The 72,089-nt window shown below is 42.2% G+C and overlaps 1 protein-coding gene across 2 annotated transcripts; it reads left to right on the plus strand.

The window, feature by feature from the left end:
* Positions 1–13,307: 13,307 nt before the first annotated feature.
* NR4A3 (nuclear receptor subfamily 4 group A member 3) lies at positions 13,308–55,074 on the plus strand. 2 transcript variants are annotated; one of them, XM_009244690.4, is made up of 9 exons: positions 13,308–13,842; positions 17,093–17,266; positions 18,164–18,235; positions 19,488–20,440; positions 24,138–24,267; positions 24,731–24,903; positions 36,112–36,311; positions 38,899–39,077; positions 53,208–55,074. In XM_009244690.4, the coding sequence occupies exons 3-9, from the start codon at positions 18,205–18,207 to the stop codon at positions 53,453–53,455; spliced, it is 1,914 nt and encodes a 637-aa protein (XP_009242965.3). In that variant the 5' UTR covers positions 13,308–13,842; positions 17,093–17,266; positions 18,164–18,204; the 3' UTR covers positions 53,456–55,074. The 2 variants fall into 2 exon arrangements, with proteins under 2 accessions (XP_009242965.3, XP_002820080.3); XM_002820034.5 differs by lacking the exon at positions 18,164–18,235 and having other exon boundaries at positions 13,309–13,842.
* The last annotated feature ends 17,015 nt before the right edge of the window (positions 55,075–72,089 follow it).

The following is a 72,089-nucleotide window of genomic DNA, read 5'->3' on the forward strand; positions in this document are numbered from 1 at the left end:
ATATCAAATCCACCTGACGTGAATCTGCTTGGGACAAAGTGGGTATAACATCAGGATGTTTCTGGCTGCAAATGACAAATTCGCAGATCATGCCTACTTACACAATGAGGAACTGTATTATCTCACAGAACTGGAAGTTCAGAGGTAAGGCAGACCAAGTACAATACAATCAGCAATTCAGGAAGGTCATCAAGGGATCAGGTTTCTTCCATCTCTGTTCTGTCATCATCTAGATCAGCTGCACCCCCCAAAGCTAGTTTCCCTTATGGTCCCAAGATGGATAGAGCAGTTCTAGCCACCATACTCAAACATAAAATCACAGGGAGACGAGACCTCTTCTCTTTCTTTTCTCTCTGTTTAGAATCAATAAATCCTTTCCCAGAAGCACTCAAGCCCTCTGTAGACTTTTCCTTCATATCTCATTGGCCAGAATAGGTTACAGGCCATTCCTAACTCTTCACTGGCAAGGGAAATGGGATTAACCATGACTGCTTAGACTAATCACCTGTGGTGGGATGAATACTGGGGAGTCAATCACCATGACCATACCATGGACAATTATACTGATGAGTATTATTATGACATTGTTTTCACTCCATAACAAATCTATAATGTGATTATGCTGCTTCCATGATCTTAACTACAAGGCATGTGCTTTGCCTGAGATCCAGATAATAACTCTTTGCTCACATCCCATATTCTTCAACATGAACTTATTTATCAGATAGAAAACATTTTATTAAAACTTTCTCAGTCAGGCCAGGCATGGTGGCTCACACCTATAACCCCAGCATTTTGGGAGGCCAAGGTAGGAGAATCCCTTGAGCCCAGGAGTTTGAGACCAGCCTGGACAACATAGGGAAACCCCTGTCTCTACAATAAAAAAAAATTAGCCCGGTGTGGTGGCATATACCTGTAGTCCCAGCTACCTGAAGCCGGTAGGATTGCTTGAGCCAGGAGATCAAGGATGCAATGAGCCATGGTCTTGCCACTGCCCTCCAGCCTGAACAACAGATCGAGACCTTGTCTCAAAGAAAAACAAACAAACAAAAACTTTCTTAGTCAATCCACTGTAAAAAAAAAACAATAACTTTAATGTAACATCTTAGAAGCAAGAGTAGTAATTCATTTGTCTCCCACAGCAACTACAGTGGATACAGCCACCTAGAACCCAACCTTGAGAAAGACTTAAAGCTGAGTCTGGATCTAGTGAGAAATAGTGCCATGACTGATTAGTGAGTCTACCATGACTCAGGTTCAGGCACAACAACACATAGCACATATTTGCCAACCCTGTTTCAGAGAAAATCTCCTAATTTCCCTCCACTGATAATGGAGTTCTCTGCTGCAATGCCTCTTTATTCTTCTTTTAATGGAGACCCAATATAATCCCTCCCATCTCTTCACTCTCCCTATCTAATTTGCATACATATACATATAACATATATCAAACATGAACTCCAAAAAAAATTTTTATATATAACCAGAGAGTTCCACAGGAATTCTGGAACCAGGCCTCTTTAGTAACCATAGAAAGGCTTGGCAGAATGGTTTCATTTACAAAGTGTCTCACTTAAAGCAGGCAGGGGGGCCTTGAGAGCCCAGGCTGGATGCAGGCCTAGGCAGGATTGAGGGACAGAAGGGAAAAGAGAAAGGCAATCTATTCCCAGCTAAAGGTAGCCTGGCCCACAGTTGCACAAAGGAACCAAAATCTGATTCTGAACAAAAGTGACTAACCAATAACTGGAGAATGCTTAAATAAATTATGGCAAATTACAAACTATAGGTAGAGTTTATGTGTATAAAATGCACTTAGAAGGATAGGGAAGGACAACAGTGGTTATTCCCGGGTGAATTAATTTATAGCTTTTTTCTTTTTTCCTTCTATTCTTTATCTACATTTTTCTGAATGTCCTGTACTGCATATGCACCGCCTTTTTTATGAGGGGAAAAGAAAAATAATACAGGAAACATGTTTTTATCTTATCACTGGGTGTTTTGTTTGTTCCAATTAACCTCTTATTGCCTTTTAGTTAAGATTACTCTTGTCCAACTATTCTCCTATTACTGGGTAGCTAGGTTGCTTTAACTTTTTGAAATCACAAGCAATCAAATGCTGCCATAGCTGAAAGTTAACTTGAACTGAAGAAAAATACTGGAAAAGTCCCTAGAAAATGGACCAAAAGTATCTAATCATTTTACACTGAAATTACCACTACTCAAAAACTATTAACAGGATATTCATTTTGACCAACTCACTGTTTTGACGAAATCATTGTTTCAATTAATAGCTGATTACAACAAATCAGTTAACCAGCTTGCTTTCAGCTAAATTGTACTTGACCAAATTGCTTTTGGCCAAAATAACTTTTAAGTCAAATTGGTACTGGACAAAGAGGGTACTACCAGCATCAGGGGGAAAGTCTGAAGGCAGAGATAAGAAACAGGATCAAAAGGTAAGCCTCAATAATAAAGAACAGGCAAGATGGCCTGGACAAGTTTAGAAAGGAAAGATAGCCTAGGGCAATGGTTCAAAGTGGAAGGAAGTCTTTTATCAGGTAGCTATAAAACTAGCCCACATAGCTTAGCGAATGCTAGTAAGGAAAGGTATCAAGTAAATTAAGTTTCATCTGCCTGCTTGGACACTCTCACCTAGTAGAACAAAGCTAGGGTTTTCCCTAGGTTCCACAGATGAAACAACATCTGCTTGGGGTTAAAACTGAGAAAGAATGTTTCCAAAATCATTTATCCACAGTCTCACTTTCCAAGTAAATGAGGTTCTGGAGCTGGCCATTGCATCATGGGGAATCCAACACCACCTTGTTGGCATTTTATGGCTCCCATCTCAAATTACAGAAGGTAATATCCCATGCTGTCAGACAAAGCAGAGGTAGCAGATGAGAGTAATTTGCATGGAGGGAAGCAACCCAAATTGGACTGCCTCTAGAGTAAAGGACCCAGGTAGCACACCTTTAGCTTCTGGAATAACTGATCACCATGACTAGAGAGAGCCCAAAGACATCTCCAGTTTGAACAGTCTTCTAAGGAACCTGATTACAGTTAGGATTTCTTTTTAACCAGTTATTGCTCAATGAAAAATCCTGGAGAGCTTCTGAGTACCCCGTATTCATTCCAACGTTAACTGGCTGCCAGGCTGCGTGTGGTGTTGCTGAGGAAAGCAGGGAGGCAGCAGGGAGAAAGACATCTCTGCCACTGAAGAAGGTGTTCTACAGGAAGGAAAGCAGAGAATTGTATTCATATTCAGTCACAGCAGAGTAGGTGTGAAAAAAAAAAGATGAATCAGTCTTGTTTTGAGTCAGAAGCAAAACAGCGTAGAGGTAGACTATTCACAAATGGTGCTGAGACAACTGCGTAGCCATTTGGAAAAAAATAAAGTTGGACCTACCTCTCATACCATACACCAGGAAAAATGGATCAAAAATTTAAATGTAAAATAGAAACCATGAAAGTAGTAAAAGCCAACATGAGGGAATTCTTTCATAACCTTGGAGTAGTATAGATTTTTCTAACTATGACTAAATCTAGAAGTCATAAAAGACTGACAAATTCAAGTACATTTTTTAAAAAATCTACATAGCAAAAACATCATAAGCAAAGTTGAAAGACAAATGACAAACTACAGGGAAATATGCTGCAACTCATATAACAAAGGGCAAATCTCCATATTATAAACAGCAACTACAAAGTGATTTTTAAACCACCCCCACCTCCCAAAATAGGCAAAGGATATAAGAGACACTTCATCAAAAGGAAATATAAATGGCTCTTAAGCATATGAAAAAGATGTTCAAACTTACTCATGAGAGAAAGAAATTAAAGTTACACTAAGATAATATTTTCACCGACCAGACTGGAAAAAACCTAAGGTTAAATAACACATTGTTGGCAAGAATATGAGTAATCAGGCAGGCACTTGCCCATATTTCTAGTGGAGTGTAAACTGTACAACCTCTATGGAGAGTAATTTGGTAGTACCTATCAAACTACTATGATATATATACCCTTTGGCCCAGTAATTCAATTTCTAGGAATTTACCCTACAAATATATTTGCACAAGTATAAAATAGTCTATATAACAAAAGTATTTATTGTAGCATTACTTGTAATTTGTATCCCTCAATTTCTAGGAATTTATCCTACAAATATATTTGCACAAGTATAATCTATATAACAAAAGTATTTATTGTAGCATTACTTGAAACAGCAAAAAGATTAAAAACTTCCCAAATGTCCATCAATATGGGGCTGGTTAAATAATGATATATTCACACAATGACATGAAGAGATCTCCAAGATACATTATAAATGAAATATATCTCAGATATAGCTCAGACATTTTTCCACTGTTATGGAAAGAACTCCAAGATACACTATTAAGTGAAAAAGGCAGAACAATACGTGTAAGCTTCCATGTGTATAAAAAAGGAAAGGGAAACAGAATTTATATTTGTACTGTCTTGGAAATGCATTAAAAAACTCTGGAAGGATCTTGGCACTTTGGGAGGCTGAGGCAGGCAGACTGCTAGAAGTCAGGAGTTTCAGACCACCCTGGCCAACATGGTAAAACCCCGTCTCTACTAAAAATACAAAAATTAGCCAAATCTGGTGGCTTGCGCCTGTAGTCCCAGCTCCCAGCTACTCGGGAGGCTGAGGCGGGAGAATCTCTTGAACCCAGGAGGCAGAGGTTGCAGTAAACCAAGATCGCACCACTGCACTCCAGCCTGGGCAACAGAGAGGGACTCCGTCTCAAAAAAAAAAAAAAAACAACAACAACAATAACAACTCTGGAAGGAGGGTCATTTAGTAGGGGACAGGAGTGGAAACTAAACTTCTCATTTCTAAATGCTTTGTCATTTGAATCATGTAAATGTATTATATTTTCAAAAATTAAATCTTAAAACGTTTAAATATGTTAAGTAGATATAAGTTGAGTCCCTAAGTTAATACCCCACATGTGAGCCTCTCAGTCTATGGGTGATAGATATTAGACAAGTAACTATGCACTTGGAGGCCTTGAATAGTAACATCCAGAACTGGAAAGCAAAGTGAGGATTACAGTTGGAAATCAATTAGAGTCGAGGAACTCACTGATGAACAGGTTATATATGCCGCCCAGGCAGAGACAGTGAAGAAAAGAGAAAAGAACACAATCTTGTGAAAGTATCACAGCAAAAGTGGCATATCAAAATAAAGAGATAAGCCAGAGATTAATTCCTGGGGGTACCTGGGGTCAAAACGTAAGGCATAACAATTCCTTAGGACACCTGAACCGGTTCTCAGTTCAAATACAGATGTCCCAGAGTGCTATAACTCAGGGGTACCTCCCTCAATCTGGGCAACCAGAAGTATCTGTAGACTCGGTGCAATGGTGGAAGAGGGTAGTGCAGGAGCAGCAGCACAATGATGTACGCTCCTCTCTTATGCCTAACCCCTGAGTGAAACTATCCCAGAAAAGTTCTAAGGCCGTGAGGCTGGTTAAGATAAAGAAAATAGAATATTTTGGATAAAGCTTCCTGCAAACTGCTTTCATTCATTCATCAAATGTTTACGGAGCACCACTCTTCCTCTTAACACCTACTCTTAGCATGCCAAGAACTGCTAAGTACTCAATAAGTTCATCCCAAAGAAGAGTCATCCCAAAGAATACATAGATCCAAGATAATTGAAACAAAAAGACGTTTTTAAAGACATTGAGACAACAGAAGCTGTTCTCAAAAAAAATTTTTAACTATGGAAAAGTCAATTTGACAACTATGAAAGACTACGGTAATTGGATCTCAAATTTTGTCTGGTTTATGCTATTGTTTTAAAAAATGAAACCAGTAATTTAACATGCAAATTTCCAGAATTTAGAAAAAGTTACGTAGTTTATTTCAATTTTACTAAACTTAAGTACCAGAAATCTTTAAAATATGGCTTTCTATTCTCCTCACTACAACTGATAAAACAGGAAAACATAACTCGAAAAGGGAACTAATTCAGAACAGATGTCAGGGAAGAATTTTTCCCTGACTATAAACATGCAGAATAAATACTGGAAAATGTATTATGGTAAAAAAATCAGAATCAGTTACTAATTACATGATCTAAAGAGGAAACCAGATACCTAAATATGTAGAATAGGCATTTAAAAAATAGATCAACCATGTTTTTACTATCTAAACCTAACTAAAATGATACCTCAACCTGTAATCTGTTAAAATTCAGATACTTCCCAATGCCTACAAAGTCAGCTCTTATTTATCTATAAAGGTCTATCCATCCACAAACCTAACAAGTTTGCAAATACAGCCTACTGTATTCATCCTGGTTGTTTTGCCATTTTTTTTTTCAACTTAACACCTACTTGGTACTTTCCTTGTGACCTGCCTTCTCACTATTTCACTATTTATTTACACTCCGAAGGGAGATGTAGACTTGCAACCCCACCATCAAGCCTTTTCTAGGAAGAAGCAGAAAAAGGACAGTTCTGCCTCCACTGCTACACTTAAGAAATGGTTTGTGCTTTGCATGCAGTGAGGATCAGAAAGGAACTGAAGAGGAGCAAACAACAGAATCCATTCCAATGAAAGTTTGCTAATTTGTATGAAGTCAATTTGTGACTCATCCATATTCAAATGAAGGCACAAAAACAAATTCCAAAGCTAAATATAAAATGACTTTTGGACTATCCAGGTTTCTGCTCGTTTCTACTTCATGGACAGAAGGCTGTGATGCTGGCAGCATTAACTCTCTCAGGCCACCAAGATCCCACTCAGTGGCTATAGTTCACTACCATGCAGGCCAAAGCAGTTTAATATAACATTACTACTAAAAGCACATGTGTTGTATACAAGACAGTTCATAAGTCTCCTGGCCATAGCAATCACTTTAGGAGACCAGGGCACAGCTGACTCATGATTCACAATATTTAATGTGTCTAAAAAAGCATTCAACTTTAGAACTTGAAATTTCCTTAAAGATCATAAAGTGAGCCCAACACTATCATTTTACAAATAATATTTAGGCCCCCTGAAAAGATGAACTTACCCAAGGCTGGGCACCTTCATGGCAGCAAAGCCAGACCCAGGCCTCTGAGAAGCAATCTAGTGCTTTTTGTGATATATAGCATCTCACTGTTGGAGAATATGCTGAAGGAACTGAACTTGTATGTGAGGCAATCTTTTTGGTTTTTTTCAGAGTTGAAACTATGGGAAAGGATTATGCAGTTATATTTGGAAAGAGGTATTTACTTCATCCATCAACTCTAGTTAAAAGGCAGATCTTGTTTCATAGGCATAAATAATATCCTGAATTGGTTTATCACACATGAGTAATAACTTTTCTCCCCCAGATTATTGAGGTCTTCCAGAGTTTACCAATGATTGAGGAAAACATGACTAAGAAATAAACTATCTTTTTAACCAGACTGCAAGCCTGTTCTGACTCTTATTATTTCTAATGGATGAAAAGACATTATTTAATGAGATTTTAAAGTATTATTGGCACTTATACTATTAAGTAATCTTTCCATCTCAGGTTTCTACTTTTTCTAAAATTTTCTACAATTAGAAAGTCTTTCCTCATCTACTATGTTACTTTCTCCGTGTTAAAGTAAATTTTAATATTGTCATTGATATTAATATTCAATCATATTGAGCTTCTATCTAAAAATTCTAAAAAATCGTAATCCAAAATTGTTTTGCTAATTTTACTTCTGCATATAGTAGCATGCAAACCTATTTCAATATATTTTGGAAAAGATAAGAGATTCAAGAATTTTCATATTTAATTGGTTATACAAAAATGTCATGGTTCTCAATTTTCCAAACCTAAAAATTTTTTTCTAAAAGAAGTTGATATTAACATTTCCTAGCCTACAGCATCTAGTCCATAAGTGAGAGAAAGCAGCATAAGAGAAAGTACAAATAGAAGGGAAAGAGGTTAGAATTAGAGTCAAACCAAAAGTCTATCAGGAAAAAAAAAATCATAGCAAATCTTCCTACGCAGATACAATAGACACAAGACAAACTGCCATTTTCTTGTTATCACCACGCAGCTGTCTGGGCTTATGGCAGGCACCTTAATAAAGTATGTTCTATCCGGAGTATCAAGTTGAAGTAAAGAAAGCAACCAATAAATAAACTTATATATGCCCACTCGTGCCAAAAATGCCCTATTCCAGCCAGGCATGGTGGCACATGCCTGTAATCCCAGCACTTTGGGAGGCAGAGGCGGGCAGATCACTTAAGGTCAGGAGTTGGAGACCAGCCTGGCCAACATGGTGAAAACCCCATCTCTACTAAAAATGCAAAAATTAGCCAGGTGCGGTGGCAGGCACCTGTAATCCCAGCTACTCCAGAGGCTGAGGCAGGAGAATCACTTGAACCCAGGAGGCGGAGGTTACAGGGAGCAAAGATCGTCCCACTGTACTTCCACCTGCGTGACAGAGCAAGACTCCATCTCAAAAAAAAAAAAAAAAAAACCCTAATCCATATAATTTGTTACTTATAATATGGCTATTCTCTCTATTCATATCCAAATTAAAGGAGGCAATATTTTATGGACATTTACTGTCCATATCGAACATTCTTAGGTGCCACAGGGATTTCAAAGATGTGTGGGGTATGCCTTTGAAGCTTACAGTTTGACAAGGGAATAGATCATGGACACAAGAGCACAAAAAGAAGGCAGAAAAATAAGAACTTTGTGAAAGACTCTGTGAAAGACTTTGTAAAGTAAATCGGAGTTCACTTCTTGGGCTAGTTTTAGAGGAAGAGTAAATTTCAATTAGTGGAGAAGAAGAGGAAGGAGGGGATGCCATAAAAAGGAAAACCATGAACAAATGTGGGAGGTTGAAAGGACGTTTGAAGAACAGTGAGAACAACAGTTTGACTAGGACAAGAAAATTCTGTGGAAATAAAAGAGGCTCTAGGTTTGGTTTTGGAGAAAATATCCAGCTGCTGAAGACTTTTGAGGCCAAAAGTTATATAACAAAATCTAAATTTTTGGAAGACTAATCTGGCAATGATGGAATTGATAAGGAATGGCAAGCATGTAGGTCAGATAGAAACTTACTATAATGATTGCAGGTTACTGAGCCAGGTACATCTCGTGTATAAATCAATGTCAGCTGAAGTTACTAAATTTTATATATGTACCTTAAATATAGTATAGAACTTCTACATTGATTCCACAAAACTTGAACTTACAATTTTTTACTTTTCTTTCCTGTTTTCACCCTAGGTAACAACTTCTGGCTTAGAATTTTTATTTCACCATTCCTCACCCAATATTTGCATTAATAAGAAATCATCATCTTTATATATTAGTAAAAGCAACAAGATTATACGTCATTACTTCATCAGAAGAGCATTTAAAGCAATTTAAAACAATTGCTTTATATCACACATAAGTTTCCCCCAAATTTCATATTTTATTTTCTAATAGTTCTTTCTTGCAGGCAGATTAGGCCTACAAATCCAAAACAAAATGAAAGGTATCTATCCAGTGAATCTGTAATGGTTAATTTAACAGTTCTTTAACAGGCTGGCTGCTATAAGCATCATGAAAGCAGAAACTTAACTTCGTGTATGTAAACTAGTGACATATAAATGTCTCTCTTCTGTTATAGAAAAAGGACTGAGCCAAGAAAGTTTTCAACGTTTCACAGATTAAGGTACTCTTATTTGATTTCCCAAAAGAAGAGATAAAAAAAGTTAATAAAATCTTAAAAACGAAATTGAGATTACTGAAATAGTCACATTACATGTGCCTTACAGAATATTATGCCTGGTTTCTAATAAATCCGACTTTTGAAAAGGTATAGAGCAGTAGATACTAATTCTAAAAAAAAAAAAGACTTGAGGAAAAACTAATTCTGTTTGGGTCACCTAAACAACAGCATATGTTTAGGGACATAAGATTAAGCAGAGGATGGTGTCTCCGTCTGCGACAGAGCTGTGTCTCTGCTTCCATGAATTTCCGTTTGAGTTTTAAAAGGATGCCACTCAGTGACCTCTCCAGCAGTCAGTCGCCCTTCCTACCCAGAGAAGTACTGAGCCAGGAATAGTGGATTGGCTCAGGGAGGTCAGACAACAGCCCTCAGTCTAACAGAGCAGTCCAGGAACAGATACTGGCCACTTGATAGGAAGAAAAGGATGTAAAGGAAGGAACGGATGTAAAGGAGTAAGGATGTAAAAAACAGAAAAGGATGTAAAGGGAGGTGGAGGGGAGAAGGGAGGAGGACGCACAGAAGTAACCAAGATAGAGGTCCAGAAGACACACCCACTCAGAGAAAACTTTGCTTGGAGGTTCTCAGCCAGGGAGAAGAGTTTTTTTGTTTTGTTTTGTTTTAAATTTAGGTAAACAAGGATACTGGTTTGAAACGGTCACTGGAGCCCAACTCATATGAACAATTTAGCAGCTTTATAACAACCCTGAGTGGGCAAGGACCTTTCATACATATTAACATTTAGGAAATGTAGTTTATTGAATAAATTCATTGAAAGATGTCATGTTTCCTAAAAACTGTACCTAATTTTAGGGTTCCTACTTACAGTGATTCCAGTTCTGCATGAGAGTTTTAATTGAAGGAGGATTAGGGGGGTGAGGGAGGTGCAGAACACAAATGAAATTTTTACAGCATGGAAATAAAAGTATTTTTAAATCTTCTTGGGGGTGAAGAATTAGGCAAGAAGTAATACGTGGAAACTGTCAAGTGCTTCTCTACACATCCACCCACCAGATACCATCGCAGCCGGCTGGGGGAGTCTCCCTCTTCTTGCCTGACAGCTTCACTTTCTTTGAGATCTGGAGCTGGTGATCACACTGGCCCGTCATGGTATTTTCAGTTAACAAAGCAGTTACTCAACGGGGGAAAAAGCCACAAAGGAGCAGAGCAGCTGCTGCTGCACCCGTGATGCAAGTGCAGGATGAGCCCCAGGCCGCCACCGCCGCCTCAGCTCCTCCGTGACGTCCGGGAAGGGTATCCCCGGCACTCAGGAAGTGGTGACCGCGGGCAGCTCCGCCCCCACGCGACTCGGGGCTGGCCGAGCTGCCGGGTGGTAAGACCGCCAGGCCTTCCGCAGGGCGGGCGGGGATCACCGTCTCCCAACCTCCGCGCGCACACACATGCACGGGCCTCGCGCCCCGCTGTCGCCCGTGCCTCACCCTGCTCACTCCTCACAGCCCGCGCGGGACGAAGAGAGCCGCCAGCGCCCCCCCTCTCTCCCACGGCTCGCACCCACTCACCCCGACCCCCGGCGCCGAGCCCGGCCCCGCGTCGCCGGTCATCAGACCGGGTCGAACCGAGTCCAACATGGCGACTCCGCCCCCGCCCCCTCCGCACTCCCGGCGGGGTCAGGGCGCCCCCTCACGCGGCGGGCTCGCGCCCGAGACCCGGCTAAAAATAGCCAAGCCCGACTATATTTGGTTCGGCCGGATCCTGGCGCGGCCGCGCGCGCCCCGCCCCGCCCCTCCCCGCCCCGCCCCGCCCCGCGCGGCGTTGAATGGAGAAGGGGCGGGGGTGACCGAGGGGAACCTACTCCGCTATCTGCGGCGCGCGCCGGCGGCGGGTCCCGGCCAACCGCCGAATTTAGTAACATCGCCTGCGTCAATCACGCGCCTCGCGTGCGTCAGCGCCGCGCGGCTCCAGGTCCTGCTCCCCCCACTCAAGCCTTTGAATGGATACAATGTAGCAGCGCCCTCCTTCCTTCCGAGGCTGGATTGGAACCCGCCGCAGTGCAAAGACTCGGTTGCTCTCGGCTGGGTCAACTTTCGGGGCATCCTCCCACGACCCTCTCCGCACCACCCTGTCTGAATTGGAAGTGGAGGCGAAGAAAGATATACATGCCATATTTACCTGTATGTGGTTTGTTTTCAAGTTTCTGGTCCTAGCTCGAACCTTCTTCGATTCTGAAATGTGTGCTGTCTACAAAGGAATCCTGTATCTCCCCTCGGCGCAGCGCCGCCCGCCCCCGCCACACACACACAAATTGGGACAGGTCGAACATATAAAACGGTGTTTGTGATTCAAGCGGACCACATGGGGACCACTCTATCTGCATTGTTTCACTCAAATATTTTCTCCTGTCCAAAAATTCATTTCTGAAAGAGACTGCGTTCACTCAGCAGCAACCTGTGGGACTAGGGGTCTTTAACTCTGATAAATTTTGTTTTCATCAAGAAATTTACACTAAAATTTATCATTTCCAGGAAGAAACTGCTCTCCCTCATACAGTCACCCAGGCTTTCGGCACACCATTTCATGACAAATGTGTCCCAGGAGACCAAAGCAAATCCCCTAGCGAGGGACTGACTAATAAATCCTGTTGATTGATTTCGAAATGTTTAATTTGGGAGATGTGGGCGGAGGGCATCTACGACCATCAAAAAGTGAAAGTGCTAGTTGAGAGTTCCATTTCTGACCCGGTGCTGGGGAGGAGGAATGATTTGCAATAGTCAGACCCGCTCAGCTGTTCAACACGTGTTTGTTTTATACACATTGAGTAGTTTCTGCTGCAGCGCGCGTGTGCATGATGGATGTGCACTTCGCTGGGTTATAACGTGTCCAGTTAAGAAACCCACGCCGTACGTGTGAAGAAATCAAACCTTATCCCCGGAACCATCTGCATCCCTGTGTGAAACACGCACCCAGTAAATGATGCGGGGAGCGGAGATTAGCCTGGGCGCAGAGGACCGGAGAGACGTAAACAGCTTTAGAACCTTTGCATGAGGAAAGTGCAGCTGCACCTCAGGGCGTCTTCGGGCTGGTGCCAGACGCCTTCTGCACCGGCTGCCAGGTCACTGGAGCTGGTCAGAAGCTGGCTGGCGGAGCCTTCCCTTTCGGAAGAGCTGTCCTCTCCCTTACCCCCCTCGCCCTGGCTCCGTGCCTCGGGGCAGCCTCGGAGGCGCGCCAGCAGCACTCCTCCAACTCTACTCCACCCGAGCCTGACAGCTGGGCGGTCCCGCCTGACCCGTGGGCAGGCCGCTGCACCCTCCCGCAGACGCACGTCCTGGCGAGCAGTTCCGCTGCAAAAGGGCTGGCACCGTGGGTCCGAGAAGCCCCCAGGCCGGGGCCGGCGGTGCGGCGGAGTTTCCATTGTGCGGCCATGCGACTGGCCGAGGAACGCGCGCGCGCGCACACGAACACACACACCCTCCCTCGCACACGCGGAACCGGCTGGGCCAGGGGAGGGAGGAGGAGGGTGACGTAGCGTCCCATGGCGTCACATTGACGTCTCGCATTCCAGGCACTCTATGGAGAGGCCGCTAGGGCTCCTGTGGCATAAATGACGTGCCGAGAGAGCGAGCGAACGCGCAGCCGGGAGAGCGGAGTCTCCTGCCTCCCACCCCCCACCCCTCCAGCTCCTGCTCCTCCTCCGCTCCCCATACACAGACGCGCTCACACCCGCTCCCTCACTCGCACACACAGACACAAGCGCGCACACACGCTCCGCACACACACTTCGCTCTCCCGCGCGCTCACACCCCTCTTGCCCTGAGCCCTTGCCGGTGCAGCGCGGCGCCGCAGCCGGACGCCCCTCCCGGGCTCACTTTGCAACGCTGACGGTGCCGGCAGTGGCCGTGGAGGTGGGAACAGCGGCGGCATCCTCCCCCCTGGTCACAGCCCGAGCCAGGACGCCCGCGGAACCTCTCGGCTGTGCTCTCCCATGAGTCGGGATCGCAGCATCCCCCACCAGCCGCTCACCGCCTCCGGGAGCCGCTGGGCTTGTACACCGCAGCCCTTCCGGGACAGCAGCTGTGACTCCCCCCCAGTGCAGATTTCGGGACAGCTCTCTAGAAACTCGCTCTAAAGACGGAACCGCCACAGCACTCAAGTACGTATGAGATTCGCCCAGTTAATAAGGGGACTTGCTAAAAAAGTTGGCTTGCTGGGAAGCGTCGCTCCTGAAATTGACAACTTTGAGTGTGGGGTTCCCTCCCCTGACCTTGCCGCCCGGCTCCGGCTTTGCTAGCCCAGCGGCCCGTAGGTTCTGATCTGAAACTTTTCCCCTGTAGTGGGCCCGCGGGGATCTCTGGAGCTCGTGGGATTCCTCCCCCCACTCGAAGAGGCGAAAAGCCTCTAACAAAGAGGAGGACCGGGATTTGTGCTATAGCGGCTCCAGCGATGTAATTCAGGGTATTTCGGCTCCAGTTGTCATGGTAATGATGCTCTCGGCGGCGGCGGCGGCGGCAGCGGCAGCGGCAGGGAGTTGCAGCTCCGGTGATGAACGGCAGTAATTTTCCTGCCTTTTAAGTAGGATTGAAAATAGGAGCTCCGATGGGTCCAAGTAAATGTTCCTAATGGTGGCACCGAGCTGGTTCTCTGGAAGGAAGCTTAGGAGGGAAGGGCCTAGGCAGCGGCGGTCAGAGTTTGCAGAGGCACTCGGAGGACCTCAGGAAAGAGGGCGTAATTGTAGGAATGTGGCTTATTGTATTGAAATGAGCCTGGGGTTCCACTAGGCACGTCTGCCTGGCGTCGCTGACATGCCGGTTTACACTTTTCCCTTAGGAGGTAAATCGGGTGTAATTGGCGACTCCCGCACACTGACACGCGTGGGGACGGTGTCCCTCTCCTCTGGACGTTGGCTCGGTGTGGGAAAGGCATGCTTTTTCACTGACAGAACTCGCGCTTTTGGAGAAGTTGCTCCGAGTGTTTTACTCTTAGTAGAAATGAAAGTTCTCGGTGGTGAGACCAGAGCGGTCATGCGAGCGCAGCCTGCGGAGACTGACTTCCAAAGGCACCTCTCCAACCTGTTGGAAGCTTCGGGGCAGTGGCGAGGAAGAACGCATTTGTCCCTTGATTTCCGAAAACGTTCTTGGAGATTGCCTTTTATTTATTTATGCGTCCAGATTCTCCAGAGGGAAGAGCTGCGAGGAGTTAGTAATCAGAAATGTCGGGCTGTGATCCCAGGGCCTTGTCGTGCCGGGAGAGAAGAACAGGGAGCCGTCAGTCATTCCATCGCGAGTCCAATGCCGGATCTCCTTTTCCCACGACCGGGAAATATTTTATAGAATCAAGTTAGGGAAAGAAAAAGCTGCCCAACGTGGCTAATGGGCACAATGAATGAAGTTACTTTATTCGAGTTATTTTCGCTGAACAAGATGCTCGCAGAGTTAGTATCAAAGACTCCTTAGGCCACAGCAACCTCCACGTCCGCTCCGCCCCCCACCCCCGGCACCCATCCACCCCGTTCCCTGGGACCGTGCGCTCACAGAAATTCTTCCCCGCGGTTTGTCTCGTCTCCCTCGGTCTTTCTGAGAATCTCAGTCTTTCCCTTTCTGTCAGTCTCTCCTTCGCTCCTCTTGCCCCCACCCAACCTCCGCCCCCGCTCCCCAGGGTTGGAAACTCCGCAGAGGAGCCCCGGTCACAATGGTGCGTTTCACGGTTTCCTCCACACGCTTCACCACGGGGAGGGGAACACGGGGGTGTTCCTTTCGTCTGCCCACGAGAAAGAAAGGGGCTTTGACAGAGGTAGTTATTTCTTCCTAATTTACAACCCCAAGGCTCTGTGCTCCCGGCCCCGGCGGCCGCAAGCCGGAGCGGCGGAACGTGTTTCCAGGCACTGAGGCTTTGCCTAGGTAACCGGCCGTTTGTGGGGCGGAGAGAGCGGCGGGGCGCTGGGCTGGGCTGGAGGAAAGGCTGTGTGGGTCCCTCCCGCGAACGCTGGGCGCTCGAGGGGAACTCCTTCGTTGGGGAGAGGCGGTGTCCGCCCACCCGAGTTCAGAGGCCGCCTCTCAGAGAACGACTCCGCTTGAAAGGCCCTCAGGGAATGCGGGACGGGAATGCGGGCACCCACTGAAGGGGCGGGTGGGGGATTGCTGGAGACCCCCATTGAAGATGCGGGGAGACGGGAAGCACATGCTACAGCCGTGGGAAGATCCGCTTCTACCCGCGCTACATCGAGGGCAAGCTTTCCGTCGGAGCAGCTCCAGCTGGGGCTGGGGGTGGCAAGGGAATACCCCATTTCCTGGCCGTCGAGGGTTTCCTGGACCTGGGGACTCCGAGTCCCTTTCTGTCTCCCTGCAGGCAAGCCCCGGGCTCAGGGGCGCCAGGAGACGACCCTCGTGGCCCCGCGCACCTCGGAGGTTTTTGGCTTGGTTTGATTTGGGGTTTTTCGGTCCATGTTCCCACTCTTCGAGCTGCGCCCACCCCGGGCAAAGGGGGCGCTATAGGCCGGAGTTTGGGGCACCCAGTTCCTTCCCTGAGGCCTGCTGAGCTGCGCTTTCAGCTACAAAGTTTCGCTGAGGCTGTGCGCTGAGACGCTGGGCCCGGAGCCGCGCTCGGCGCCCTCAGGAATGTGCCCCCGCTAGGCCGCTGGGTGGCCAGGAGCCTCCAAGCCGCCCACCCTCGAAGACACCGCCCTCTGGGTGCAGGGGACCTGCCTCCGCTCGTCCCATCAGCCGCTAACGCCGTCCGCTTCGTCCCCTTGCTTCCAGCGCCAGCCTTCTCTTCGCTGTGCCCTTTTGTTTGCTTGACCCTTGGCCCTCGAAACTCGCGGCTAGTAGAAGCGAAGCTCCATTAGCATTTAGAATGAAAAGCGCAGACTTTCTTAATTCCTCGGGGCATTCATGCATTCGTTCCGGACCTTGTGCATTTCCTATGCAACGTGTAAAATTTGTATTTGAGGGGTGGGGGCGGGCAGAACTGGAAAATGGCTTTTTTCCGCTGGTGAACACTCACTGACCCCCCGTATTCGGGCGGAGCTCGTTCCTCAAGTGTTCTGCTTTCTGTGGTTTTCCTGACTTCGTAAGCTCGGAATCAATTCTCGGGGCAGAGAGATCAATTTCTGGGCGATAACAGGCTGCGCGTTTTTTTTAGCCTCGGTTCTGGTGCCACAAAACGGTGGTAGGCGCAGTGGGTTCCAACAACCTTTCCTCGGCTTCCCCGAGGCCGTGTGATGCTTCTTGCCCAGGGGGACTCCTGTACCATTAATCACCCTTAATTTTATGATAATTCTTTGTAATTAATGTAGCATTTCTAGAGGTTGCCAACCAATTCCCCCAGTCCCCAATGCGCCCAGCCCGGGCCGTAGTGACCCATCCTGGTCTCACTGTGACCTATGTCCTCTCTCACCGTGCCTGTAGAGCCCACTGCGGAAGAGCGCAGCCCGGCAAGCCCGGGCCCCGAGCCTGGACCCTTAGCGGTGCCGGGCAGCACTGCCCGCGCTTCGCCTCGCCGGACGTCCGCTCCTCCTACACTCTCAGCCTCCGCTGGAGAGACCCCCAGCCCCACCATTCAGCGCGCAAGATACCCTCCAGGTAGGTTCGAAGGCACGACCCTTTTCTCCTCCCTGGCTGAGGAAAGTGGGTGGGGGAACCACACACTCGGCGGGCAGCGTGGTCGACCTGCCCAGTGCCAAGACAGTGACTGCTGGCCGCGAATTTCACAACACAGGTGGCTTCCTCACAGGAAGCTCCTCTGTATACCACACCCTGTTGCTACTGAGTGGAGCAGCCAAATTAAATTAAGCTTGCATTGCTCAAAATTAATTTTCTTTAGAGAAATACAAATACACCAATAGATTAGGGTATTTTATACATTTTTAATTTCATTTTTGCTCTTCTTTTATAGCCAGTGTACACATGTAAGAGTTATGGAATCACTTAGAGCAATACTGAGCATTTTCATTTATATAAAACCCAAATCATTTGGGTGCAGAAGTTTGGATGATTGAAGCTCGGAGGGAAGGAGAAAAGCATTTGAGCTGAAAACCAAAGAGTAAATTTGAGTTTGGCAAAAGAACAGATTGCACGTTTGGTTTGTACCACCTCTTTACAAATTTGTTAAATGAATACTAGGTGCCAAGCCTGTGTGGGCACCATAGATAATGCAGATAAATAGAATAGAATCCCAGCAAGCTCATCTTCTAGCTAGAAACCTCAGAAAGACACAAATAAGAGCAATAGAAAGGGATTGGCCGGAAAGAATGACAGAAAAGACTAATGGAGAAATCCTAGAGGTGCTGAAGGGAGAAGGAGAATAGATGAAAGATCAGGCAGTGTTCTTTCTTTTAAATGATTAGCCTTTCATTTCATCCCAACAACTGGACAGCAAGATAAGTAACTGGACTTCAAACTAGTGAGTGTATTTTTAAGGCCCTGCTTGTTAAAGAAAGGCTTGAACTGGCCTCTCCTCATCACTGCTTCTTCCAACAGGCCCTCATCACCTTTTTTCAAGTCAAGATTTCATCCCATACATGCATGACTCAATCAGATTTGGAAATGTGGGTAAGAGAAAGATGTCAAAGGAAATGTGAAGTATTCACTTCTCTATTAGTCACACCTTTTACACCATAGACTCCAAAGAGGCACCTGGTTTTCTTTTGGCTCAGAAAAACCAACCACCAGAAACCGCCGTTTTTTTACCATTTATATTTAGCCATAAAGAAAGGAAAATAATTAGATAAATCATCCACTACATCCAATAATTCTCAGAGCCTTCTCACTCACTTCAGTCTCTCTGAACAATAGTAAGCACCCTGGATACCAGCCACTTTGGGGGCAACATAGTCAAACTGGCAGAGAAATCAAGTCTATTGAGAAACTGCTTTTTTTCATGGGTACTAATTCTAGTGTCATAAGGAAATACCTATACTAACTTGCCTATTATGATAGTTGTAAACCGTTATCACCAAACAGCCACTAATATGTTTTATTAGTTAGAATTGGGATATATATGTCTCTGTGTGTGTGTGTGTGTGTGTGTGTGTGTGTGTGTGTGTGTATACATATATATATATATATATGGGTGGGTGTTTTGTTGCAGCTGCTGATCTTTTCTTTGCAGATGGTACAAACTCCCCCGAGTCAATTTCCTGGGCCTATGTCCCCACCTAGCTGACTGAAGTTATCAACAGGGGTCCAGTTTGTGCGGGCTGCTAGCCCTATTGGAGGAGTGGGGAGGGGGTGGGAGAAAGCAACCACAACGTGTGTGGGCAGCCTCAATTGGCACTCATAAAATGTTAGAATGTCAACTCTCTCCCTTGGCCACTAAATCTCTCACAGGGTAGTTTTTCTTGACTAACTCAGGTTTACAAATCAATGTGTATGCCTTGGGGGACCAATGGCCTCTTTCCCCCCAAATAAACCACTGGCTTTCTCTTTGTGCCCCTAGGTTATAGCTAAGGAGGCCACTCCAATTAGTTTATAGGATTCAAAGCCTCTTTTTAAAAACATCTCTGAGCTTATGAGGAAAGACTTCAAGTTTCCCAAATCTAGTGGAGGACAGGGCAAGGGAGGGAAGATAGGTAAAGAAGTCCACAAGAGGCCAGGTTTTGGCACCCCTTTGTCAGGAATTCAGCTTCCTTACTAGGGATGAAGAAAATAAGTGTGGGGCTTTGTGTCTATGCTACCAGAAGGAGGAGAGGATGACACTTCCTCTCTGTTTCCCAGATTAGAGAACAGTGAACCCAATGCTGCCTGTTGGCTAGAAAACAAGTGCTAACTTGCTTCTGAGAGACCCTTTTCTCTGTCCCTGCAGATATGCCCTGCGTCCAAGCCCAATATAGCCCTTCGCCTCCAGGTTCCAGTTATGCCGCGCAGACATACAGCTCGGAATACACCACGGAGATCATGAACCCCGACTACACCAAGCTGACCATGGACCTTGGCAGCACTGAGATCACGGCCACGGCCACCACGTCCCTGCCCAGCATCAGTACCTTCGTGGAGGGCTACTCGAGCAACTACGAACTCAAGCCCTCCTGCGTGTACCAAATGCAGCGGCCCTTGATCAAAGTGGAGGAGGGGCGGGCACCCAGCTACCACCACCATCACCACCACCACCACCACCACCACCATCATCACCAGCAGCAGCATCAGCAGCCATCCATTCCTCCCGCCTCCAGCCCGGAGGACGAGGTGCTGCCCAGCACCTCCATGTACTTCAAGCAGTCCCCACCGTCCACCCCCACCACGCCGGCCTTCCCCCCACAGGCGGGGACATTATGGGACGACGCACTGCCCTCGGCGCCCGGCTGCATAGCGCCCGGCCCGCTGCTGGACCCGCCGATGAAGGCGGTCCCCACGGTGGCCGGCGCGCGCTTCCCGCTCTTCCACTTCAAGCCCTCGCCGCCGCATCCCCCCGCGCCCAGCCCGGCCGGCGGCCACCACCTCGGCTACGACCCGACAGCCGCTGCCGCGCTCAGCCTGCCGCTGGGAGCCGCAGCCGCCGCGGGCAGCCAGGCCGCCGCGCTTGAGGGCCACCCGTACGGGCTGCCGCTGGCCAAGAGGGCGGCCCCGCTGGCCTTCCCGCCTCTCGGCCTCACGCCCTCGCCTACCGCGTCCAGCCTGCTGGGCGAGAGTCCCAGCCTGCCGTCGCCGCCCAACAGGAGCTCGTCTTCCGGCGAGGGCACGTGTGCCGTGTGCGGGGACAACGCCGCCTGCCAGCACTACGGCGTGCGAACCTGCGAGGGCTGCAAGGGCTTTTTCAAGGTGAGCGCACGCCGCCCCCTCCCCTCCGCACCCAGCCCCCGCGCTGAAGGGAGCTTCTAAGTGAGTGTAGGAGCATCCTTGTTCTTCCCGGTTTGAGAGCTGTAATCGGTACATGATGCTTTCCTACAGCCCTTCCTAGCACCTTCACATCCATTTTCTCAGGGGCTTTCTACTGAGGTCCATGTGCAGCAGGCCACCCCAGACGGACTCCGGCGGTCCGTGAACCTCCTGGCCTGACACTACCCTATGAACATTTTTCTGGAGAGCTTTCAGCAGAGTCTTAAAAGGACCTGTGACTTCGAAAATGCAAAAACCTCATTGCTTTGTCTTTCCATCCAGGGTGTCTGAGGGGATAGTGTGTGCGTACCAAGCCCTGGACATTTGTGTCTCATTTAATCCTTACAGTAAGAGCTGGGGCTCTAGAGTCAGACACATCTAAGATTGAATTCTGGCCACTCACTAGCTATTTTTAGTAACAGTGTTTTAAAGGTAGATATTAATTTTCCTTGTTTTGTAGATGAGGATGTTGAGGTTTGAAGAAGTTAATCAGCTGCCTCAGGACACACCTTCAGAGAAGGGAGATGGAGGCAGGATGCCAACCCATGTTTGCGTGACCCCAAAGTCCACTCCCTTTTCACAGCTCTGCAGCTCTGGGAGACAGGGACAACTGTCTTCTTCTATGGAAAGAGGCATCTCTTTCCATAGAAGATAGAACTTGGGGTCTTGTGTCCTCTAGGAACCTTTCCCTACCTCTGTACCACATGCGGTGCCAGGTGTAGACATAATTCATTCCCTCATAGGCCTAACGGAGAAATTTTACAGTGGGAGGGCCATCAGCCTCCCCAATATTTTACCCACGAGGAAGCTGAGGCCTGGAGCGGTGAAGCCTTAGGCAGGCTGTAAGCAGTGATTTAGCTGCCCATGAGATGTTTCCAGCTGATTTCTCCTGACTCCTGAGTTCAGTGTTATTTCTGCCACTTAGGGAGAAGACCTTGCTCTTTTGCTGTTCTACCTTTTGCTATTGACTCCCAGACTTTATCAGACACTTCTGTGCCATCCTTCTCACTCCTCACCCCACTGGCCATTATTTCAGTCATTTACAAACCCACACAAATTATTCCTTATCATCTAGTGCTGGACAGGGTAGAGAGAAAGAGGAAGCAGGATGCTGATTGGGTAACTTGGATTTGGGAGGCCAATAGGATATATCTGGGAGTACACCAGAATTGGAGAGAGAAGACTCAAATAGAAGACCTTGATCTTCCACCTTCCAATTGTATCATGTTGGGCATGACACTTCATTCTAGGCCTGTTTCCCTGTCAGTGAATAAAACTCAGAGAAGAGCTGTGTATTCAATGAGATAAAAATATATATGAAAGTGCTTTATAATCTTTAAAGGGCTGTACAAATAGTTCATTATTAAACAAAAGCTATAAAGTTTTGTAAAATGCACATTTGTGGAGGGATATACATAGCAACAAGCAACAATTATTTTTGATCTTCAGATTGTAAATATCACTACCTGAATTCTGCAGAGAAATGAGAAAATGTTTGGGGAAAGACTGCAATATATTAAGTGCCCTACAGATATTTGGAATTATGATGTTTTAAATGCAGAATCTTGGTCATTTTATTTTATTTTTTAGCCACTGAGTTTAGCCATTTTTTGTTTTAACTACTCAAGCTTTATCAGAGCTACTTTCAAGTAACTGCATTCCTTTAGCAGATTTGATTTTTATAGGATTTCAGTGGAAAATGCTGAACGACAGTGAAACTGGCAGCAGAAAGGGCGAAAATAAAAAAACAAGAATTATGAATAATCTACAAATATAATTGTCTCTAAATAATTGAGAGTTGACCAAAATACCAGAGTGGTAATACATTCTGAGTCTAGAAATGTCAATTAAGTGTTCCCCAACAGCTTCTCTTTTCTGCAGCAATCCCTTGAAAACAAATCTATACTTGAAAGGGTGGGGGCAAGATGGGGGAGAACCACCCCACAGAACTGTTAATTAAGGGAGCCGGAGCAGGTTTTACCCAGTGGCTTTCTACCATTAAACTGAGTTCTTTAAAAATGTGACATGAAGTGCAGTTAATGATAGGAATTCGGTGATTGAACCATAATGATCTCTCCCTTTCTTTAAACTGTGCACACACACAAATGTAGGGAAGGCTTCAGGTTATTGGGAAAATGTATACCTGAAGCAAAATGCCATCAGCACTCAAATTGGCATAAAGCTTTGAGGATGATGGCAAGAAATAGAGTGTTAGAAATTACTGCATGTTCAATGAAAGCTTTATTCAGGAAACACACGTTTCCTACCCTTACAGACTGCGAAGAATTTAAATGCTGGAACCTCAGAAGTATGCCTGTGTTTCAGAATTTTGCATTTTAAATTAAAATCACCTACTATGGTGGGGGAAACATGTCCTAGACTTGAGATAGGTTGGCTTTGTTATATTGTTTTATATAAGCAATCTAGAAACTATCCCCTAAAATGAAATTAAAAGGTAACAGGGTAAAACTGAAACATGGGGGCTGAGAATGACTGAAAGTAAATGTTAAAAGCAAATCTAGATGTTTGAACACAAAATAGATCGTGAAGCCCAAGTTACCTGGATTTATTTTCTTTTTTTTTTTAATGCAGCCCAGGCTTCCCAAATAAATTTCAACTTTCTGCTCTATTTGGAGTTGTATAGATCCAGGTAATTTCTGAACAGTTTCACCCTAAGTGGGAAAAATACATTCATTTGCACAAATGTTTTCAATTTAAAAAGCAAGCATTTGTTTAAATTTGAAGGATGAAATATGTTTATTTCTCCATGTGTCATTTCCAAATTATATGGATTCTGAAAAATACATCATTTTTCTATCCAACCTTAAGTTTTATGATTTTTTTTACAATATGGTCACTGTGTCTATGTCAATAGACATTTATGAAATGACCTATTAATAGGAATTTTCACTGAAAATATATGGCTGTCATATATCTTTCTTTGTCTCATTTTTTGTTTGTCCCTTGGGGTTTTTTGTTTTCTTCCTTGGATATAATAATGATTTGTAATAACTACTTTTAAGATTTTGCTTTGAAAAATCAGGAATGGACTGTTTATCATGTATGATCTTTAAAGATAAAATAAGCTATACAGGCTGATTAAGTGAATTTTTTTGCATTAAAACATTATTTCCTATATGTTTTAATTAGAAAAACCCTGATTTTGCTTTTTATGATTTCATCTCTGTTGGGTAACAAAGTCAGTTACTGTGATATTTGACTTACAATAGTGATAGCAAACAAAGTACATCCCAGATAATTTTGATTTTATTTTAATAAGGTCAGCAATAATCAGGGGAGTGGAACAAGTGGAAAATTGTTCCCAAAGGGATATTAAAAGTGGAGATAATCTAATTCTCCAAGGTATGATATGTTGACCTGGTAATTTCAGATATGATTTTATCATTCAGAGTTGGGTGTCTCCTGAGACTTGCTTTAGAACAATCCAAGATGATTTTCATTGTCAGCAGCTAACACTAATAAAATTGTTTTTCCTGCAGGCTAGCGTGTTAGGAAATTAAATGTATTGAATTATACGAATTGCACTGTCGCTTTTCACAATGTAATTAAAATACATCTTGTCAGGTCCTACCTCTTTCCAGAAACTATCAGTTGACTATCTTGTATTATATTTTCTCAGAGAACAGTGCAGAAAAATGCAAAATATGTTTGCCTGGCAAATAAAAACTGCCCAGTAGACAAGAGACGTCGAAACCGATGTCAGTACTGTCGATTTCAGAAGTGTCTCAGTGTTGGAATGGTAAAAGAAGGTATGGATATAATGCTTTTTACCCAGTTTGCTTATACATATTCTCAGAAATCACTGAAAAAAAGTTAATATTTACATTGGGATGGTGAATTTTTCTAGTTCCTTTTTCCTTTCAACATTTTATTTTTATCATATATATCTACATTTTAAAATAACTGAGGACTATTTATTCTAATTTCTCAAAATTAATAGAGGACTTGTATACATACATCTTTGTTCTATTTAAGGAGGAGACTTTTAGGGCTAATTCATTACCAAATGTAAATATCGGTGGCTTTTATGTTGCTTGTTTCAACTCTTAGGAAATCATTGTGTGAATATTATTCCAAACTTATTACCACTTTTAAATGGTTGGTCTCATTAATGATTGCTCAACTGTAATGTGTTTTTATTCCTTTTTGCGATTTATGGTCATTCATTCCATAATCTTTGAAGATTGTTTTCTTTGTCTCTTTTGGCATCAGTTGTCCGTACAGATAGTCTGAAAGGGAGGAGAGGTCGTCTGCCTTCCAAACCAAAGAGCCCATTACAACAGGAACCTTCTCAGCCCTCTCCACCTTCTCCTCCAATCTGCATGATGAATGCCCTTGTCCGAGCTTTAACAGACTCAACACCCAGAGATCTTGATTATTCCAGAGTAAGTTTTATGATTTCCTGCTTTCAAATGAATGATCAGGGTCTCTATTTATGGCTACTAGTAATAAGAGTTGATTGAATGATTTGGTGTCTGGTACCACGTTAGACAGTTTTCATACTTTTTCTATATTTCTCACTTCATTTAGCAATTCAATGTATCCATTGCACCAAATAATTTTTGCCTTATTGAATCTCTAAATGCCTTAACAAGTAACCCTGACAGTGCTGCACCTGTCATACACATTGTTGCAGGATTCCTGGTGGTTGTGCCAATGAAAATCTGCACAGATGAACTACAATTTGTAGATTTATCTCATGATCTAGACAAAGTGACTACTGTTTTTTTTCATATTGTGTTCAAACCATCTGGGTGAGCCTCAAGTTATTAGTAAGCAGTTTATCCAGTTGCATCAGCATTGATTGACCTGCTGCTTATTCAGAGGGATTAGACCATTGGTGGAGAGAAGCGAGCTCTGGCTGTGACATCAGATGTTAGGAGGACTGGGATGGAACGCCACCTCTGCTACTTCCTGCCTGTGTCACCTGGTTCCTGCTTTTGGCTCTCTCCTGCCTACAGTGGAAATGACTACAATATTTAACCTTAGAGGGGTGTTCTGAACACCAGTCACACAAGAATGATGGTTGTGAAAATGTTTTTAAGACCATAAATGACGATTGGTATTGTTATAGTTAAGTCAACCAAAACATATCAACATTTTTATTTCATATGGGATATAGTAAAATCCCATCAGTCTGAACCCTGCAAATTCCTCAAAATCTAGATAACACAGAGAAGAACCGTGAGAAAGGATTTTCTGAGCAAATGAATAAACAGCTTTGTAAGGCAATTTCTTTAAAGGACTTAGAAAAGTAAACTTCTAGCAAAACAGGGTCTCAATGAAGAGGGAAGGGAAGGAAAAAAAAATCACAATTATTGAGCAGTTTCTATATGTTAGACATTGTGGTACATTATCTCATTTAATCCTTTAAACCACCATGAATTGTAGGAATCATTATCCCTCCTACTTGAAGGAAAAAAAAAACAAAAACAAAAACAGAAAACCTTAGAAACACAGCTTGCACTCAGATAAAGAAATACTAGTCCAGAGGCCCCCAGTCAGTTGATCTGTCTTGGTGGCTACTACCAAACTGCCCTCCCCAGGTCTAATCAGTGTTTCAAACTTCTGGCTGAATGGCTGGCAAACAGTGTGAGTGTGTCCCTGCTATGTGCCCTTCTCTTAGGTTGCAGTGTTGATAGAAATGATTAGTGTACCTGCTGTGATCCCCTTTCCCTCTTCCCCACCCTCATTATAGGCTGCGAAGCCTCCTCTCTGCACCTGATAACAAAACGTCATATGAGAAGCATGGTAGATCCTTAGCATCAAAGGTTGAGGACTCTTATTCTGATTATAAGTAGTGGCTCTTGACTACAATCAAGTCTCAAATAATAGTGTAGGAGAATAAAGCAGAATAATAAAACTAAGTTAACAGTTTAGGCTTCTTTGGAATCATGCGGGCCTAGATGAAAATCCCAACACTGTCATTTACTAGCTAAGTGACCTTGAGCAACTGATTACACCTTTTGATGCCTCAGTTTTCTCATCTGTGTTTTGGGGTAATAGTAATATCTACTTCCTGGGGTTGTTTGTGAAGATTAATTACAATTATACTTGTCAAAGCTTTAGCACAGTGCCCTGTATGTTATTTCCTTGGCCAAACTTTCTTACTCTGCCATTTGTTCAATGTCCTAATAAGCATGAACACTACACATTAGGTATCATGCAGAACACTCTAAAGATAAGTATTATGCTCTCTGTTTCACAGATAAGGAAATTTAAACTGGGAGAGGCTAAAGGGCTGACTTGCCCATGGTCACTGAGCTAATATGCAGCAGAGACAGAATTAGGAGCCAAGTATATTAGGAGCCAAGTGTATTGAACCTAAAATCTGGGCTTCTAAATACCAAGCTTCACTGCCTCTCTGGTTCCAGTGAGAGTAGATGCTAGAAAAGTATTCAGGAATGAAGAGTTCTCCTCCCAGAAGCACCCTGGCCTCTCCATATGCAGTTCATCTGAATTAGTGAAGCTTCTTAGCACTGCCTAGGCTAAGGCTATAGCACACAATCTGACATTGCTCCAGGGCATTTGAAAGCACAATAGATGGTCAGTACAGATAATTTAGGCCTCAAAAGTAATTTTTTGGCCCCAAATTATCCAATTATCAGTCTACATGGCCTAATTAGTCATTCAATGGCAACCCGTTCCCAGCACTTTGAGTTGTCCCAGCTGGGAACTGTCTCCACACTGAAAAATCAATCTAGTGTGTTTGCTTGCCTCTGCACCATTCAGTCTGTTAGTCTAGAGTCATCATCCTCATCAACAAACATTTATCCAATTTAATTGTTAGCTTTGTCCAAAATAGCAGATTGACCATGCCAGCATCTGGGTCACATTGGTACTACCTTTGGGGCCTGGCTCAATTTTGCAAAGCATATTTATTTTAATTGCATTATTTTGGAATCAGGTTGAACCTCATAACTTGGATTCCCCTGCTTTTAGATAGCATTACACAATTATCAAAAATTGGACCCAAATCAACTAAATTAAAAGACTTTTTAAAAATACAGTGAGTTTTCATCAAAAACTTGGATGAAAGCATAGGAGCATGCTGATCACATTTGCAAATGACAGAAAGCTGGGAGGGATCGCTAATATGATGGATGTCAGTATCAACATTCAGAGTGATCTCGACAGGTTGGAACAGGAAGGGCTGAAACCATCACAAAGAAAGTTAACAAAAATAAATCTGAAGCTCAGCATTTAGAATTTAAACAAATGGGAGAGCCTTGGCTTGTCAGTGGTTCATGTTAAGAAGATCTGGGGAGTTTATTCCATATACACTGAAAATGAACCAACAAAGAACGTGTGTGGTAGAAGGGAGGGATGCCACATTACCTTCAGCTGCAGTAGTAGAAGTATGGGCAGACCCAAGTTGATGACGGTTGCATGGACTCTGTCCTGTCAGACTGTACTTCGCGGATTGAGTCCAGTTCTAAGCTAGGATTTACTGTTTCTGGGAACTTGTAATGGATGATTGGGGGAAACAGAAATATGTAGGCAAGAAGGGAAAAGATTTGGTGAAATTGGGTCACTCCTTTGCCCTATGGCAAAAAGAACTATTCTCCCAAAGACAGATCTAGAGAGAGAAGGACGGGGGCCTCTTCCCGCTCACTTGTCTGATAACAAGTGTTGGCCATACTAGCTGCTGTGGAAGTGTGAGTTCATCAACACAAGGAGTAAGTAAGGTAGTTTTAGTTTTAGCTTTTTGGGGAACCCCTATACTGTTTTCCATAATGGCTATACTAATTTACATTCCCATCAGCAGTATATGAGCGCTCCCCTTTCTCTACATTCTCACCAGCATTTATTTTTTGTCTCTTTAATAATAATCATTCTAACTGCGGTGAGATGATATGTCCTTGTGGTTTGGATTTGCATCTTCCTGTTGATTTGTGATGTCGAGCATTTTTAAACATACCTGTTGGCTGTTTCTATGTCTTGTTTTGAAAAATGTCTATTTAGGTTTTTTATCTATTTTTAAATAGATTTTTTTTTCTGCTGTTGAGTTGAATTCCTTATATATTCTGGTTATTAATCCCTTGTCAGATGGATAGTCTGCAAAATTTTCTCCCATTCTGTAGTATTTCACTTTTTAAATTGTTTCCTTTGCTGACCATCACATATATTCTTACATAATTTCACTTAAGACTCCAGCTCTGTGTGGTATTATTTATGGTTTGAGTAATTTTCTTAATAATGTCATTCACTGAAATTCAATTTTCATAATACCTTCCTTCTTAAAGTTTTACATATACAAATTCATAAAACTGGAGTGACCTTGGGATCATCTAATCCAAGTCCCATATTTTCAGAAGAGTAAATTAAGGTTTAAAGGGGTTAACTGGCTTGCCTAATGTCGGTGACAGAGTAGAGGACAAAATCCAGATCTCATCACTCAAAGTAATATGTTTCTATTTCATCACACTGTCACTTCTATTTAATGACAATTTATTATATTTTTGAACATATAAACTTTATTAAATATTTTTAAATTACAATAATAGTAATATATATCCATTGGGGTTTTTTTTAAAGGCAACCATTTACAAGTGGATAAAATGAAAAATGAAAATCTCTGCTTCATTTATAGCTGCCTGATCCCACTCCTTAGCAGTGTTTTAGTGTGTATCCATAATTTATTACATTATAAAGAAGAATTTGCCCTGTCAAGTTTGAGAATTGATTTGAGCCCTATAATTTATTAAAGATGCTAGCTTCCCCCAATGAGTCAGGTCAATAGAAAAAGGAGGAAATGTGTTGCCAGCCCAGTATGTTTTAATCTTCATGTACTAGCATGTGTTCCTTTAAGGTAGTAAGTGAGCAGTTTTCTCCATTTGTGGGAATGGGAGGTGGAGGGGTTTTGTTCCAAGTCACAGAGGAAATGAATGTTTTAGAGGCCAGAAAGAGCTCCTGAGTTCTGTGAAGCGTTCCTGGCTCTGGGACCTTCAGTTCTCCTTTGGGCCAAACTTCTCTCCCTCAAAAGTGAGCTCAGATCATTGTACATCAGTGCAGTCAAAACATGTCACGTTTGATTTGTCTCTCCTCAAAATGTTTCTGTTCTCTGCACCACAGTTGCTTTTAATTTAGCAATACAAGTATGTATAGATACTGGGATGAGCTTCAGAGCCTGCATAATTACTAATGAGAAAACATACTTAGTGTCCTCATTAGTTGATCATTTCAAGTATTTTTCAGCATACTAGGATGTTTTCTGGTAATCAGTGCCACTTAACGGAGTAACAGACTTGCAAATACGAGAGATGCTGCTCAGATAAAACCAGGCACCAGCAAATGGCATTTAAATGTGTTCACAAGATAGCCTATGAAACAATGTGGCTTAAGACACGTTAAATCTACAAGGTAAACTGAATGAAGCTGCAAAAAGAGTGGTTTCATGGAGCATCTCAGAAGACCCTTTCAAATTGTTACCAATTCACTAGATGATTTCACGCCAGTTCCTGCTCCTCTGTGGGCCACAGTTTCCTAATCCAAATGGTAAAGAGATTAAGCTAAATTAATTCCCATTATCTCCTCCAGGCTTCTCATTCCCTGATATTCTGACCATAATATTAATACCTGCTATAGTTCCACTATGAGTACAGGTCAGCGTTTCCTAAAACATGGTGCCCAGACTGCTCCTACGAGAAAGAGCTGGGGTGTTTGCTTTAAAATGCAGATTCCCAGCCCACACCCACTCAGACATACTGAATCAGAACTGGGAAGAAGGAGAGGCAGGCAAAAATCTGTACTTTAAAAAGTGCCATTGGATGATTCTTTGGCACACTAAGATTTGAGAACCATCGATATAGTTTATAATAACAATTCAATTTTACCTTGAATTTTCCAGCTTTTCCTGGGGTTGAGAAGGGATGAGCAATAGAGATATAAATTTTCCTGAAAGCAATCAATTCATTTAACAAATACTTACTGAATGGCTGCTAGGTAGTAGGCACTGTTCCAGGGCAACGGACACGTAGCTGAACAAGACAAAGCCCTTATCCACATGAACCTTACATACCAGTAAAGGAGAAAAAGAGTAAACAAATATACAATTGCAGTGATGTCATTGGTGGGGGGAGAGGAATTTTTTGCTTTTTGCTTTTTGAAATGGGGGCATAGAGTTAGATCAGAAAAGAAAAAATTGGGGGGAAAATATATTCATTGCCAATTTTTAAAATGTCACTTTTTAAAGTGTAAAAACCTAAGAATATGCATACATAGTTTGACTTATACAATGATCACATCTAAAATTTTTAGAGCTATAGTTGAGAAAAGTAACATTTTAAGGGAAGAAAAAAGTGTCCTTAGCATAGTCTACATATTTAGCCAGGGCTGAAAGTGAGAAAGAGTAAATATTAGATTCCACACTGCTATTAAAGCCTCACATCACTAATTTTTGAGGGGTGGTGTTTTCCATGGGTCTCACTTAATTTCCACACAAATATCTCATTTGGGGCCTGGGCTATTGCTGAAGTCTGACTTGTATAGCTGCGTTACTGCCATATGAAACACACAGACCCATTTTAGTTTACATATTATCCATTGCTGTTGTTTGCAGCTCTAGATTCTTGGGTGCTTCAGAGAAACCTTCCTTAGGCATTGGCTATCAGTAAATGTAATACTGTGTCTTTGACTAGTGAGAAAGCCAGAGTTCTGACAGATCAATAAACCCATAGGGTGGAAAAAAATTAGTATAAACAGGAAAAAAGTTCATTTAAAAAAATCTTTTTGCATTTGACCTATGTTCGATTGGCATGATCAGTAAGCAAATATTTCTAGATTTTCTTTGTCAAACCCCAAACCTACTTATCCCAGAGACAGAGCAATCAATGTAGGGCAGCAGAGACGCAGAGCTGGGGGTCCAGTCCTTCCAAGTGTAGGACCAGTATTCTTTGGGTGAGGTTTTTCTAAACTGGTAGGCTAGGCAGAGAAAAAATCTAAAATGTTTTGTTCCGTTCCTTTACATCTTATGTCCAATAGAGGAGATTTTTCTTTTCCTGCAGCATTGGATGCTGACCCTCCAGTCACCCCCAAGTTACTGGTAGCTCAGGCTGAATTCACTTTGGCTCCAAAATTCTGAGACTTGGACCAAAACCACTGCAGGTGAAGCCCAGAGGATCTGGCTGGAGTCTGGCAGGCCGGGCCGGCTGGCTTTCCTTCTTGCTGGGCTCCATTGGAGAAAAGTACACACACAGGGTGGGCAGGGACTTCACTTCCCTGTGTGCAGAAGGCATGAAATGTGAGCCCACCAGGGGCAGAAGCCTGCAGAGGACCTGGGTGAAAGCTACACACTTTGATGGATTCTGAACAAATATTGGAAGCAGAGAGATTGTTGAGTTGTGAGCCATGGATTCAGGGGAGTCAGTGCAGGAGGTAGATCCATTCTCAGGGGAAACTATTCATTCTTTAGTCTTTTTCTCTCCATTTAACCCACTATTTTAGAACAAAATAATGCTGAATCAGTGTCAAGTTCCAGGCAATAACATCGTACCTGGTATGATTTAGCAATATGTAGAATCATTTAATGCAAGAGCCAGAAGTAATCTTAGGGATCAGCTAGTCCACTTGATTCCTGTTCCAGAGGCTGAAACTGACTCAGAGAGGTTAAATGCCTTGTCTAGAACTGCACAGCAAGTCAGTGCAGAGCCTGGATGAGGACCCCATGACCTGCTGCTTGGTCCAACACACTTTCCTTTACTCCCACTCATTTGGGAGTTTCACAAGTAGCTCCCTCAGCTTTTGAAAGGGAGGATCTGCCCTGAATTTCATTCTGCTCTTGGAGAGCCTGTGGAATTATTAAATAGATTAATAAATAAGGAGAAAATAAAAAAGAGGAAAGTTAATTCCCTTTTCCCCACTCTCTTCCAGTTAAGAGTCTGTGTGCTGGCAGGGCACGGTGGCTCACGCCTGTAATCCCAGCACTTTGGGAGGCCAAGGCAGGTGGATCACAAGGTCAAGAGATCGAGACCATCCTGTCCAACATGGTGAAACCCTGTCTCTACTAAAAATACAACAATTAGCTGGGCATGGTGGTGCGCACCTGTAGTCCCAGCCACTCGGGAGGCTGAGGCAGGAGAATCGCTTGAACCCGGGAGGCGGAGGTTGCAGTGAGCCAAAATCATGCCACTGTACTCCAGCCTGGCAACAGAGCGAGACTCCGTCTCCAAAAAAAAAAAAAAGGAGTCTGTGTGCCAGGAGGTAGTAGGAAGTGTCTATGACATAGGATCGTGCCGCCATGCTTCCTTCTCCTGGACTTTGCTCCCATGGTCTATTACAACACAGAATATTCAGGACTTCATAGAATCCCAGGCACTGTGTAGGATTGTTGGGAACAGAGAAGCCAGGGCTCTGAACTGGACCAGGTGTTATAGGATCTTAGAACATCAGGGCTGAAAATCAAAAACTTTCTACTTCAACCCATTCCATTTCATAAATATGGAAGCTGAGGGATGGTGATTATTTCAGACATCATAACTGTTATCAATATCGTCACTGTCATTTGTTAATCACGTACTATATATCAGGCCCTTCACATATGTTATCACATTTAATCATCACAACAAAATTTTGAGGAAGGCCAGGCATGGTACACCTGGTAATCCCAGCAGAGATTGTAGGGAGGTCCAGCCAGGCGGATCGCTTAAGCCCAGGAGTTCAAGACCAGCCTAGGCAATATAGGAGTTAAAGACCAGCCTAGGCAATATAGAGACACTGCCTCTACAAAAAATAGAAAAAATTAGATGGGCATGGTGGTTCCTGCCTGTGGTCCCAGCTACTCAAGAGGCTGAGGTGGGAGGATCGCTTGAGCTGGGGAAGTCGAGGCTGTAGTGACCCGTGATCACAGCACTGCAGTCCAGCCTGGGGAACAGAGCGAGACCCTGTCTCAAAAAAAAATTTTTTTTGAGGAAGGTATCCCCATTTTACAGAGTAGAAAGCTGAGGTTCAAAAAAGCAAAATGATCCTACATTATTTCACATATTAGGGGCCAGAACAAAATTGAGATTAAAGTAGCTGGACTCTCTGTTTTTTTTTTTTTTTTTTTTTTTTTTTTTTTTTTTTTAGTTATTTAATACAGCTTCTTGGGAAAACACAAAGAAAAAAAGACCCAATTAAATAAGCGTCTCATTTCCTCTCACCCAGGTAGCTCCACAGTAAGCACCTAGTTGCTTATGAGCTGTTTCTTCTCCAACCAGGTTAGGGTATTACAGCAAACCTAAGCACTCTTCTGACTATTCTTTCATTGAAAAAATATTCAACAGTTATTTATTGAGGTATAATTATGTGCCAGTCACTGTACTGTTGACAGAAACATAGGACCAATGTATACATACCTGGAGAGCTCCAGTGAGAGTAAAGCAAAATGCTTTTTAAAGATTTCATAGGCCAGACGTGGTGGCTCACGCCTGTAATCCCAGCACTTCAGGAGGCCAAGGCGTGTGGATCACTTGAGGTTAGGAGTTTGAGACCAGCTTGGCCAACATGGTGAAACCCTGTCTCTACTAAAAATACAAAAATTAGCCAGGCATGGTAGCACACTCCTGTAGTTCCAGCTACTCGGGAGGCTGAGGCACGGAATCGCTTGAACACAGGAGGTGAAGGTTTCAATGAGCCAAGATCATGCCACTGCACCCCAGCCTGGGAGACAGAGCAAGACACCGTCTCAAAAAAAAAAAAAAAAAAAAAAAAAAAGATCCCACCAGCTAGTAACATCAGACATACTTAATAGCTTGGAGGGGTAAAACTTGAAATCACAGGGTCAGCTAAGTCCTGGCTGTACCACTATTGGTTGTGTAACTTGAGAAAATCTCTTAGCTTCTCTGAGCCTCAGTTTTCTCATCTGTAAAATAAAGATTAAAATCCCTACCCCATGAGGATCAATTCAGAAAAGGAATGCAAAATGATGCACAGCCATGTTAATGTGAAGGAAATGATGTGCCTATTTACGTGTTTCTGTGTATCTCTTAAATCTCTGTGTTGTTGGCTGTCCCTTGATTAGTATCTTGCTGTATCAGTCTTCCTGCCTGCAGCAGAAAAGTCTTTCCTCCAGTGATTCAAGAAAAACTCTGGTTCCACCAGAATTTCTGAAAGCTGGGTGAAAACTTTATTCCTACTTATATCTTTCTGCTCTTCGGACTCTCTAGATCCATGCTGTCCAATAGACCTCCCCTCGGTGATAGAAATGTTCTATCCCACATTTGGCCATTGAGCACTTGAAATATGGCTAACATGACTGAGGAACTGAATTTTTAATTTCATTTAGTTTTTATTAACTTAAATAGCCACAAGTCCTGAGTCTGATGGCACACAGCTGCCTGGGTTCTGCCAAAGAGACCTCTCCTTCCACCACTTCCTGGTTTGTTTTATCTCACAGAAATCCATCAACAGCCAGCAAAAATCATTCTTTCTCTTGTTGATTATTTCTGTGATTCCCAAACTTCATTGTGTATGAGAATCACCTGGAGATCTTGATAAGACAGTTTGGTGGCCCAGGCACGGTGCCTTATGCCTGTAATCCCAGTACTTCGGGAGGCTGAGACAGAAGAATTGCTTGAGTCTAGGAAATCAAGACCAACCTGAGCAACATAGTGATACCTACCCGCAACCCACGCCTCCATTTCTACAAAAAAAAATTTTTTTTATATGTTTTCTGTGTCTACCCCCAGAGTTTCTAATTCAGTAGGTCTGTGGTAGGGCCTGAGATTGTCACTTTTTTTTTTTTTTTGAGACAGAGTGTCACTCTGTCACCCATGCTGGAGGGCAGTGGCACAATCTTGGCTCACTGCAACCTCCACCTTCCAGGTTCAAGCGATTCTCGTGCCTCAGCCTCCCGAGTAGCTGGGATTACAGGCGCATGCCACCACACCCAGCTAATGTTCATATTTTTAGTGGAGATGGGGTTTCACCATGTTGGCCAGGCTGGTCTCGAACTCCTGACCTCAGGTGATTCATCCCCCGACTCAGCCTCTCAAAGTGGTGGAATTACAGGCATGAGCCACCGCCCAGGCCGAAATTGTCATTTCTAACACATTCCTGAGTGTTGCTGATGCTGCCAGTCTGGAGACCACACTTTGAGAACCACTGGGTTAATTTAGCATCTCATGGGGAGACAGCTGTGCTATAGTGAAATAAGTAGACCCTGGAGATCTACTTGGACACAAACTCCTGGGGCAGTAGTTCTCAATTAGGCTACTCCACTTTGGAGTCACCTGGGGAGCTTTTAAAATTCTTGACCCCTGGGCTCCACCCCAGACCAATTAAATGAGAATCTCTAGGCGCAGGACCCAGACAAGAGTTGTTTCTTCAAGCTCCCCAGGTGATTGCACTGCACAGTCAAGGGTGAAAACCACTTTGCCAATTTGGCTTAAGCAAATTTCCTTGTCTATTAAGTGATAACGATAAAATTTGCTGTATTTGTATCACAGGGCCATTGTGAGAATCACATGAGATTGTGAATGTGAAGGGGTTTTATAAACTGTAACACCTAAAAGTAAGAATTTAGGCATTGATGGTCTTGGAAGGGCCTGTTTGCAAATGATGCCATCATCCCCACTGAAGCAGGATAATGCTGCTCTCTCTGGTTTGCATTCTAGTACTGTCCCACTGACCAGGCTGCTGCAGGCACAGATGCTGAGCATGTGCAACAATTCTACAACCTCCTGACAGCTTCCATTGATGTATCCAGAAGCTGGGCAGAAAAGATTCCGGGATTTACTGATCTCCCCAAAGAAGATCAGACATTACTTATTGAATCAGCCTTTTTGGAGCTGTTTGTCCTCAGACTTTCCATCAGGTAATTACTACTATTTTATCTTCAGTCTACGTCCTTTGAAGAAGCCTGAAACCTTCTGTGTTTGTAACTGAATCATTGGTGAAACGTTTTCTCAAGAAGCAAATGTGAAATATGATCAGGCACTAAAAAAACTGAGCAGCGAGTCATGGAGGGAGCACTAGGCTTGCCGCCAGGACCCGTGGGTTCTAGTCCCAGTTCTAATATGGACTTGCTGTCACACCCTGAGCAGGTCACTTGCCTGACCGGAAGTTCAATTCCCTCCTCCTTAAAAGGAAGAGGTTGGATTTGATGATCTCTTGAGGTCCCTTGCAGCTCCAACATTCTGTGATTCTGGAAAGATTCTCATAGTGCATAAGCTATTTCCTGGGAGCAAGTGTTTGCTTTGGAACATTGTATTTACCGCGTGGGTTTCTGTTTAACAAGTTACTATTCTAGCACACCTGATGGGGCCCTAAAGAGTTCCCACACCTTCTCAACCCCCAGTTTTATTCCAAGAGAACACTCTTAGATAGAAAGATTTAGTCCATCCTATCATACTCAGTGACACCAAACACAAAAAGGAAAAGTGATTTTTCAAAAACATAGAACTAAGCTCCTCTGGTAAGTTCCACATGTAGATTTTTTAAAGTTTATTTTATTATTGTTTTTATTCACAAATAGCCTGTTTAACTCCATCTTCCTTGCTTCCTTTCAGTTATATATTTTTAGGAGATGATACCGACTTTTTACCAAATATTATCAGAAAAATCCATCTTTCCCCTCTTTTTCTTTCCTGCCATCACCTCCCCAATTTCACGTCATTACCAGAAACTCCTGTTTAATTTTTAAAGTGCAGATTGCCAGGCCTCATTGCCATCTATTTTGGTTTGGTAGACTGTGGGAGAAGTCCAGAAGTCTGCATTTTAACTCATGCTTTAATGATTCTGATGTCATCAGGGTCCATGTTTTATGCTCTGAGACTGAATCATTCTGTCCTGTGTATGCCTTCTGTGGAGGGATCAGTAGGAGAGATGGGGTGGAGTTAGTTACAACTAGAGTGCCAGTAATAGCTTAATTTGTAGCCAGTCTAGTGTACACCAGAGCTGAGCTAGCAATATGACTGTCATCTATTAGGCATGCAACAAAGGATTAAGTAGACTGTAAGCTCCATGCAGGCAGGTGCCATATATGTCCTATTCACCATGTTTTCTCCCAGTGCCTCGCTCCAGGAATAACACATACTTCATGCTCAGTAGACACTTGGCTGAGTGAAGGAATGAATGAAGCTATTCATCCAAGAAGCACAAAGAGATATTTGACTTGTGAATACAACAGGCCAAGATAGATACATATGTGGCAAGAGATTTGAAAGTTAAAGGAAATCTAAGATTAAAGGAAGAACCACATATAATTCAGCCCCTTATTTGTTATACCCAATATTTGTCGAACCATCGTGTGTACTGGGCACCATGCATGGGCTTTCAAATCCTTTCTTTTATTTAATTCCCTCAACAATCTTAGGAGGTAGAAATTAGAATTTTTGTTTTATAAATAAGGAAAAAGAAGTCCAGAGAGATTTAAGGAGCACCCAAAGCCACACCCCTAAGTCATCATGTCCACCTGGAAGTTCCAGGGCACCTATCATGAAAGAAGAATGAGATGGTGATGGACATAATATAAACTATCAGGACAGATTTAGAAATAGCCCTCTGCAGCCCCAATGTTAAAAGCAGAGAAGGTAATACAAAATAAGGACTTGTTTTATGTTAGGCCACCCTTTAATTTGTGATAGACTTCTGGCACTTACAGGGACTTGATTTTTGTTTTGTTTTGTTTTGAGACAGAGTCCCACTCTGTCACCCAGGCTGGAGTGCAGTGGCACGATCTTGGCTCACTGCAACCTCCACCTCCCAGGTTCAAGTGATCCTCCTTCCTCAAGCTCCTGAGTAGCTGGGACTACAGGTGCATGCCACCAAGCCTGGCTAATTTTTGTATTTTTAGTAGAGATGGGGTTTCACTATGTTGCCCAGGCTGGTCTCGAACTCCTGACCTCAGATGATCCACCCGCCTTGGCCTCCCAAAATGCTGGGCTTGCAGGCGTGAGGCATCGCACCTGGCCAGGGACTTGGTATTTTTAAAGTCTGCACAATGGAATTGTAGTGTCTAGCCTCAGGCCTTGGCAGTTTTTAATATTTAAGAAAATAAAGGACAAGCCCTGTCTCAGGAGCCCTGGAGGGAACAGTCTCATGTTCATTGCTGAGAGAGGGGTGCACTGGGCTTCACCTCTGGAACCCATGAGTGCCTGCTCCCCCATGTCCTGTCCCAAGGAAAGCCAGTAATTGATTCTAGTAATAAGACAGCAGGTGCCACAGCCCATATCTTCCCCTGGGCTGATGTTCACCAAAGACATTAGCACAGACAAGTGGTGCTAGTTGTTTATCCCGGAGAACATAGTCTTATTCATTGTGGGTATCTGGCATGCTTCATAGCACCACACTGGGGTCCCAATGCTGCCCCATGGCTGTCTGGGTGCCTGTGTGTCATAATGTTATCATGTTGGACAGACTGGACAGACCTGTTTAATGTTTCCCTTCCTCTCACCTCCCAGGTCAAACACTGCTGAAGATAAGTTTGTGTTCTGCAACGGACTTGTCCTGCATCGACTTCAGTGCCTTCGTGGATTTGGGGAGTGGCTCGACTCTATTAAAGACTTTTCCTTAAATTTGCAGAGCCTAAACCTTGATATCCAAGCCTTAGCCTGCCTGTCAGCACTGAGCATGATCACAGGTAAGCACCACCTTGCCAAAACCACATCCTCATTTCTCTCCTTCCCTTTGTTATGGTGGAATCTGGCCTTGACTACTACACATACCAGAAAAGTGGGAAAATGACTACCGTTTTTCTGAAATCTGTTAAGTTGAACCTAGTTTAAGCAAAGAAACATGCATCTATAATTTGTTGTCATAAACTTCTAGGAAAGAGGATCCATAGTCTATTGAATTATCATTGTCAGTAAGCCCAATATATGAAAATCTAACTTCCTACCAGAGATCTGTGGACAGTGGGACTAGCTGCTTCAGGGTTTGTTTTGAGACAGGGTCTTGCTCTGTCACACAGGCTAGAGAGCAGTGGTGTGATCATGGCCTAGTGTAGCCTCGAACTCCTGGACTCAAATGATCCTCCCACCTCAGCCTCCTGAGTAGCTGGGACTATAGGCACACACCACCACACATGTTTGTCCTGTTTTGTAGCCCTGTTTCACCCTGTTGCCCAGACTGGTTCAGCGTTCTTTTTACAAAGCCTTTCCTAGGAAGATTGCCTTACCCAGCCCATTCCTGTGGAGTAGAGGTGATGAGGTTTCCCCCGTACCCAGTTCTTGGCTAGCGACCTAAAGTAAAACCAACACTATAGACATATCAAATACAACTTGATTTAATAACTTCGATTGGCAAAGGACTGAGCAAAAGCAAAAATGGCTCAACTCAGCAGTTTTTTATTTTTATTTTTAAAATTTTATTATCATTATTTTTGAGATGGAGTCTCACTCTGTCACCCAGGCTGGAGTGCAATGATGTGATCTTGGTTTACTGCAACCTCTGCCTCCTGGGTCCAAGCAATTCTCCTGTCTCACCCTCCTGAGTAGCTGGGATTACAGGTACCTGCCACCATGCCCGGCTAATTTTTGTATCTTTAGTAGAGACGGGGTTTTATCATGCTGGCCAGGCTGGTCTCGAACTCCTGACCTCAAATGATCCACCCGCCTTGGCACCCCAAAGTGCTAGGATTCCTGGCGTGAGCCACCACGCCCGGCCAACTCAGCAGTTTTTTAACCACAAAGATAAAATATATTTGATTTATGCCTGTCTCCCGCTATAGATCTCTGTCTTTCTATCTTTTGGGAGATAAAGGATCCCAAGGTGGGGTGGGATGGAGAAAGGCGCGTGTTGGGCAAGGGAAAGAATATCATCTCCCTGTGGCCATGGAGGCCCTTGCCCCAGCTCCCTTTGCCCTGGGGGAGAGTTTCCTGTTAGACCTCATTCTTTCCGGTCAGACTGGGGCCTGGGGAGGTGGTGACAGAGGGTGGGGGCTCCAGAAGTGGCCAAATGACGGGCTCATCCTTGTCCTTTTGGTCAGACACAAGCACAGGCTTGGCTGTAGAACTGAGAGTTCAAGATCAGAATAATATGCTCTTGGCTATAGAAAACATGTTTCTCAGGCAGGTGGTGAGCTTCCAGAGCATCAGATGCATCCTGTGGTACAGATGGCCCCTTCTTTCTGTTTCACTGGAAATGTGCATTGGTTTGCCCAAGCATTGTTTGCTTGCATTTCTTGGGATATCTCCTATTAGCTAAAGTTAGATGTGTCTGTGCCTTAAGAGGCTAGGCTGGTTCATCATTTGATGGTTGACATGCAGGCAAAGACAAGCAAATGGTATGGCTGCAATGAGGACTCAGACACTAGCTGTTCCTTCAGTATTCCAAATGGAAACTGACTTCCTCCTGGTCTTTGGTCCAGGATAAGAAACTCACTTTTTTTTTTTTTTTTTTTAATGGGGCTGCTAGACTTCCAAGAGAGCCATTAACGAAACAAAAACCAAGGCAGTCTCAAAGAGTATGGATTCCATTTGGAGTGCTTTCAAATGGCATACTGGAGCATCTGAAGAAAATAAACAGATTTAAGGCACAAGCATATTACTTCATCAGGACTGGAAGGAAACTGGTTCAAGGCTGCCTTTGAACTAAAGCTCTTTAGTTCAATTTCAAAACCATTCAGCAATTCCTAAGTCAGTTAAACATTCAAAACTAGCAAGTATGGAGTTTAGTTCATTTTAAAAAGACAAAAACAAAAAACTAAATCCAGCTTTGGATTCCTACAAGTAAAACCAGTACATTGCTTCATCTCTATGGCAACGAGTGTTGAGTCTAGTTAATCAACAAATATTCACTGACCTAGGCACCATGCTGCATGTCATTGGGTTTTCAGAGATGATCACACACATCCCTAGAGGAGACAGACATGCAGAGTACCACATGTGATGCAAGGTGTTGCGTGCCACCATGGAGACAAGGGAGTGAGTTCAAAGTGCTCAGAGACAGCAGGTGGAGGTGGTCTTCTCAGAAGAGATCACAGGAGCTGGTCCTTTGTAAGTGCAGAGGATGTCTCCAGGCTAAAATGGAAAAAGTGAGAATCCAGGCGTAAACATTTGCCAAAAGCCATTGAAAATATGGCTAAGTTTCCGAAAGGAAACAGCTGAAAATTGGAATGACAGGAGATGTTACTGGTCTGATAGGTCAGGGTGGGGTGGGACATAAAGAACCTTCCACGCCTAGGTGAGGGGAGCAGAGTTTATCTTGAGCACAACGAGGATCCACAGGTTTTGTCCAAAGGAGCTTGATGGTCAGGTTTGCGCTTTAGAAAGATTTACCCTGTCAGTGCATTTTGGGCACAGATTAGAGTGAGAAAGAATCTAAGAGGAAAAAGGCCAGTCCAGGTGTGAGAGCCATGATTCAAGAGGAGGGTCCATCCCTGAAGGCCACATCTTTGTTTCACTCTTTAAATGGAAACTGACAGATATCTGAGGCCAGGACGTTTGGGTGCCAGGAAGACCCAACCTGGAGAGACTGGGCAGTTCAGTGCAGAGAATGCAAAGTAGAAATTAGTAGAAGGGTGGTGCTGGTCCTCTTTCCGCATCCCATTTGTTCTATTCCCTGCAGTTACAGCTGCTCAGCCCGCTGCCCATTTATGTGGAGATTGGCTGGGGGAGGAGGCAGTTTGGCATGGCAGAAATAGCATGGACTTTGGAGTCGAGCACACCCAGATTTTAATCTTCAGTCCTATGTTTAATAAGTAGGTGCTATTGGGGAACACATTTCAATTCTCTGAAATTCAGTTTCCCCATTTGCAAAATGGGGATAACAATGTCTATGTCACAGGGCAGCAGTGAGGATTACAGAATATTTAGTTGGTGATGTAACCAAACTGGATTCAGGATAGGCAACTCTGAATTCACCTATGGTCCCCCTTGGAGTGATAGTGACAGATTCCCTCAAGTTAGGCATATGCCTTCCCCTACCCCTCGGAAGCATCAAACTCAGTGGCATGAGGAAACAGGTGGTGGCTTTAGAAGGCAGTATGTTTGGTGACAGTCTCCTTGGATGCTTAAGAGAGAGGCTCAAAGGAGGACAGTGATAAAGTAATTAAGCTGCACTTAACAAGCACTTAAAATAGGCCAAGTACTCTACAGTGGTGTCTTTGGGCCTCCCCGACCAGGTAGCTCCCGTTCCTGCCCTCATTCCTGCTGTGGTTTTAGCCTACAACAAAAATAAGCCCTTTTCTCTCATTTCTGGACCTTACAACACTCTCTTTGTGACTTACTGGTTGAAAGTGGGTTTGATAAGTGTGAAAATATCAGGAAATGGCAGAAAAGGCAATGCCTGGGAAACAGTGTGCATTGCTGTGAATATTAATTTTTATTTGAATATGAGCTGCCATGGATCTTGACTTCTGAATAAGCTTCGTTGATCATAAATGGTGATTGTGGAGTATCAGCTGGGCTATTTACATTAAAAAATTCATCCCAAAATTGTCTTTTCTTAAACCACAGAGGAGAGCTCATGAAAAGGAAATGGCATCTTACAAGTTTAACTAGGCTTGCTTCCATGAAAAGTATTAAGAATCTGGACAGTATTGGTGGTTTGCACAAACATGGCTTTTTTTTTTTTTTTTTTCTGATTTTTTTCTTTGTCTTCCTCCTCTCTCTGTACCCCTTCATGAAAAACTAGGCGGTGAAGTGGGGCAGGAAATGGTTTCATTCAGATCACTCTCCTTTCCTGCAGTAAACAGGGGGTTCCCCACAGTGGTTGGCTTTCAAACGTTTTTCAGGTTCCCTGTTTATCTACCCTAACCATTGCCCTTTGCCAGTGCTGCATCTCTGAAGTAATGCAAGTGCTTTGAATCTGGTGGGATACCAATGAGTTGATATCTGGTTGCAGTCAATAATGTTTCATAAATAAGAAGCCCCCTCACCAAACAGAAAGTTAGTGTGGAATTACCATTTTATAAATATCCACTTATTAAATAAGCATTGAGGGCCTACTATGTACCAAGCATTGTACCAGTCTCTTGGGATGCAAAGATGAGCCAGGCACGCATTCTGTTGCCAAGAAGTGGGCAGTCTACTAGGAAGTCATAGATTATGATATATGGACTTGATGTATAGCAATTAGTGCTCAGGCCCTGAAAAGGAACAGATGCAGTGTGGGGTAAGTCCAGATTACTGATAACTTTTTTGAGGTGAAGGAAGGTAGAAGTGTTGGTCACGAATGACTTCCCAAAGAGGTAGCATCTAGACATGAGAAGACATAAAGAACATTCCAGATGAAGGAAAGAGAACAGCAAGGGCATGGCAGTTGAATGCCTTAGTACAGTTTAGGGTTAAAACAATTACAGTGGAGTTGCATTGTGCATATATTAAAATCACACATATGATCCAAGTAGAAAGAGGAGAAAAATTAAGAGTGCAGGCTATTGCATTCGATGACTGTATGTCCTGGAGTGAGCATGATAGAGAAGATACGAATCCACTGTAGGTCATGGTTTCTCTGCCTCTGGTGATGAGTGTTGAGATCATGTCTTGTGCTTTTGGGAAAGTTAAGTGATTTTCAGGGATAAAACTAATTCTATGTGATATTTACTTTCTGGCTTGATGTGATGACCTAACCTCAGAGCAAAACGCTTTTCCTGTACAGAAATAGGGGAAATAAGATTGGAAAGATAGTTTTGAACCAGATGGCGGAGGGAATCTCAAATGCTCAAATGCCATTTTGTTGTTCCCCATGGTTTTCTTTTCCCTACTCAGGTCATCTGTCAGGTGAGAAAATGACTCCTTTCTCTTCTGACTGTAGTCTTTTTCCTGGTCTTATTGAAACATGTTTCAATAAGACTGAGAAGGAGGAAGGAGGGCAGAACCATGGCAGAAAGTAGTGAAACAGTGACACAGCAGGACTAGACAGGTGGCTGACCATGCCACACCCTCCACCATCTGTCTTTCCAGAGCTCCACTGCTCACTGTAAATGGTTACCTGGTTACCCCTGCTTTTGCATCAAATAAAGCCGTCAGCTACATCGCAAGGAAAACTAAATGTAAAACTTAGCAGGGCAAAATAGTTAAAAACAAAAATGGTGGGAGAGGGGAAAGGCCATAGGATTTAGAGACTGGAGATCTGAGTTCAGGTCTTCACCCTGAAATGTGCTGTCTTTGCAATCTTGGACAACTTCCTTACCCTCTCTGAATCTCAATTTCCTTCTTTCTCACAGGGATAAAGATGTCTACTTGCAGGTTTCTTATAAAGATTGAATGAACTAATATGTACTATGCAGAAAAAAAATTAGACAAACCTTCATTGTTATTATATTATTTGTTTTACACACTTCCATGAAGAGCCAGCTGTCTTGCTCTCTAAGAATCATAAAAGTGTTCATTCATCCCTGCAATTGAATATACACATTGTGTTAAGGAATTTCTTTATGTGTCTTTCTTTACCAGCTAGACTGTGGGGTTCTTAAGGACAGGGAGAGTCTTATTTATCTTTAAAATGACTTTAGCATTTACAAGTATCTGGCATATGACAAATATTCATTGAATGAATGGGCCAATTGTGAGTATCAGAAAGTCTCCCAAATTAGAAAAATCTGAATTAATAGTTTTTAGCCTACCACTGTTATGAGAAAAGTATGAATTCTTGAAAATTGCCTTATTTTGATTCAGATTAATTCAGTAAATATTTATTGAGCATCTACTGTGCACCAGACACATATTCCCTTACCCTCAAAGAGTCTGTGGTCTCACCGGAGAGAGAGACAGACACATACTCTACCAAATCAAAGACAGTCAGACTGAAAAGTACCATTTAAATCAGCCTCAACACAGACTGCCGACTGACTTGTGGCTTCCTGACCAGCGTGGGCTCAATGTCTTTGGGACTGCCCATCAGTAAAGGATGTTGTGTATGACATGAGTGATAGCAATAAGGTGAATTCCCAGAGAAGGAGATAGAGCTCAGAGTGGGGAGTCCTGTTTGTTTGTGTTTGAGCTACACATACCTCTCTCTCCAGGGGCCCACCTTTCCTTCCCCTTTGGCTGGAACAGCATTGTTGTCACCAAGTTAGCCTTTGCCCTAACACCTGCTCAGAAAGGGGAGTTACTTTTCCCCTTGGTGGGGCTCCTGATGGTTACTATCATCCCTTTCTTTATCCCCTACTCCCTGCCATGAGGAAGAAAATTTGACATTTCTCATATAAGCCCAAGAGGCAGAACTGGGAACTACATATAGCAGCCATCCCCAGCCTTTTTGGCACCAGAGACTGGTTTCATGGAAGACAATTTTTGCTTGGACTGGGGTCAGAGGAATGGTTTCGGGATGATTCAAGAGTATTACATTTATTGTGCACTTTATTTCTATTATTATTACATTGTAATATAAAATTAAATAATTATAAAACTCACCATAATGTAAAATCGGTGGGAACCCTGAGCTCATTTTCCTGCAACTAGATAGTCCATCTGGGGGTGATGGGAGACAGTGACAGATCACCACACATTAGATTCTCATAAGGAACGTGCAACCTAGATCCCTCACACGCACAGTTCACAATAGGATTCACACTCCTATGAGAATCTAATGCTGCCACTCATCTGACAGGAGGCGGAGCTCAGGTGGTAAAGCAAATAACGGGGAGTGGCTGTAAATACAGATGAAGCTTCACTTGCTTGCCCGCCGCTCACCTCCTGTTGTGTGGCCCAGTTCCTAATAGGCCATGGACCAATACCAATTGGGGACCCCTGATATGTAGGATGGCAAATTTTAGCTCAGTGTAAGAAAAACTTTCACATAGAAAGAACCATTTGAAATTGGAATAAGCTGCCTTGAGGAGTGAGTTCCCGCTTTGGGGAATGAGGCTTACAGAGACTAGATGAACACTAGGCGTGGACTGAGTCAAGCATCTTATGGGGACTAGGATTGACTAGAGCAGAGCTTCTCCAGCATTCACATCATTGGGCATCTTGTTGCATTGCAGATTCTGGTTAGGTAGGTCTGGGGCAGGGCCTGCCTAAACAGATTCTGCATTTCCAGCAAGTTCCCAGGTGATGCTGATGCTGCTGGTCTGGGGCCCACACCTTAAGTATCTAGGAATAAGGGAACCTATTGGTAATTAGGAATCCATGAAATTAATAGCTACCATTTTAAAATACTCAGTGCCAGGCACTGTGCCAAGGGCTTACATGTGTTATTTTGTTTAGTGTTGCTTAATAAATAAACTTGGAAGTACCTGAAATAGATTACAGCAGATACAGGAAGCATGGAGATCAGTCAAGAGCTATTAAAATAATCTAGATAGCAAAGATATTGAAGATCCTCGTCCAGAGGCCATGGGTATTGAGAGGGAGATATAAATGCAAGGAACATCACAGAGATAATAACGGAAGTTCTTGCAGTGGATTAAATACGATGGCTCGGGGGGAAGGAATTGTTAGAGATGATTTATGAGAGTGATGTGAAAGGCTGTAATATCATTAATAGACAAGCTTAGAGAAGTGGCTGATTTGAAGGGGAAGGTAATGGCTTGAGTTTTAGATAGAGAGGATACTTGCAAATATTCACTAAGTGCTCACTATATGCTAGGCATGGTTCCAAATACTTGACATGTATTAACTCGTTTACTTCTCATAACAACCCATAAGGCAGCTACCATTATTAGCACCATTTTACAAATGTGGAAACAGACCCAAAGTCACCCAGTTAATAACTGGTCGAGGCCAGGCGCGGTGGCTCATGCCTGTAATCCCAGCACTTTGGGAGGCCAAGGTGGGCGGATCACAAGGTCAAGAGATGGAGACCATCCTGGCCAACATGGTGAAACCCCTTCTCTACTAAAAATACAAAAATTACCTGGGCCTTGGGAGGCCAAACAGGAGAATCACTTGAACCCAGGAGGCGAAGGTTGCAGTGAGCCGAGATTGCATCACTGAACTCCAGCCTGGCGACAGAGCGAGACTCCGTCTCATAAATAAATACATAAATAAATAAATAAATAAGTGGTAGAGTTCAGGTCTACAGCCAGGAAATCTAATTCCAAAGCTTTGATGTGGTAGGTTTTAGAGTTTGTAAAGTTCTTTACTGTTGTTAGCTTCTTAATAACTCCCAACCTGTATATTTATTCTTAGCAGCTTACATTTTTAGTGCTTATATAATCATTTTTCACAGATTCTTGATCCTCTACATATCCATTTAACAGATATTTATTGGATGTCTCCTATGTACTAGGCTTGGTGCTGGAGATACAATGTTGAGCAAATACAGTTCATGCCCCCATGGTGCTTACAGTTAATGGGAGGAGAAAAAAATCACATAACTATCTGATTTCAAACTGTTGTGTCCTGCAAAGGGAAAGATTAGAATGCCAGAGGAGAACATGATCTAGAATGGGGGTAAAAAGGGAAGCTTCCTTCAAGAAATATTTGATCTGAGATCCAAAGAATGAGTAGATCTTAACCAGATGAAGATGGGAAAACATAAGCACAGACCTAAATATAGCTCTATTATTTCACTCCATCACTCTCTCCCCCTTACTCCTTCTTCCCTGGTTCCCTCTACCTCCCAACCCCTCCCTCTTGCTCTAAGCAGAGATGTCTATGCCTGGATAGCTAAAATGCACAGTAATCCAACAGTGTCTTTAGATGTTCATACCACACAAAGATTAGGAGTGTGATCTGTCTGTCGCGTCTCTAACCCCAGTGGTTATAACATTGCTTGCCACAGAATAGGTGTTCAATAAATATTTGTTGAAAGAAGTAGTTAGTTAATTTGGTGCACAGAAAATAGGAGAGAGTTATAGAAAAGCTAGTTCATCTCAGGACGAGGAGAAACTTTCTAACAATTAGAGACGTCCAGAGATGGAAGGCATCTTTTATAAGAGAAATATCTCTGGACTTAGAGTGAAAGAAAATAGCCCCTTGCAAATTTTGACTATGGGCAAGTCACTTAATTGAGTCTTACTCTCCATACCTGTTACTTAAAGATAATCTTTGTCCTGCCTAATTCACAGGATTGTTGTGAGAGTGAGATAAAATAATCTAAGTGAAAGAGTACTATTAAATATATTTGTATTATTATGGCATAATATAGTTAACTCCCAGTCCAGCCACTACCTGACACTCTCTTTATGGTAGCTTGTAGTAGAGATTCTTGTCTTAGATAGGAATTTGAACTAAATAACTCAAACCCTTTCCAATCTATATATACAATGATTATGACACATAAGTCTATTACTTAACCATTTCTGTATGTTATATATCAAAGTTTTGAATATATAATGCCAGAGTTAAAATACTAAAGCATTCTATGAAAGTTATATAGATTAAAATGCAAGAAATATTAAGAAGCTTGTTTTGTTTAATGGCGGACAAAGACCTTAAACTAAAATCTTCTGTGTAAATTCTCTAGGAAGGGGGATAGTCCAAATGCCTGATTTCCCCCCGAATTTATGAACTCTGTATATTAGCTCTGTAGCCATGTATACCAAGCTACAAGAAGAAAGGAGATCCCTTTAACTAAAATGTCAGTGATTAGGTTTTAAGGGATTTCAAATTACTAGGGAAGGACCCAGACACTTAGTGACTCCCTAGTGATTTGAAAATCTTCCTGGCTGCTGGCAGTAGTTTGCATGGAGACTGAATATTATCTCAGCCCTTTTGAAAAAGTAAAGAAGCTACAAATCCAGTGGCTGTTCAAAACAACAAAGAGAGTTGAGGTGCCTTTGGCTTCTAACAGGAGTGTCTCTGAATTCCTCAAGGAATTCCATGCCTAGAGTTGATCCAGCTGGCAGGAGGTATCGATCTCCACTTGAATTCACTGAATAAATAATGGTTGCCATAGTTATTGAGCAGTCGCAACTGGTTGGAGAGCAGGGAAAACTCTGCAGCACCTTCTGTGAGTTTGGCCATGAGAAAGTCTGGTTACAAGGTTCCACAATCAGCTCCCTCCCCAAATCCAGCCAACATATTACTCAGTTCCTGTATCCTGATGATGAATATGAGATCTTGAATGTTATGTAAGACATGAGACACTGAAAGGAAGAGAAAGCTTAAATCAATAGACTGGTATTTATTCTGAGAAAGGCATCTCTCCCTAGGTTATGAATCTAATTGAATATTTTTCAGTATTAATTGAATTTAGTATCAGCAAGGTGATGTTTGATCATGTTATAGCTACTCAAGGGCTTCACAAAGGACGAAATCCATCTCGTTCTATTTTAACATTATTATACAAAGAGCACAACCTGGACATTTTAAAAGGAAGGAAAATTTATCCCAAAACCCCATAGGTATTTTCACGTTTATATTTTCTTTCACCCTTCTCTATATGAAGAAATAATTTTTGCATAGATGGAATCACAGCTTTAGTATTTAATATTCTACTCTTTATTTAATGTTGTAAACTTTTTTTAAATTTTGCTTCATGGCCTTCATATTTGTTCTGTTTGATGTCTCCAGAATCTTCCTTTCCATATACCATTATTTACTTAACAGTTCCCGTATTCTTCAGCCCTTTGCCTTTTTCCAGTTTTTTGTTTGTTTGCTTTTGTTTTGTTTTGTCTTGGTAATAGATAATGCTGAACCAAATGTCTCCATGTATACAGTTTTATTCTTCTGTTAAATGTTTCCTTTGGATAAATTCCCAAGAGTGGGATTACTTGGTCAGAGGCTATGAACGATTTATAGCTCTTGAAATTTACTGCCAAATTTACAGCCTGTTCTTTTGTTTTGCGGAGAAAAATAAAACTTTAGGCAAAACACCACTGCATGCAGGATTCTCTTAAAATTCACTCTCAGGTGCTTCTTCTGAGACTGAAACATGGAGCCTATGATAAGCCGTCGGAGACAGGTCTGCACCTGGGCTGATTAGCTAATAGTTTCTCAGGGAAAGCAAAATGATGCACTGCAAAGCTTGGAAATTAGGCCACAAATTGCCTTTTGTTAGACCTTGTAGTTACCAGCCACTTGCCCACTGGCAAGCATTGTCTTTGGTTCTCATTATTCCATGTGTATAGCACTCTACAGCTGACAGACCACTTTTCCATAACATTATCTTAATTGAGCCATAACAATCCATGGAGTTGGGTTTTATTATCATTGTACTTTTAATTTGTTACATAACACTGAAGACACACAGGAATAATACAGCAAAGGCTGTGTATCTGCCACCCAATAATTCCGATTTTCCTGTGAAAACATTGAGCCTTAGAGAAATTAGGTCACGCAGCTAGTAAGTGACAGAACCAGAACTAGAACCTAGGTCTGTCTAACTCCAGGGCCAGTGCCCATCTCTTTATAGCATATTGCATTGAGACAAGATGCCTGCAACTTACAGTCCATGGAGATCCCGCTGGCAGTCTTCATGGTTGTATTTTAATATCATTATAACATATCAGGCCAGGTGCAGTGGTGCATGCCTCTAATCCCAGCACTTTGGGAGGCCGAGGTGGGTGGCTCACTTGAGGCTAGGAGTTTGAGGCCAGCCTGGCTGATATAGTGAGACCCTGTTTCTACTAAAAATGCAAAAATTAGCCAGGTGTGGTGGCACACACTTGTAATCCCAGCTACTTGGGATGCTGAGGCAGGAGGATCTTTTGAAACTGGGAGGTGGATGTTGCAGTGTGCTGAGATTTCACTGCTACACAGCCTGAGTGACAGAGTGAGACTCTGTCAAGGAAGGAAGGAAAGAAGGAGGGAGGGAGGGAGGGGGGGAGGAAGAAGGAAGGAAGGAAGGAAGGAAGGAAGGAAGGAAGGAAGGAAGGAAGGAAGGAAGGACGGACACATCAGAGCTTTGGGACCTTACAGATAATGAAGTTCAACCGTGTCCTTTTACAGGGCCCCAAAGAGGGAGAAACTTCCCCAAATCATACACAACTAGCCAAACTGAGGATAATGCAAATTTTCTGGTTCCCAGGCCTCTTATTTGGGACAAGAAAAAAGTGTCTGGATAGTTCTTCATTTTTCTTATTGGCTTTTGCTTCAAGGAAATCACTTTTCTAACAAAAATGCCCCCAACTTAAAAAATTAATTTAGAGCCAGGCACGGTAGCTCATGCCTGTAGTTTCAGCGCTTTGGGAAGCTGAGGCAGGAGGATCACTTGAGCCCAAGAGTTCAAGACCAGCCTGGGCAACATAGTGAGGCCCTGCCTCTACAAAAAATAATTTAAAAATCAACCAGGTATGGTGGTGCATGCCTATAGTCCTAGCTACTTGGGAGGCTGAGGCAGGAGGATCACTTAAGCCCAGGAGTTCCAGGCTACAGTGAACCATGATTGCACCACTGCACTGCAGCCCAGGCAACAGAGTAAGACCGTGACTCAAAAAAAAAAAATTAATTTCGCAAAAATTAGAAACTATTGCTTGATTTCCCATCAGAAGGATGTCTTCCATCTCTCAAGAATTATGATTTTACATGTACATGTACTGAGAGAAGAAAACTTTGAGATAACAGATGCCAAGCTCTTCCCTTAGAAATGAGGCTCTGAGGCCAGGCACAGTGGCTTATGCCTGTAATCCCAACACTTTGGGAGGCCAAGGTGGGAGGATCACTTGAGGTCAGGAGTTCGAGACCAGCCTGGCCAATATGGTGAAACCTCATCTCTACTGAAAATACAAAAAATTAGCTGGGCATGATGGTGCGCACCTGTAGTCTCAGCTACTTGGGAGGGTGAGGCAGGAGAATCGCTTGAATTGGGGTCGGAGGAGGAAGTGGGGGAGCAGTGAGCCAAGATCGCACCACTGCACTCCAGCCTAGACAACAGAGTAAGACTCTGGCTCAAAAAAAAAAAAAAAAAAAAGAGAAATGAGGCTCTGAAGTCTAAATGTTGAGGAAAAGCTTAGTGATTTATTGTGGATGTCAGGCTCTCTTCTCATTGCTTTGGAACAAGAGACCAGTGTTTGCCTCAGAAAACTGGGTTCTAATCCCAGCTTTTAGCAGCTGGGTGACTTTGGGAAATTCATTTAACCTTATACATAAAATAGATCATAGTATTTAACATGGAAATCATTTTATATATTGTTTTGTAAAATATAAGATACTGGTATTTGTGTCTTGATACATTATAATATGCCTGCACCACATCCTTCTGGGTTTCCTCCCCTTCTCTTTGGCTTTTCCATCTCCACAGCAGGAGGACATGTGTATTTTGTACAGAGTGCCAGGTGTAGGTCAACAGGGGTTTCAAGTGGGGGGGAACAAAACAAGGAAAAGAAAAGCTGAATTCTTTTCAGTGCTGGTTAGCATGAAAACACAGGAATGCACTTTGCTGTGTTGGGTCTTTTCGAGCAGCCATTGCATTAGCAAATGGAAGTTACAGCCTCCCCACCTCCCTTAAATGAGTCTGTCAAGATAGAAACATTAATTCATTTGCCTGGATGTGTTTCTGTGTCACTCTGAAAAATAGTTGCCTACTGACAAGGCTTTGTGAGAGCTTAGTAGGATAATGTATGCAAAATAATAACCACCCTGCCATTCATTCCATGTGGCTGTGTGCCAGGAACTGTGCTTCCCTTGTGTTACTTACCTAAGCTGGCCATCCCAGAAACCCCGAATTGGGTATGATCATATTCTTCATCTCATAAGGAAATGGGTGCTCAGAAGAGACTTACTCTAGGGCACACAGCAAGTAAGTGTTGGGACTGGGATTCAAACCTTGGTGTTGTTTAATACCAAAGGCCATGAGCTATCTCTAACAGGGAGGGCACTTTGATTGCAAAGAAGCTATCCAAACTGGTAGAATGAGACACAGACCTCAATTAGGGATTCAAAGTGTCTTAAGATGTATTTGCCTCCTAAACTTCTTGCCCTTCTCTATCCCTCTGCAGAAAGACATGGGTTAAAAGAACCAAAGAGAGTCGAGGAGCTATGCAACAAGATCACAAGCAGTTTAAAAGACCACCAGAGTAAGGGACAGGCTCTGGAACCCACCGAGTCCAAGGTACTGGGTGCCCTGGTAGAACTGAGGAAGATCTGTACCCTGGGCCTCCAGCGCATCTTCTACCTGAAGCTGGAAGACTTGGTGTCTCCACCTTCCATCATCGACAAGCTCTTCCTGGACACCCTACCTTTCTAATCAGGAGCAGTGGAGCAGTGAGCTGCCTTCTCTCCTAGCACCTGCTTGCTACGCAGCAAAGGGATAGGTTTGGAAACCTATCATTTCCTGTCCTTCCTTAAGAGGAAAAGCAGCTCCTGTAGAAAGCAAAGACTTTCTTTTTTTTCTGGCTCTTTTCCTTACAGCCTAAAGCCAGAAAACTTGCAGAGTATTGTGTTGGGGTTGTGTTTTATATTTAGGCATTGGGGGATGGGGTGGGAGGGGGGTATAGTTCATGAGGGTTTTCTAAGAAATTGCTAACAAAGCACTTTTGGACAATGCTATCCCAGCAGGAAAAAAAAAAGGATAATATAACTGTTTTAAAACTCTTTCTGGGGAATAAAATTATAGTTGCTTTGTGTTTAAAAACAAGAACAGCCAAGGGTTGTTCGCCAGGGTAGGATGTGTCTTAAAGATTGGTCCCTTGAAAATACACTTCCTGTATCAAAGGTACATATGTGGTGCAAACAAGGCAGAAACTTCCTTTTAATTTCCTTCTTCCTTTATTTTAACAAATGGTGAAAGATGGAGGATTACCTACAAATCAGACATAGCAAAACAGTAATGGCTGTTTGCTTCCATAAACAAGTGCAATTTTTTAAAGTGCTGTCTTACTAAGTCTTGTTTATTAACTCTCCTTTATTCTATATGGAAATAAAAAGGAGGCAGTCATGTTAGCAAATGACACATGTTAATATCCCTAGGAGAGGCTGCGTTCACCTTCCCTGTCGATCCCTTCTGAGGTATGGCCCATCCAAGACTTTTAGGCCATTCTTGATGGAACCAGATCCCTGCCCTGACTGTCCAGCTATCCTGAAAGCGGATCAGATTATAAACTGGATTACATGTAACTGTTTTGGTTGTGTTCTATCAACCCCACCAGAGTTCCGTAAACTTGCTTCAGTTATAGTAACTGACTGGTATATTCATTCAGAAACTCCATAAGTCAGTCGAGTATTTGATCCCTAGATAAGAACATGCAAATCAGCAGGAACTGGGTCATACAGGGTAAGCACCAGGGACAATAAGGATTTTTATAGATATAATTTAATTTTTGTTATTGGTTAAGGAGACAATTTTGGAGAGCAAGCAAATCTTCTTTTTACAAAATAGTATGAATGTGAATACTAGAAAAGATTTAAAAAATAGTATGAGTGTGAATACTAGGAAGGATTAGTGGGCTGCGTTTCAACATTCCGTGTTCGTACTCCCTTTTGTATGTTTCTACTGTTAATGCCATATTACTATGAGATAATTTGTTGCATAGTGTCCTTATTTGTATAAACATTTGTATGCACGTTATATTGTAATAGCTTTGCCTGTATTTATTGCAAGACCACCAGCTCGTGGAAGCTGAGTTACAGAGTAATTAAATGGGGTGTTCACAGTGACTTGGATACACCAATTAGAAATTAAATAAGCAAATATATATATATAAATATAGCAGGTTACATATATATATTTATAATGTGTCTTTTTATTAACCATTTGTACAATAAATGTCACTTCCCATGCCGTTATTTTATGGTTCATTTGCAGTGACTTTTAAGGCAGTACTGTTTAGCACTTTGATATTAAAATTTTGCTTATGTTTTGCTAAATTCGAATAATGTTTGAAGATTTTTAGGTCTAAAAGTCTTTATATTATATACTCTGTATCAAGTCAAAATATCTTTGGCCATTTTGCTAAGAAACAAACTTTGAATGTCAAACTGATATCACAGTAGTTTTTGTTAGCTTTAAATCATTTTTGCTTTAGTCTTTTTAAAGGAAAATAACAAAACTATGCTGTTTATATTGTCATTAAATTATACAATCAAACAAATGCCAAATGAATTGCCTAATTGCTGCAAAGTATAACCCAGATAGGAAATCATATGTTTTTTTTTCCAAGAGTCATTCTAATATTTGACTATGTGTTATGTTTATGTGTGCTTTTATGAAAGATTGTTATTTTTATATATCAAGATGATAGAACCTGGAATGTTAGGATTTTGAAATGTTAGACTTGGAAGGGGCCTGGCCTGTCAACTAGTCCAACCCCTTAAAATTCATAGAGGAGCAAACTGGGGCCCATTGAAGGGTGAGGAGTTACTCAAGGTCAAACAGCTAGTAACAGAATCAAGACTAAGACCTAATTTACCTTTCCATAGTCTTTTTTCTCAGCTTACTCCATCTACATAAAATCAGGCTTTTAAACATAACCACTAATATTTACCTGAAGATAACCATGAGTAAAGTATACTTTTGCATTAATTCTTTGAGCTTATATGCAAACATAATAAATATTATTAAATATCAGGAAAGCTAACATTTCATACAAGATAGCTTCAGACCAAATTCAAATTGAATTTGAATACATTAGAAATACTGTGCATACATAACCTTCTTGTGCACCATGAGTATTTGGAAAGTTAATCCTTGTTTTTGTCATGTCTATAAAGGAAGAAAAAAACAAAACAAAAACAGAGCCCTAGAGAAATGCTGTTACTTTTTATTTTTACACCCATCAGATTTAAGGAAAAGACTTTTTAGCCATTATAATCTAGTGGTTGGAAGGAATGAAGAAGCTTTTTTAGTAATAGGTCCAGATATGAGTGCTAAAAATAAAGATGATAGCATGTTCTTCTGTCTTCCATAGTTATTACAACTATGAGAGCCTCCCAAGTCATCTATCAACTCAACTCCCTTTTTTTTGTCTTAATGTTGCACATGAGTTTATACAGAGTGGATGACCACACTAGCACAGAAGAGAACAACATGTATTAAAGCAGGTGATTTCTCCCCTTGCGGGAGAGCTCTCTCAGTGTGAACATGCCTTCTGTGGGCGGAAATCAGGAAGCCACCAGCTGTTAATGGAGAGTGCCTTGCTTTTATTTCAGACAGCAGAGTTTTCCAAAGTTTCTCTGCCCCTCTAACAGCATTGCTCTTTAGTGTGTGTTAACCTGTGGTTTGAAAGAAATGCTCTTGTACATTAACAATGTAAATGTAAATGATTAAATTAAATTACATTTTATCAATGGCTACTGGTGTATTGAATAAGCCTGCTTCATTTAACAGTTTTCTCTTAATTATTATGTAATAGTATTTGCTGTGAACTCTTAAGCACATTCCCAAAATTGATTTTTTTTAAAGGCTTAGTAATGCTGAAAAATTAATAGGATTTCTGAATTGGATATGTATTAAACCTTACTGATTAGAAAGAAGGACATTCTAAATTCAATAACCATTTATTGACTGCTTCCTAGGGGCAAACCACTGCTGAGTGCTTTGAGGAGATACAAACATGCACAGTGTGTGAAACTCCTATTTTTCTTTCAACTGTATATAATGTAAATGGAGCTAAAATTTGTTGGCTAAAAGTGTTCTTTAGAGGTAAGAAAGATTCATTTCTATATCAAGACAATATGATACGGTTTGTGAACCAACATTTCCAAGAATCAAGGTTACAGTTCTCAAAGATGGATGAGTGCTCTCTGCCTTTTTGTTTAAGCCATCACTACTACATTACTTAGAAACCCCTTCTTTGTGAGTAATACAAATGCAACTTTTATTCAACTCTACCCAAAACATTATGTGTTCTGAGTTAGTGCAAATATGCTTTTTGGGTGTTGATGGCTCAAAAGTGTGGGAGTTCTCATGACTTACTTCATCAGTTCATGCATAAAGTATTGTCTGTGACATCTAAGCACAGATGAATGGATAAACAAAATGTGGTATATAAATACAGCGGAATATTATTCAGCATTAAATTATAAATATATTATTTGTGTACTGTGCAGACACAGTACTTAGATGTCACAGACAATACTTTATGCAAGTGTTTGGTTTAGGAGCCAAACACTTCCTCCCGCTTCTCAACAGGACCTTCATTACTCAACTACAAACTATGATTAGTAAGAAAAGAATGACAGCTATAGTGGAGTGCCATCTGACATAAATTCAAATATAGGTGCTCTTATCAATAAAAAACAAAAGTAAGTGCTTGGCTACAATAAAAAATAAATAAAAGGAGAGGGTTACGCCCCTCCTCGAGGGACAGTAAGGACAAAGGTGTGGTTTGAATGGGGAGGGGACCAGGAAGAACAAGGCTAAATAAAGGGGCACTTGCCTATGGTTGAATTCCTATAGGTTAAATGCAAAGATAAACACAAGCAACTAATTTCTGACTTTAAATTGTGGTAAAATACACATAACATAAAATCTACCATCCTAACTGTTTTTAAGTGTACAGTTGAGGAGTGTTAAGTACATTGTTGAGCAAGCAATTTCCAGAACTCTTTTTCATCTTGTAAAACTGAAACTCCATACCCATTAAACAACTCCCCATTCCCCCTTCTGCAGCCCCTGGCAACCACCATTCTACCTCTGTCTCTATACATCTGACTACTCATGTAAGTAAAACCATACAGTATCTGTATTTTTCTAACTGGCTTATTTCACTTAGCATAATGTCCTCAGGTTCATCCATGTTGTATTATGTGCCAGAATTTCCTTCCTTTTTAAGGCTAAATAATATTCCATGGTATTTACATACCACATTTTGTTTACCCATTATTCCATCAATGGGCATTTGGGTTGCTTCCACCTCTTGACTATTATGAATAATATTGCTATGAACATGGATGTGCAAATATCTTTTCAAATCCTTCTTTCCATTATTTTGAGTAATTGTTGACTTTCGAGCTTAAGTGTGATTTAAGTGCTTTTCAAGAATAATCTTGATTTTATGTGGGGTTTTTTTGCCTTAGGCACTGATTTCAGAGCCTCCCCATTTCTTTATCTCAGGAGGCATCTCCATGAACAAGGCTGTTTATAAACCGTTGTTCCAGGGCTAGGCTGAAAACTGAAAGGACTAAAATCTAAGAGGCTTCATCATCTTTTCTGAACGCTCTTCCCTAAGAAGGCCCATCCTTTGCCCAACCAGTTGAAAATCCCATCAGTTTCAAAGAAGGCTTTTGCACCTTCTATTATTTACCATCCCTCACCATGTACAAAATTCTTCACGAAATGCTTCAGCAAAGTCTTCCTCAGGGTTGTCTCTGAGTTGCACTGTGACACTGACATGGGCAATGCTTGTTTTGTTTGGCTTTTGTTGCAAGTGCACTGTCCTTCCTGTTTTAGTTTTTCTGTCTCTGTCTGACTCATTTCATGGCTCCATCAGTGAGCTCAGGGATCATCAGCCCCTTCTCTGATTACCTCCTGTGATGCTCGCCATCCCCCATGCTGGGCCTCTAAGGGTACTTGATTTGAGGGGAAGAGAAGACAGACCTAATGTTACTAAACCAAACTCTGATCCGCTCACTCAGTGCACAGAAAAAGCCAAACACTGACACTGGGATTTGCAGTGATAGAAAGTGAGGCATTTATTGCAGGGTGCCAAGCAAGGGGATCGGGCAATTAACACTTAAGACCCGAATTCCCTGATGGCTTACAAGCAAAGGTTTTTAAAGGCAGGGGTACATTTCAGGAAAGCAGAAGTTACAGGCAAAATTGTGAGTCAAACATGGAGGTTATACATTGGTTTGGCCTGAAAAGATGAGCTATCTTGAAGTGGGAGCGTACAGGTCATGGGGTGGATTCAGAAATTCTTTGATTTGCAATTGGTTGAGGAAACAAGCTTTTGTCTCAATACTTGGGTTCAGCAGAAAGGAAGATTAACGTTTGGCCTGTGGGTGTGACTCTTATCCAGGTCCCACAGGAAGAAATTTAGAACAAAGAATGGTGGTCAGTGTTCAATCTTCAGGTCCACTTTATCTAAGGTCTCCCTGACAATGGCCAGCATTTTTCATCAGTGGGAGTCTTGGTTTCTAATAAACAACTCAAGAATATATGTTACGGTGTTATATTTTAGTTTCTAGAAGGAACCAAAACACCTTGTGACTCTAACTTGCTTGAGATTATTGTTTATGCTATTCCTTTTTTTTTTTTTTTTTTTTTGCTTATGGGATTGCTTATTTATTTCTCAGGGATAGCTGGGTGCCTGGAATTTCCCTTGAAGAGATTCAAGATTTTTCCTTTATTTCCATGCTTGGGGGGCCCATTAGGCCCCTAAGAAGGACTCCTGCTTTGTCTCACTAACATTTATTAATAATCTATGGTGTGTGCCAGATATTCTAGTAAACCCTTTCATCTATGCTCTCATTTAATGGTTACTACTTCTAGGAAGGAGGTGATATCATCTGTCTGAAAATGAGGAAAGAGGCCAGGAGAGGTTAAGTATTTAGCAGCAGGAACTCACAGCTAGTAAGTGGATTTGAACACAGGTCAATATGGCTCTACTGCCCCCAGCTGCATTCATGGAGCTGTGATTAGACCTCCGTTCCTTCCTAGAACACAGGGGTCCTCTAATCTCAGTTCCTTGCTCATCAGCAATGGTAAGAACTCTACCCAAGCAACGCAGCTACTGTCCAATACTCTGACTCAGCTTCATCATTCCTGCCTGCCAGACGTATCACCTGTCTTGTGAATTCTTCAGACTTCTTGACTCAACAGGTCCCCATCATTGTCCCCACAGTACTCAAAGCTTGTCCGTCACCAGCCTCAGTCCCACTGAGCCTTGTAATAATGAGGCCCTGCTCCACTTTTGGAATCCCTTTCTAGTCCTTTCATCTCTAAACACAAACATTCTCTATCCTCAGAGTGGGCTTCAATCATTCAACCCCTCATGACTCTTTTCTGCTTCCAGCCAACCTCCCAATTTCCAGGTGATTTAAAACTTCCACTCAGGCTCTGTAGTCCATATCTTCCAAGTTGTTCTCCTTTGGACTCTACAACCACCTCTCTGTCCCCTTCTGGTTACTTTCATAAACCCCACAAAGCCATCACTCCCGAGATCTGCCTTTTTTATCCCTGAGAAAAGATGCTGGAACAAATGCAGAGAAGCAGGCAATCCTTGCTCATCTCAGAGCCATTCCCTTCCTGGCAGCCTGGCCTCCATCTTGCCCTTTGAATTTACATGTCCACAAATACACTTTCTACCTTTTGTTCCTAAAACCGTAGTTTCTTCCCCCCAGCACTTTCATCCCTTGCTGATTTTCTCCTGCCAGTTTTTAATCAATTGCTCAGAACTACATAAAGGTATTTTAAGTATAAATACACATACACACATACATGCACACACACACTATTGTAACATAGCTGCTTACATGCTTCCTCGTCCACATATACATATTCAGGGGATTTTTCCTTATTTAAAAAAAAAGATAGATCTTTATATTTTTATTTTTGCTTTTCACATTGTGAAGATTCTATGGGAAACTAAAAGAATATGAAGTTGAAAATATACAACTGATTAAAAAGAAAAAAGTGAAATATTTCATACATACAAAAGTGAAATTGATTTTTATATTTTTGAGACAGGGTCTCACTCTGTCACCCAGGCTGGAGAGCAATGGTGCAATCATGGCTCACTGCAGCCTTGACCTTCTGAGCTCAAGTAATCCTCACATCTCAACCTCTCAGGTAGCTAGGACTACAGGCACAAGCAACCACGCCCACCTCATTTTTGTATTTTTTTTTTTTTTTTTTTTTTTTTTTTAGAGAAGGGGTTTCACCATGCTGCCCAGGTTGGTCTCAAACTCCTGGGCTCAAGTGATTCACCTGTCTTGGCCTCCAAAAGTGTTGAGATTACAAGCATAAGCCACCACACTCTATGAAACTGATTTTAAAGCACAAAATAATTGTTAAATATTTTATACAAGTGAAAGAATAATAGAACAAACATATTTGAGCTTACCACCCAACTAAATAACTATCGGAATCCCTGTGCTCCCCAATCCCATTTCCCTCTTCCCTCTACCATTCTGAATTTTGGTTTATCATTATATATGTATATATTCCTAAACAATTTCTTGTTTAAATTTACATGTCTTTGAGTTTTGTATTTAGTATCATAAAGCATATATTCTTTTGCAACTTGTTTTATCTATGATGTTGTATGCTCTAATTCATTAATTTTCTCTGCTCTGTAGTACCTCTCTTAATACAGTATAATTTCTCTATTCATTTTCCTGTCAAGGGATATTTGTTTCCAGGTTCTTGCTATTACTAGCTACGATGTTATGAAATTTTTGTACACATCTCCTAATAAACACAGGAAATAATTTCCCTAGGCTGGGGGTTTTCAAAGTATAGTCCTAGGATCAGCAGCATCAGCATCACCTGGGACCTTACTAAATGCAGATTCTCAGGCCCCACTCCAGAGTTACTGAATCAGAAACTCTGACGGAGGGCCTAGCAATCTGTGTTTTAGAAGCCCTCCAGGTAATTATGATGCATACCAAAGTTTGAGACCAACAGCTGTAGGCCAACCAAGAAGTACAGTTGGCAGGATATGTGGCATACATGCTGTTTCCTTTACTAGATATATTAATTTTCTTCAAAAGCATTGCACCAATTTACACTCTCACCAACAATGAGAATTCCTACTCTTCTACATCTTCCTCAAGACTTGGATTCATCAGAATGTTTTGTTTGTTTTTTTTTTTTGAGATGGAGTTTCACAATTGTTGCCCAGGCTGGAGCGCAATGCCACGATCTCAGCTCACCACAACTTCCACCTCCCAGGTTCAAGCGATTCTCCTGCCTCAGCCTCCCAAGTAGCTGGGATTATAGGCATGCAACACTATACCCGGCTAATTTTGTATTTTTAGTAGAGATGTGGTTTCACCATGTTGGTCAGGCTGGTCTTGAACTCTCGACCTCAGGTGATTCACCCATCTCAGCCTCCCAAAGTTCTGGGATTGCAGGCATAAGCCACCATGCCTGGCCCAGAATTTTTTATTATTGTGAATCCAGTGGTTATAAAATGGCATCTTACTGTGCTTTATATCTTACTTTTTACAGAACAAAGTCAATATACTCAAAACAACCCCTTACTTTTCAGAACTAGCTTTCCTTTCCTTTCTTTTCCAGCTCCCCCACTTCTGAGATGGTGTAATTTCTACCATCTTGAGGGCTAGAAATATGGGCACTATGTTTTATATGCCTCTCTGTCTTCCAGAAGGCATTGGACAGTAGCCTTCTAGTGACAACATCACTACTGTCTGGCTCCAGAGAGTGGCTCTATGTATGAAAATTTCAACTTGGAGAGAGTCAACGGTGGTATCATGATAGGTGATATTTTAGGATGGCTTAGATGTAGGGTTGGTCTTGGAATATGTCTCATTTGTATTGTAACCCATAGGTTGCTGGGGCCTCTTTTCCTTAGGATCCAGAAGGGATTGTTTTAAACACTTTATTCCACAAACAGGGAGGTTGAAAGTCCTCCTCAAGATATCTGTAAATTCTGCCAATTTTTATATTAGCTCTGGCTTCAGGCTTCCAATTCTGTTTGATATTAGCTCTGTTAACAATTTTTTTTTTCTGTACCACTGGTGTCATCTCTGCTTCTGGTGTTGCTCTGGAAGTAGAATTCAGATCTTTTCCAAAATGTCCCCCCAAACATCATGAATAAGACTTTCCCAGGTTCTAGAAAACTATCTTAAGCGATGGCTGGTGACTTCTACCCCTTCTTCTTCATCCATCTCTCCATCCTTTTATCTGGAACGTGGATGCCACTTTAGACTATGGAGATAAGGGTACCTCCTAAGAACTGTAGCAAAGGAAGTTGGAAGGAATCAGCCCTGAGGATTTTATGGAGCAGAGCAACCCTATCTGAGCTGAATTGCATATAAGTAGACTTTTCATGAGAAAAAAAATAAACTCCTTGTTAAACCACTGTTATTTTGAGTTTTTCCATTACTCAAAGCTGAATTATATCCCAACTGAGACACACACTATGCAAGAAACATGGTTCATCTACAGCATAGGTGAAAAAAGAGTCAGGAGTATCAAGGATAGTGACTCATTGTGAATCGCTCATGTTTTGAGGCTACCAAAAAAAGCCAAAGACATCTTAGGTCACAATTAATTGTTTATTTATTCATCCTTTGATTCATTCAACCTTAAACTAGGCCCTGTGTTTCAGCCTCCTCATAGTCTCATAGACCCAATGATGCCTGCCCTCTCAAGGTCTTAATTCTATCTTGTGGTTTTTCTCTTACTGCCTTCTAATTTCACCTTCACCCCTAACCACCTCATCTAGTATTTTCCAATTTCTATTCCTGAGAAAGAAAATCTGACTGATCTGGCTCAACTTGTCATGCGAGGCCACATTACAGATGCCTGGACAATCTGAGGAGTAGGTATCCTTGGGTAGTCCCTGATCCAGTCAGCTGTGGTCCTTCAGAAAATATTCTGACTTGAATAGTTTCACTCTGGAGGGACTGAGAATAAAAGGGCTCTATGACTATCAATCTGGTATAGTAGGAAGCTTGACTTGATTCATGGGGCCAATTGCAGGGGGCAGGTTTGGTAGAATCATTCCTTCTTGATTCCCTTACTGCCTAGCACAATACTTGGTTCACTGGAAACCCTTAGAAAATGCTTGTTGAGTGAATTCAAGTTAGATATTCATTGATGGGAGTAGGAGCCGGAAAACGTCAAACTCCCAAGAGATAGATGATGTCATAATTTCCAAAATTGGTATCCAGAGCCGAAGTGTCAAGTTTCATCTTTTTCTCAACTTTAATGTAAAAGAAAGGGGGGTGGGGCGGAGAGAGAGAGAGAAAATCAACACAACCCCAAGGAAGGTTTATTTTTTTCCTTTCCTTCAGAAAGCAGCTGTCAGTTTAACTTATCCCAAAATACTGTCAGTGATGAGCATGACTGAAAATGCGTTTTATCTGTAATTAGAGAGATTACATTAAACACTATTATTTGCAGACACACATTGAATTAACCCTAATCGAGGCTAGCAAATAGTAGAGCCTGCCTATTTTTCGCCTCAAAATTTTTAGAAAATTGTGACAGTTGACACACAAGGGACAATGCTGACAAGATTTCTTTCCATCAAATGCCAGACAGTAATTGTAATTGCCTTTAAAAATGTTTTAAGCAGTTTCATTAGTAAATCAGAAGTTGCCACAAATCATGCTGATAGTTTCTAAACATGGGGGATGTTGACTGTGCATTCCAATATGAGTTTAATGAATTGATTTTCTGAGGAATTTAACTTTGCATCTGTTTTCAGGTATAATTAATTCACTGATTAATGTGATTAGCATAGATATCAGTGGATTACACATGATACCCTTTATTTATTCACTTATTTTTAATCGGCCATACTGTCCATTGGGAAATGATAGAGTGATTTTTGGGAAAACATCTTGCTGGTGGCTCTGATCACACTGGATTTCTGCAAAGCAGAATCCTGGAAGGAATTCACTGATTATTCACAGCCTGTGCAGCAATGTACTTTTGTTTGAGGGACTTATTAAAGTTTACACAGTCCCTGCCTTTACGGAGCTTATAATCCAGAGGAGAAGATGAGACAAACATTCCAATGCAAGTCACTCACAAGGAAGAATGACTGTCCTCAGATTCTTCATTCTCTCAGGACCCCTCCCCAACTACCTTAAAATAATGCTATTATTTAGGGTAAACTAATGCTTCCCATTCTCCTGAGCAGTCTTATTCATGGCTCCAGCGACCACTTCCAAATCTGTATCTCCGACTCAGTCCTGTCTTCTGAGCTCCAGACCTCAAGGCTCCAGATGCCTCCAGATACCTTCACCTGGATATCCCAAAAGTACTTCAAATTAAACAAACCAGACCCAAATTCATGACCTCCTTCCAAACGTGCTCCTCCATTTGTTTCCTCAATCTCTGTAAATGGCTTCTCCATCCAATCATCCAGGCTAAACTACTACTATGAGTCTCAGGACAGAAAGGCCATTTATTTATTAAGTCTTCAAACTTCAATGTTCATCTTTAATGTTCATTGGAATCATCTGAAAAGCTTGTTATTATTATAATTATTTTAAGACGGAGTCTCACTCCATTGCCAGGCTGGGGTACAGTGCTGCGATCTCAGCTCACTGCAACCTCTGCCTCCTGGGTTCAAGCAATTCTCCTGCCTCAGCCTCCCGAGTAGCTGGGACTACAGGTGTGCACCACCACGCCCAGCTAATTTTTGTATTTTTAGTAGAGATGGGGTTTCACCATGTTGGCCAGGATGGTCTTGATCTCTTGACCTCGTGATCAGCCCACCTGAGTCTCCCAAAGTGCTCGGATTACATGTGAAAAGCTTATTAAAACAGTTTCTTGATATTCGTGATCAGAGATTCTGATTTGGTTGTCTGAAGTGGGGTCCATGAATTTGTTGGGAAGGGGACCACATTTGGAGAAGCATTACCCTAGAGAATGTAAAGAATGAAGGCACATTTCCATAAACCACTGTATTAGTCTGTTTTCACACTGCTATAAAGAATTATCTGAGACTGGGTAATTTATGAAGAAAAGAGGTTTAATTGACTTACAGTTCTGCAGGCTTCACAGGAAGCATGGTTAAGCCTCAGGAAACTTACAATCATGGCAGAAGGCAAAGGGGAAGCAAGCACATCTTTACCATGGCGGAGCAGGAGAGAGAGCGAGAAGGGGGAAGTGCCACACACTTTAAAACAACTAGCTCTCATGAGAACTCACTTACTATTATGAGAACAGCAAGGGGGAAGTTCACCCCATGATTCAATCACCTCCCACCAGGCTCCTCCCCCAACATGTAGGGATTACAATTCAAGATGAGATTTGCATGGGGACACAGAGCCAAACCATATCAGCCACCAAATCATTACTATATGAATTATTGCTGGAGGATGGAAATAGGAAGCAAGTCTTCTCTGGGTAGAGCATCTCTGCATCACCCAGAGACAATATGAATTAAAGAAACAGCTAGTGATTTAATTATTCCTTCATTCATCGATTATGTATTGAGTCCCTACCTTCTCCTAGGCACAGTGCAAAGCACTGAACCAGATTCTGAGATATAATGCTGAGTAAAACCATGACACAATCCATGTTTACAGTCTAGTTTTAATAAGTGAGCTCAGGCAATTCACTGAGCCTCAGCTGTCTTATCTGTAAAACTGAAATAATAATACCACTGTGTATAGACTTTATGACAGATATCAAATAGAAGACTATGTTAAGTGCCTAGTTCAGTGCCTGGCACATTGATTCTCTAGAAGGATACTTAATGAATGGTAGTTAGTTCATATTGGTTTTATGTTAGAATTATTCACTTTAAAGTGTTATGCAAGCGCCAATTGTTGTTATTATCTTTAGCATTATGTCATAGACTCCCTTAAAGAACTTACCCAGGTAACTGACTAGACTTAAACAATTTTGAGAAAGGACCTCAAACAACTGAAGACAAGTTGGAATTTTGAGAGCTGTAGAACCCTCAGTTTCTTTCATTCTCTAAGATTATTACGGTTTGGGTATTAATAGTAGTTTCCAAACTTTTCTCCAAAAACCAATTTTCCCAAATTAGTATATTGTTTGATTAATTATAAATCTTCTGGATAAACTTGAAATGGTGCAGAAGCCAAGAGGATTGACAAAATCTGATCCTCCCTACTAGATTCTAGGATTTCAAGCATCTCCTTGGAAGGGAAACAGATAATGGGGATAAAAAGAAAACTCCTCTCTGTTATTAGAGGTTCCGTGAGGTACAGTCACACAATGGAATACTATAAAGTCTTTCAAAATAGCCTTAATTTGAATTTGCTGATATGGAAAAAAAAGTCAAAGATGAGAGGCATATTATACAGCAGTATGTATATCATTTTTGATTAAATAAAAAGCATAGGATTATTTATTTATGTGTATGTATGTAGACAAATCCTGGAAAGATATACAGCCAATTGTTAACAAAATTTATTTCTATGTGGAATAATTATGATTACCCTCCAAAAATTAATCAGTATTTTCTAGATTTTATTCAATGACTAAATGTAACTAGTGTAATAAGCATATAGAAAAGAGAAAGAATGAGTCCCCAAGCCCTACAAAGAAACTGTGGGTGCCCTCAGGCAATGTTAGTGAATCTTGGCTGCATATTATTATAGTATCACCTGGGGAGATTTTAAAATGTCTAAATGGAAGGGCTGCTCCCAAGACTTTCGAACTAAATCAGAATCTCTGGGGCTGAAACCAAGGCTTAAAGCTCCTGGGATTTTTTCAATGTGTGGCCAAGTTTGTGAACCACTGCCTCAGGGGAGCTTTCCTTGTCTTTCCTTGCTCTTCATAGGTCCCCTTGGGACCCTGGCTTATAGGGGCCTCAATGGGTCCCCACAACCAAGCTAGTCCCAGGACAGACATCAGTATTCCTTGACTGCCAGTATCAACATAGTTTACTCAGTTTTCATAATAATTTTGAAACAGATCAGATACAGAAATTACTTTGGCCCCTGGACAGACATAGGGAGAAAAGGTGGAAAGAAGATAGGAGTTAGAATATCTTGGTTCTTAGTGAGGTCTGTCATGCAATAGCTGTGTGATCATGAACAGGTTACTTTTCTTTCTTTTCTTCATTCTCAGTAGCATGATGAAATGGACAGGTTACTTTTCTCTGAGGCTCAGATTCCTCATATCTGCACCTTTCTTGGTTGCTATTAGAATTAAGTGAACTAAAACACCTGAAAAGAGTTTGATAAAATGTAAAGTACTGTATACATATTATTATTTTTCTTACTGTATTTTGTAACTTGTAATATGAAGAATGTGCTCAGAGGAAGATGGCATCTGAGGAAGGCCAAAGAAAGGTTGACTTAGTCTCCCACAGGTGACCTAGGCCTTTGGATGGACAGAGAGACCTAAGTTCAGAGATAATTAAATAAGGGGCAAATCCATGGGCTGAAACTAAAAGCAACTTGACAGGCCAAACATGAAACGCTTCTTTCTCAGAAATTCAGAGAAGACACTCTGAGAAAGATCTTCCCTTTGCTTTTCTGATGGCTTCCAGGAATTTTTCCCAAAGTGGTGATGTCCCAGAATAAATAGGTTTTCTTCTCATAATTAAGCCAGAGGTTCTGGGAATGGGCTGATCCCAAGGCTGAATTCATTACTGAAATTGCTTGCAATTTAATTCAGGTCTCAAGGAGGTGGTTCCTGTGTGTCACTGGAAAAGAATCCTTGCATCTAGACAACAGTCTCCACGTGTCTCTAGACTGACTTCAAAATGGGAAACTTCTTCTCCCTCTGCACTTAATTTACTCTCTAAAAATAAAAGTCCACAAAGGGAACTTCACTACCACACTGTCTATAGAAGGACCTCAGCATTAGGTGGGACCATCTGGGACATCATTCAACATGGGTAGTGACTGAAGAAAGTTGAGTGTCCCTTAGGAATAGAGACCATGAATTTTTCATTTTTGGATCCTCTACATGTCACATAGTGCTGGGGCCAGAAAAAAAGCACACAGTGGATCAATGCCTTGGAAGCTTCTCCTGCAGGCACAGTTCCTAGTGCACGGTAGGAAATTATAAATAATTTTTGAAATGGACAGCATTGCCACCAGGTCTAACACACTGAAAATATCCACTGTTGTGCAAATGTGTTTTCCTTTTGTTCCTCTTAGACCATTATTGGTTGTAACTATTCCCATAAAATGGATTTACTGCCCACATTCTCAGAGTAGGCAATAACCCATGTAATAATATGGGTCTGTACTGAAGATAAACCATAATGTTTGTATGGTAGCTTCTCATTGTATTATACAATTGGATCTTCACTTCAGGAAGAACGACTACTGCATTCTTCCAGGCCAGAGATAAAGGAAACCTCAACTAGGAAAGTGACAGTGGGAGGGAGACATATGGGAGTTTTCGAACCTGATTTCTGGTTTGGAAACCTGAGTGGATGATGGTGCTATTCGCTGAGATATGAAGAAGGTACGTTGACTGGAAATATGATGAGTTTAATTATGAACATTCTGAGTTTAAGCGCTTGTCTGCCACCCAGGTAGAGGTAGAGATCATTAGATATGAAAGTATGAAACTCAGAGGAGACATCTGGGTAGATATATTATCTCTCTCTCTCTCTCTCTTTTTTTAAGACAGGGCCTCACTCTGTTGCCCAGGCTGGAGTGCAGCGGCACAATCACAGCTCATTGCAGTCTCAACCTCCTGGGCTCAAGCAATCCTCCTGCCTCAGCCTTCTGAGTAGCTGGGACCACAGGCGCATGTCACCACCGCCTGGCTAATTTTTGAATTTTTTGTAAAGACGAGTTTTCATTGTGTCGCCCAGGCTGGTCTCGAACTCCTGAGTTCAAGCCATCCGACCGCCTTGGTCTCCCAAAGTGCTGAGATAACATGTGTGAGACACTGCACCCTGCCAGTAGATATAGTCTTGAGAGCCATCAGCATATGATAGTAATAGATATCCAGAAATAATGAGTATGTGGGAAGAACGGTGAGAACAGTTTTAGGGGGAAGGAGGTGGCAGAGACCCATAGCAGAAGACAGAGTAGAAAAATGAAAACGGACACAGCTAGCATGAAAGAAAAGAAGGTAGTATGGAAGGAGACATGAGGTTAAAGGAGAGATTTTTAAAGATGGAAAAGACATGTTTAAATGCAAATGGGAGAGGAACAACAAGATGGACCCACTGGACTCCTCTGAATCTGTCCATCACCACATCTGACTATAGCAACCTTAAGACAATAATGACAATGGCTTCACTTTTGCCTTTTTTTTTTTTATACTTTGTTTTAGGGTACATGTGCACAACATGCAGGTTTGTTACATATGTATACATGTGCCATGTTGGTGTGCTGCACCCATTAACTCGTCATTTACATTAGGTATGCTACCCCTCCCCACTCCCCCCACCTCACGACAGGCCCTGGTGTGTGATGTTCCCCTTACTGTGCCCAAGTGTTCTCATTGTTCAATTCCCACCTACGAGTGAGAACATGCAGTGTTTGGTTTTTCGTCCTTGTGGAAGTTTGCTGAGAATGATGGTTTCCAGCTTCATCCATGTCCCTACAAAGGACATGAACTCAACCTTTTTTATGGCTGCATAGTATTCCATGGTGTATATGTGCTACATTTTCTTAATCCAGTCTATCATTGATGGACATTTGGGTTGGTTCCAGGTCTTTGCTATTGTGAATAGTGCTGCAATAAACATATGTGTGCATGTGTCTTTATAGCAGCATGATTTATAATCCTTTGGGTATATACCCAGTAATGGGATGGCTGGGTCAAATGGTATTTCTAGTTCTAGATCCTTGAGGAATCGCCACACTGTCTTCCACAATGGTTGAACTAGTTTACAGTCCCACCAACAGTGTAAAAGTGTTCCTATTTCTCCACATCCTCTCCAGCACCTGTTATCTCCTGACTTTTTAATGATTGCCATTCTAACTGGTGTGAGATGGTATCTCATTGTGGTTTTGATTTGCATTTCTCTGATGGCCAGTGATGATGAGCATTTTTTCATGTGCCTGTTGGCTGCATAAATGTCTTCTTTTGAGAAGTGTCTGTTCATATCCTTCACCCACTTTTTGATGGGGTTGTTTGTTTTTTTCTTGTAAATTTGTTTGAGTTCTTTGTAGATTCTGGATATTAGCCCTTTGTCAGATGAGTAGATTGCAAAAATTTTCTCCCATTCTGTAGGTTGCCTGTTCACTCTGATGATAGTTTCTTTTGGTGTGCAGAAGCTCTTTAGTTTAATTAGATCCCATTTGTCAATTTTGGCTTTTGTTGCCATTGCTTTTGGTCTTTTAGACATGAAGTCCTTGCCCCTGCCTATGTCCTGAATGGTATTGCCTAGGTTTTCTTCTAGGGTTTTTATGGTTTTAGGTCTAACATTTAAGTCTTTAATCCATTTTGAATTAATTTTTTTATTCAAAAAATGCCTCAGGATGACAAGAAACTTATATATGAACTAGAAGGAAGTTGGGCTCTGCACCCATCTTGGGATACTTGCTCACAATTTGTGAGGAACATACTAAATATGACACCATTTCTATTGTTCTTGCTATGTAACAAACCACTCTAAAAACTTAGTGGCATAAAACAACAATCTTATTGTCCTCATGGTTTCTGTGGATCAGGAATGTGGACAGAGTACAGCAGAGGTGGCTTGTTTACCTTCTCTGATGTCTGGGCCTCAGCTGGGAAGGCTTGAAGGCTGGGAATGACTTGATGGCTGGGGTTGCAGTCATCTGGAGGTGTCTTTGCAGTTGATGCTGGCTGTGGCTGGGACTTCAATTGAGCTGTCAGCTGGAAAAAATACAGTGGCTTCTCCATGTGGTGTCTCTGTATGAGCTACTTTGGTTTTCCTCACAGCTTGGTGGTGGTGAAATTTTATCACTTTTTATCATCTAACCTAAGTCACATCTAAGTGAAGTCACACAGCATCACTTCTTCCAAAGTCACAAACCCACCCAGATTCTAGGGAAGAGAGTTTAGATTCCACTTCTCTATGAAAAGAGAACAGAAGTCATATTGTTAAAAAAAAAAAAAAACATGTGGAGTGGGAATTATTCTTTTGATCATCTCTGGAAAATATAATCTGTCTTAGATGAATGGTCCTACTGAATTTCTCTTTTGCCTGAACCTTGGAAAATTCTTCTTATGTCCCTCAATAGTTGGGACTCAAAAGCCAAATGAGTAAGGTATTGCTGTATTTGGGAGTCCAATAGGACAGCATTTCTATAAAAGTTCCACTGGGAAAGACTGGGTGGATGATATGTAATTACCGGGAATATGAAAATCTCACAAG

This window comes from Pongo abelii, chromosome 13 (genome assembly GCF_028885655.2).
Source record: "Pongo abelii isolate AG06213 chromosome 13, NHGRI_mPonAbe1-v2.0_pri, whole genome shotgun sequence".
Classification (NCBI taxonomy): domain Eukaryota; kingdom Metazoa; phylum Chordata; class Mammalia; order Primates; family Hominidae; genus Pongo; species Pongo abelii.

What these genes read in the sequence shown, in the direction of transcription:
- NR4A3 (XM_009244690.4), top strand. Translation starts at nt 18,205, where the DNA reads ATGCATGACTCAATCAGATTTGGAAATGTGG. An exon ending in GCTGCAAGGGCTTTTTCAAG is followed by an intron (nt 20,441 to 24,137) that starts GTGAGCGCACGC and finishes ATATTTTCTCAG; the next exon opens with AGAACAGTGCAGAAAAATGC. An exon ending in AGCACTGAGCATGATCACAG is followed by an intron (nt 39,078 to 53,207) that starts GTAAGCACCACC and finishes ATCCCTCTGCAG; the next exon opens with AAAGACATGGGTTAAAAGAA.